Source organism: Ranitomeya variabilis, chromosome 5 (genome assembly GCF_051348905.1).
Source record: "Ranitomeya variabilis isolate aRanVar5 chromosome 5, aRanVar5.hap1, whole genome shotgun sequence".
Classification (NCBI taxonomy): domain Eukaryota; kingdom Metazoa; phylum Chordata; class Amphibia; order Anura; family Dendrobatidae; genus Ranitomeya; species Ranitomeya variabilis.
In genome coordinates this window covers 38,902,700-38,974,788 of record NC_135236.1, presented here as the reverse complement: position 1 = coordinate 38,974,788, position 72,089 = coordinate 38,902,700, and the positions used below count along the sequence as shown (strand labels likewise).

At 46.8% G+C, this 72,089-nt stretch overlaps 1 protein-coding gene, 1 long non-coding RNA gene and 3 other non-coding genes across 8 annotated transcripts; all 5 read right to left on the bottom strand.

The window, feature by feature from the left end:
• Positions 1-27,554: 27,554 nt before the first annotated feature.
• Positions 27,555-49,143, bottom strand: LOC143774264 (uncharacterized). The gene is made up of 2 exons (XR_013215503.1): positions 48,942-49,143; positions 27,555-29,527 (listed from the first exon to the last, which is right to left on the bottom strand). It is a non-coding gene; the product is annotated as an uncharacterized LOC143774264 (long non-coding RNA).
• On the bottom strand, positions 48,925-49,058 carry LOC143777266 (U8 small nucleolar RNA). The gene has a single exon (XR_013216062.1). It is a non-coding gene; the product is annotated as a U8 small nucleolar RNA (small nucleolar RNA).
• A 2,959-nt stretch (positions 49,144-52,102) lies between the features above and the next one.
• TRNAT-AGU (transfer RNA threonine (anticodon AGU)) lies at positions 52,103-52,176 on the bottom strand. The gene has a single exon. It is a non-coding gene; the product is annotated as a tRNA-Thr (tRNA).
• Positions 52,177-52,998: 822 nt separating this feature from the next.
• TMEM107 (transmembrane protein 107) lies at positions 52,999-66,900 on the bottom strand. Of its 4 annotated transcripts, none has more exons than XM_077261668.1 (6): positions 66,783-66,900; positions 65,960-66,051; positions 63,454-63,521; positions 63,242-63,342; positions 62,805-62,901; positions 52,999-54,184 (listed from the first exon to the last, which is right to left on the bottom strand). In XM_077261668.1, exons 2-6 carry the CDS (start codon positions 66,044-66,046, stop codon positions 54,115-54,117), a joined length of 423 nt encoding a protein of 140 aa, XP_077117783.1. In that variant the 5' UTR covers positions 66,047-66,051; positions 66,783-66,900; the 3' UTR covers positions 52,999-54,114. The 4 variants fall into 4 exon arrangements, with proteins under 4 accessions (XP_077117783.1, XP_077117781.1, XP_077117784.1 ...); XM_077261666.1 differs by lacking the exon at positions 66,783-66,900 and adding an exon at positions 66,693-66,751; XM_077261669.1 differs by lacking the exon at positions 62,805-62,901 and adding an exon at positions 62,615-62,711 and having other exon boundaries at positions 53,655-54,184.
• A 215-nt stretch (positions 66,901-67,115) lies between these two features.
• On the bottom strand, positions 67,116-67,197 carry TRNAL-UAG (transfer RNA leucine (anticodon UAG)). The gene has a single exon. It is a non-coding gene; the product is annotated as a tRNA-Leu (tRNA).
• Between the last annotated feature and the right edge of the window lie 4,892 nt (positions 67,198-72,089).

The window sequence follows — 72,089 nt, the reverse complement described above, 5'->3', positions numbered from 1 at the left end:
AGTATGCGGGAAGGGGAACCTGACTTTCAGCAGGGTCAGATTGTGGCTGTGTAGCGTGCAAGGGGAATGTAGTGGTCTGGGTCAATGTATCACAAGACTCATCTAGCACTGGCTGGGCAATTGGCAGGATGAGGATGAAACACAGATATAGGCCCAAATAATAAAGTGGGCTAAATGCAATTCAAAATTGGTAACAGGACTAACCAGGCGGCATTGCTTTGTTCAGCGGAGTAGAAAACCCAGGAGCGGCAGACACCGTTTTAAGGGCCCAACCACACTAGTAGGCCCAATGCAGTTTAATATTACATATATAGGCCGAAAGCCTGAAGATTGAAGCTCAAGAAAATAACACAGGACAACACCAAGGTGCGGCAGACACCGTTACTAGGCCCAACCAAAGTAGTAGGCCAAATGCAGTTTAATATTTAAAATGTAGGCCGAAAGCCTGAACATTGAAGCTCGGGAAAACAAAACAGGAGAAAACCCAGGAGCGGCAGACACCATTTTAAGGGCCCAACCACACTAGTAGGTCCAATGCAGTTTAATATTACAAATATAGGCCGAAAGCCTGAAGATTGAAGCTCTGGAAAATAACACAGGACAACACCAAGGTGCGGCAGACACCGTTACTAGGCCCAACCAAAATAGTAGGCCAACTGCAGTGTTATATAAACAACAACTTAATGAGAGCCTGAAGATTGAAGCTCAGCTCTGTTCAGTGGAGAACACCAAGGAGCAGCAGACACCGTTAGTAGGCCCAATCCAAATAGTATCCCAAATCCAGTTTCATATTTCAAATAAAGGCCGAAAGCCTGAAGAATGAAGCTCTGGCAAGTAAACCTGGAGAACACCAAGGAGCGGCAGACACCGTTACTAGGCCCCAACCACACTAGTAGGCCAACAGCAGTGTTATATTAACAACAACTACTTAATGAGAGCCTGAAGATTGAAGCTCAGGCAAGTAAACCTGGAGAACACCTTGGAGCGGCAGACACCGTTAGTAGACCCCAACCACACTAGTAGGCCAACTGCAGTGTTATATTAACAACAACAACTGAATGAGAGCCTGAAGATTGAAGCTCAGGCAAGTAAACCTGGAGAACACCTTGGAGTGGCAGACACCGTTAGCAGGCCCCAACCAAAATAGTAGGCCAACTGCAGTGTTATATAAACAACAACTTAATGAGAGCCTGAAGATTGAAGCTCAGCTCTGTTCAGTGGAGAACACCAAGGAGCGGCAGACACCGTTAGTAGGCCCCAACCACACTAGTAGGCCAACTGCAGTGTTATATTAACAACAACAACTTAATGAGAGCCTGAAGATTGAAGCTCAGGCAAGTAAACCTGGAGAAAATCTTGGAGTGGCAGACACCGTTAGTAGGCCCCAACCAAAATAGTAGGCCCACTGCAGTGTTATATTAACAACAACTACTTAATGAGAGCCTGAAGATTGAAGCTCAGCTTTATTCAGTGGAGGAGACAAGCGAGGGGCAGCAGACACCGTTACTAGGGCCCAACCAAACGAGTTGGCCAAATGCAGTTTAATATTTAAAATGTAGGCCGAAAGCCTGAAGATTTAAGCTCAGGAAAACCGAACAGGAGAAAACCCAGGAGCGGCAGACACCGTTAGTAGGGCCCAACCAGACAAGTAGGCCAAATGCAGTTTAATATCTGATAATATAGGCCGAAAGCCTGAAGACTGAAGCTCAGCTTTGTACAGTGAAGGACAACACCAGGGAGCGCCAGACACCGTTAGTAGGCCCCAACCAAACTAGTAGGCCAACTGCAGTGTTATATTAACAACTACTTAATGAGAGCCTGAAGATTGAAGCTCAAGAAAACCAAACAGGAGAAAACCCAGGAGCGGCAGACACCGTTAGTAGGGCCCAACCAGATAAGTAGGCCAAATGCAGTTTAATATCTGATAATATAGGCCGAAAGCTTGAAGATTGAAGCTCAGCTTTATTCAGTGGAGGACAACTGTAATGGGAGACAGACACAATAAGTAGGCCTAAATAAGTAATTAGGCAAAATGCAGTTCAAAATTGCAAATACTTCAAAAAGAGAAAACTACCGCCTAGTAATATGGCATGCTTCAAAAAGCAACACACATCAAATAGAGAAATGGAAGCATTTAGCCATTGAGTATATAAAAAGATTTCCTTTATTTAATTATACCTTAAAAACATGTGGATTTTTTTTATTATTATTAAACAAGTAAAAAATGGGGATAAAACTGTACAAAAAGACAACACCAAATACCACACAGGTAAATAAATTACATATGATAATGGATGCCAAAAAGATATCCATAGAGGTGAGTATTCAACAATTATAAAAAATGTGTATAGATTTTGTCCACCGGAAAATGCACATATACCCTGATGTATCTATAGTATAATACTAATTAGGCAAATGCACTAAAGGGTCTGACCTTTCCCCATTATCTGTATGACCATAATGGTTTGAAAGAAATGAGAAGGTAAAGGCCCGACGACCAGTGCCCTAAGGAAAGTCTGACATTTGCCTGGATGTGCTGGGATGGCATGAAAGGGTGAATGCAAGATGACAATTACCTGTGGGTAGTGGCGCAACCCGGACGCGCGTTTCGCCTGTGGCTTCGTCTGCGGGGAAAATATATAATGGGCTAAAAGTGTGGAGTTGCTTATATAATGCAGGGCAGGTTGTGGGCGGCGCAGTTAGTTGTGTCTAATTTTCATTAATTCATGCACATTTGCATTTACGCACTTTAAAAATTAACATACATGTTCTTAGTTTAATAGACACAATTTAGTCACCCCTTTGATCACTCGACACCAATCATCCAGGTTACAATTGAGCAAGTACTCAAACCTTCATTTTTTCCGGTGAGCAGTGTGCGCTTGCGCCGGCTCTCTGCTCTGGGGTTGCCGTGGAGACGCGTCGCGGCTGGTCCCGGGCATGCCCCCCTCCTTGACGCGTCAGGAGGGGAAGCAGCCCGCGATCACATGACACCGATCTGTGGTGACGTCACGCAGTGCAGCCGGCGGAAGCGCCGCCATCTAACTGCGCCGCCCACAACCTGCCCGGCATTATATAAGCAACTCCACACTTTTAGCCCATTATATATTTTCCCCGCAGACGAAGCCACAGGCGAAATGCGCGTCCGGGTTGCGCCACTACCCACAGGTAATTGTCATCTTGTATTCACCCTTTCATGCCATCCCAGCACATCCAGGCAAATGTCAGACTTTCCTTAGGGCACTGGTCGTCGGGCCTTTACCTTCTCATTTCTTTCAAACCATTATGGTCATACAGATAATGGGGAAAGGTCAGACCCTTTAGTGCATTTGCCTAATTAGTATTATACTATAGATACATCAGGGTATATGTGCATTTTCCGGTGGACAAAATCTATACACATTTTTTATAATTGTTGAATACTCACCTCTATGGATATCTTTTTGGCATCCATTATCATATGTAATTTATTTACCTGTGTGGTATTTGGTGTTGTCTTTTTGTACAGTTTTATCCCCATTTTTTACTTGTTTAATAATAATAAAAAAATCCACATGTTTTTAAGGTATAATTAAATAAAGGAAATCTTTTTATATACTCAATGGCTAAATGCTTCCATTTCTCTATTTGATGTGTGCAGTTCAAAATTGGTAAGTGGAGTACAAAGGCGGCATAGCGTGGTTCAGCGGAGGAGGGCATGTGTAATTAGTGGCTCTGACACACTAAGTAGGCCTAAAATAAAAAGGAAGGCTATATTCAGTTCAAAATTGGTAAAAGGAGTACACAGGTGGCCTTGCTGGGTTCAGCGGTGGAGGACAACTGTTGTGAGAGTCTCACACAGTTACTAGGCCCAAATAAGTAAGTTGGCTAAATGCTGTTCTAAATTGGTAAGAGGTGTACACAGGCCGCCTAGCTTTTTACAGCGGGGGACAGTTGTAAGTGTAATGTGTCGTGCAGACAGACAGACAGACAGAGGCTTACAATTGAAAAAGGTGGCTAAATTCTGTTCAAAACAGCTAGCAGGACAAACCAGGCGGCCTAGCTTGTTTCAGAGGGGGACAGTTGTAATGTGTGGCACAGACAGACAGACAGAGGCCTACAATAAAGAAAGGTGGCTAAATGCAGTTCAAAACTGCTAGCAGGACTAACCAGGTGGCCTAGCTTGTTTCAGCGTGGGAGGACAACTGTTATGAGAGGCTTACACAGTTACTAGGCACAAATAAGTAAGTAGGCTAAATGCAGTTCAAAATTGGTAACAGGAGTACACAGGCGGCATAGCTTTGTTCAGTGGAGGACAACTGTAAGGAGTGGACTGGCTGAGACAGACACAGGTAGTAGGCCAACAATAGAAAGTAGGCTCTATGCAGTTTAAAATAGGTTACAGGGGTACACAGGCAGCATTGGTGTGGTCAGCGGAGGACAATTGCAAGGAGGGACCGCAGACAGACTTCCTAGGCCTAAAATAAAAAAGCAGCCTCTATGCAGTTTAAATTAGGCTACAGGGGTACACAGCCAGCATTGGTGTGGTCAGCGGAGGACGATTGCACCGAGGGGCAGACACAGTTAGTAGGGCCAAAAAAGGAATAGGCAAAATGCAGTTAAAAATCGGTTACAGGAGTACGCAGGCGGCCTAGCTTTGTTCAGTGGAGGACAACTGTAAGGAGTGTCTGACACAGTTAGTAGGCCAAAATAATAAAGTGAGGTTAATGTCTGGCAAAAAAAAAATTAACAAACAAACTGGTGGCATACCTAGGTACAGGGGTGGGCTCTTCTGCTGACTTGCAGACAGTGGTAGTTGGCGCAAAGTATTAACTGGTCTAAATGGAGGCCAGGGCCCCTGTATATTTTTACTATCATCTATCATTTCAACAAATTGGTATTGGCAGTGCCATTGAAGGATTTAACAGCGCAGACTAAACAGTGGTGGAGCAGTGAGAGGTAATTTTGCAAGTGGTAGAGCACTGTTTGAGCTGGGGGGGGAACACTCTCTCGTGGGCGGCGGTACTGGCCCAGGGCCCCTTATGTTACGATGGTGTGTCTGACGTTGGGTGTGCACCACCACCGACAGAGACACTTTATTGTACTATGAGGGACCCTGTGCCAGTGCCGTCGCCCAAAAGTGGGCACACCCACCTGTTCAGCCAAACGGCACTCGCACGGGTGCTTGCGCCAAGTGGTGCCCACGGCCCCATGGGGGGAGTCAGCCCATTTAGGGAGGTGTAAAAATGGCCCATGCTGGACATACAGCAGCTGCAAGTGGAGAAATTGGAGCAGTCATTAAGACGAGTCCAAAAGCAAGATATTTTTACAGGAAATCTAGGTGTCAGCAGGGGAAGGTGGGGCAAAATAATTAGAAATCCATGATTGGTTCATTTTAATGAAGGTTAGATCATCAACATTTTGGGTAGCGAGACGAGTCCTTTTTTCTGTCAGTATTGAACCTGCAGCACTGAATACTCTTTCTGATAGCACACTAGCAGCTGGGCAAGCGAGCTCCTGTAATGCATATTCAGCCAATTCAGGCCAGGTGTCTATTTTGGATGCCCAGTAATCAAATGGGAATGACGTGTGAGGGAGAAAATCGATAAGGGAGGAAAAATAGTTGGTAACCATACTGGACAAATGTTGTCTCCTGTCACTTTGAATTGATGCTGCAGTACCTGTCGTGTCTGGGGTCATTGCGAAATCACTGCACAACCTGGTAATAAAACCCCTCTGTCCAACGCCACTTCTGATTTGTGCCCCTCTAACACCTCTGCCATGTTGCCCCCTGCAGCTCCTGTGAGAACCATCACCGCCACTGTGTGCTGGGAATGCCTGAACCAAACGGTCTACAAGAGTTGCTTGCTTTGTAGCCAATATTTGCTCAAGGTTCTCATGTGGCATGATATTTTGCAATTTCCCTTTATAGCGTGGATCCAGGAGGCAGGCCAACCAGTTATCGTCATCGGTCATCATTTTGATAATGCGGGGGTCCCTTTTTAGGATACGCAAGGCATAATCAGCCATGTGGGCCAATGTTCCAGGTGTCAAATCAATGCTTGTGCTGGGTTGAGGAGCACTTTCTGGCAAATCCCCATCACTTGTCTCCCGCAAAAAACCTGTACCTGACCTTGCACCACCAACACTTTCTATTCCCCCCTGAGAAGCTTCCTCCTCCCATAAATAATCATCCCCATCTTCCTCCTCCTCCTCTTCGTCCGCAACCTCGTCCCCGAGACTTCCCTGAGCAGACAATGGCTGACTGTCATCAAGGCTTCCCTCCTCCTCGGCTGCAGACGCCTGCTCCTTAATGTGCATCAAACTTTGCATCAGCAAACGCATTAGTGGAATGCTCATGCTTATGATGGCGTCGTCCGCACTGACCAGCCGTGTGCATTTCTCAAAACACTGAAGGACTTGACAGAGGTCTTGGAGCTTCGACCACTGCACAGCAGACAACTCCATGTCTGCCATCCAACTGCCTGCCCATGTATGTGTATTCTCCCACAAATACATGACAGCACGTCTCTGTTCGCACAGCCTCTGAAGCATGTGCAGTGTAGAGTTCCACCTTGTTGCAACGTCGATTATTAGGCGGTGCTTGGGAAGCTCCAACGATCGCTGATGGTTCTGCATACGGCTGGAGTGTACGGGCGACCGGCGGATGTGTGAGCAAAGTCTTCGCACCTTCAGGAGCAGGTCTAGTAACCCCGGATAACTTTTCAGGAAGCACTGCACCACCAGGTTCAAGGTGTGAGCCAGGCAAGAAATGTGTTTCAGTTCTGAAAGGGCTATGGCAGCCATAAAATTCCTTCCGTTATCACTGACTACCTTGCCTGCCTCAAGATGTACACTACCCAGCCAGCCATGACTGAGTTTCTTGCTGCAAGAACTCGGCCAGAACTTCCGCGGTTTGTCTGTTGTCACCCAAACACTTCATTTCCAACACAGCCTGCTGACGCTTACCACTAGCTGTTCCATAATGGGACACCTCGTGTGCAACACTGGCAGCTGTGGATGGAGTGGTAGGGCGACTGCGCTCTGTGGTCGAGGTTTTGCTTCTGGAGGAGGAGGAGGAGGAGGAGGAGTGTCGAACGCCTACTGCCAACTGTTTCCTAGACCGTGGGCTAGGCAGAACTGTCCCACTATGGCTGTCCCCTGTGGACCCTGCATCCACCACATTAACCCAGTGTGCCGTGATGGACACATAACGTCCCTGACCATGCCTACTGGTCCATGCATCAGTTGTGAGGTGCACCTTTCTACTGACTGCCTCAGTGCATGGAGAATGCGGTCTTTGACATGCTGGTGGAGGGCTGGGATGGCTTTTCTCGAAAAGAAGTGTCGACTGGGTAGCTCATAGAGTGGTACTGCGTAGGCCATCAAGGCTTTGAAAGCTTCGCTTTCAACCAAGCGGTAGGGCATCATCTCTAACTATATAAGTCTAGCAATGTGGGCGTTCAAACCCTGTGTACGCGGATGAGAGGGTGAGTACTTTCTTTTCCTAATGAGAGTCTCTTGGAGGGTGAGCTGGACTGGCGAGGTGCATATGGTGGGACTTGCGGTGGTGGTGGTGGTGGACATGTCGGATTGAGAGAGGGGTGGTGATGGTATTCTCGATGTAGGCCTACATGCTGTGTTTCCTACCAATAAACTTGTGGTTCCCTGACTGCTTTTCCCTAGCGACGACACCTCCACATTTGCTGCTGTTGTAGTTCTAACCAGTGGGCTTACAGTGAGGGAAGGAATGTAGCGTTGCTGACTAGCTTCATTGTGAGCGGGTGCAACAACATTATGGGACGTTTGGCAGCTAGTCCAGGCTTGCAAGTGCATGGTGGTTAAATGTCGACGCATGCAAGTTGTATTTAAACTTTTGACATTCTGACCTCTGCTAAATGTCCTTGAGCATTTCTTACAGATCACCTTGCACTGATCATTCGGATCTTGGTTAAAAAATTGCCAGACTGCACTCTTCCTACTATTGAATACCTTTTCAGGCATTGCACACTGTGCTACTTTAACCGGATGGCCACGCTGTCCTAAAACTGGTTTTGGTTTTGCCAAACTTTTTTGGCCAGAGACGGGCCTGCCAGATGAATGCAAATGTGATGTAGATGGCTGCTGACGATCCTCCTCCCCCGCTTCTGAGCTACTGCCAGCGGCACCCTCTTCCCCCAATGGCTGCCAATCTGGGTCAACAACTGGGTCATCTATCACCTCCTCTTCAATCTCATGTTCAGCTATCTCTGTGTCACCGTGTAAGGTGCTATAACGTTCAGGAATGGGCACCATCGTCTCATCAGGGTCAGTTTCTGGCTCAGTACACTGGGAGGGCAATGTAGTGATGTGAGTCGATGGAACAGCATGACAATCTAGCTGTGGCTGTGCATCAGTGCACTCCGTGTCCGAATCATCTTCTAGTGGGCTGTTAACTATTTCCCTTTCTAACCCAGGCACGGTATGTGTAAAGCGCTCCATGGAGTAAACTGTTGTGTCACCTGACGCATCCTTCACTGTTGTTTTGAGGGAAGGACACAAGGAATCAACTTGTTCCTGACCGGGAGCATCCACCGACGACTGGCTACTTTTCAAATTTGAACTATCCGAAGAGGAGGCGAAAGAGCTAGAGGCAGAGTCAGCAAGGAAAGCCAAAACTTTTTCCTGCTGCTCCGGCTTTATCAGCGGTTTTCCAACTCCCAGAAAAGGTAGCGTTCGAGGCCTTGTGTAGGCGGACGATGATCCTGGCTCAACAACTTGAGACTTAGGTGCTATTTTGATTTTCCCTCTACCACACGATGCTCCACCAGCACCACCACCACCACCATCAGCACTACCAGATGGCAATGACCGCCCACGACCACGACCTCTTCCACCAGCCTTCCTCATTCTTGGGAAAATGTAACCAAACTAACAACCGTTATATGGTACAGAAAAACAAGGTAGAAGGTGTATGTTAACTTATTGTGAATATAAATCTACCTTTTTAAGTTACATAGTTACATAGTTACATAGTTATTGAGGTTGAAGGAAGACTTTAAGTCCATCTAGTTCAACCCATAGCCTAACCTAACATGCCCTAACATGTTGATCCAGAGGAAGGCAAAAAAAACCCATGTGGCAAGGAGTAACTCCACCATGGGGAAAAAAAAATTCCTTCCCGACTCCACATACGGCAATCAGACTAGTTCCCTGGATCAACGCCTTATCAAGGAATCTAGTGTATATACCCTGTAATATTATACTTTTCCAGAAAGGTATCCAGTCCCCTCTTAAATTTAATTAATGAATCACTCATTACAACATCATACGGCAGAGAGTTCCATAGTCTCACTGCTCTTACAGTAAAGAATCCGCGTCTGTTATTATGCTTAAACCTTCTTTCCTCCAGACGTAGAGGATGCCCCCTTGTCCCTGTCTCAGGTCTATGATTAAAAAGATCATCAGAAAGGTCTTTGTACTGTCCCCTCATATATTTATACATTAAAATAAGATCACCCCTTAGTCTTCGTTTTTCCAAACTAAATAGCCCCAAGTGTAATAACCTATCTTGGTATTGCAGACCCCCCAGTCCTCTAATAACCTTGGTCGCTCTTCTCTGCACCCGCTCTAGTTCAGCTATGTCTTTCTTATACACCGGAGACCAGAACTGTGCACAGTATTCTAAGTGTGGTCGAACTAGTGACTTGAATAGAGGTAAAATTATGTTCTCCTCATGAGCATCTATGCCTCTTTTAATACATCCCATTATTTTATTTGCCTTTGTAGCAGCTGCCTGACACTGGCCACTGAATATGAGTCTGTCATCCACCCATACACCCAGGTCTTTTTCATTGATGGTTTTGCCCAGAGTTTTAGAATTAAGCACATAGTTATACATCTTATTACTTCTACCCAAGTGCATGACCTTACATTTATCCCCATTAAAACTCATTTGCCATTTATCAGCCCAAGCTTCTAGTTTACATAAATCATCCTGTAATATAAAATTGTCCTCCCCTGTATTGATTACCCTACAGAGTTTAGTGTCATCTGCAAATATTGAAATTCTACTCTGAATGCCCCCTACAAGGTCATTAATAAATATGTTAAAAAGAAGAGGGCCCAATACTGACCCCTGTGGTACCCCACTGCTAACCGCGACCCAGTCCGAGTGTGCTCCATTAATAACCACCCTTTGTTTCCTATCCCTGAGCCAGCTCTCAACCCACTTACACATATTTTCCCCTATCCCCATTACTCTCATTTTATGTATCAACCTTTTGTGTGGCACCATATCAAAAGCTTTGGAAAAGTCCATATACACTATGTCCACTGGGTTCCCTTGGTCCAGTCCGAAACTTACCTCTTCATAGAAGCTGATCAAATTAGTCTGACATGAGCGGTCCCTAGTAAACCCATGCTGATACTGGGTCATGAGGTTATTCCTCTTCAGATACTCCAGTATAGCATCCCTTAGAATGCCCTCCAGGATTTTACCCACAGTAGAGGTTAAACTTACTGGCCTATAATTACCGAGTTCAGTTTTTACCCCTTTTTTGAATATTGGCACCACATTTGCTATACGCCACTCCTGTGGTACAGACCCTGTTATTATGGACTCTTTAAAGATTAAAAATAATGGTCTATCAGTGTGGGTGAGTGCTGAATAAATCAGGCCCACTGTATGACAGTATAGTTTCTGTGGCTGAAAATGACTGACAGAGATACCACAGACAGGACTGGCGCAGATGCACAGATTTGCCAATATTAATCTCCCCTTTTTTAATTATTTTTTTTATATGGAAGAATAGTCAATAAATCAGGCCCACTGTATGACAGTATAGTTTCTGTGGCTGAAAATGACTGACAGAGATACCACAGACAGGAGTTGCACAGATGCACAGATTTGCCAATATTAATCTCCCTTTATTAATTTTTTTTTATATGGGAGAATAGTCAATAAATCAGGCCCACTATATGACAGTATAGTTTCTGTGGCTGAAAATGACTGACAGAGATACCACAGACAGGAGTGGCACAGATGCACAGATTTGCCAATATTAATCTCCCTTTATTAATTTTTTTTTATATGGGAGAATAGTCAATAAATCAGGCCCACAGTATGACAGTATAGTTTCTGTGGCTGAAAATGACTGACAGATACCACAGACACGACTGGCACAGATGCACAGATTTGGCAATGTTATTCTCCTTTTATTTTTATTTTTTTTTATATGGGAGACTAGTGATTAAATCAGGCCCACTATATTACAGTATAGTTTCTGTGGCACAAAATGACTGACACAGATACCACAGACACGACTGGCACAGATGCACAGATTTGGCTATATTATTCTCCTTTTATTTTTATTTTTTTTATATGGGAGACAAGTGAATAAATCAGGCCCAATGTATGACAGTATAGTTTCTGTGGCACAAAATGACTGACAGAGATACCACAGACACGACTGGCACAGATGCACAGATTTGGCAATATTCTCCCTTTATTTTATTTTTTTATAAGGGAGACAAGTGAATAAATCAGGCCCAATGTATGACAGTATAGTTTCTGTGGCACAAAATGACTGACAGATACCACAGACAGGACTGGCGCAGATGCACTGATTGGCAATATAAATCTCCCTTTTTAGGTGTGGAACAGTGCAGAAAAATACAGGCCCACTGTTTTACACTACACAGTTTCAGGGGCAGACAGTGGCTTGAAGATATATATATAAAAAAAAAAAAAAAATTACTACAATTACTATCTCCCATCAATAATCTCAGAAAAGTATGGCAGGCAGCAATTAAAGGGACGGCTGCACACAAAAGGTGTGGACAAACAAACAAGATAGCTGTGCAGAAAGGAAGGAGCAGCAGGATTTGTGCTTTGAAAAAAGCAGTTGGTTTGCACAGCGGCGTACACACAGCAACGCAGCTATCAGGGAGCCTTCTAGGGCAGCCCTATAAGCTACAGAGCTGATGAAGAAAAATCTAGCCTCCACTGTCCCTGCAAAGAAAAGGTGGTGTTGGACAGTGGAAATCGCTACAGCACAAGCGGTTTTGGGGGTTAATTTACCCTGTCTAACGCTATCCCTGCTTCTGACGAAGCGGCAGCAACCTCTCCGTATGCTCTGATCGTCAGCAGTAAGATGGCGGTCGGCGGGAACGCCCCTTTATAGCCCCTGTGACGCCGCAGAAAGCAAGCCAATCACTGCCATGCCCTTCTCTAAGATGGTGGGGACCGAGACCAGGGCCGTATTTAGAGTTTCTGCTGCCCTAGGCACTTTTCGTGCTGCCTCCCCCAATGGTGAGCATGACTAATGCAGACACTATCGGCAGTGACTTAGGCTACTTTCACATCAGCGATTTTTGACATTTGCGGCAGATCCGGCAGTTTTTCCGCATCCATAACGGATCACTTATGGCAACACTGTGTTCGGCCTCATTCATTCCCTATGGGACTTGCGGCACTTGCGGTTTTGCTGCGATCTGGCAAATGCGGTACTTGCAGCAACAGGAAAAAAAATGCTGCTAGCAGTGTTTTTTTTGTCTCACCTCAAGTGCCACACATGTCCGCAAGTCCCATAGGGAATGAATGAGGCCAAACGCAGAGTTGCCGGCCCGTAAGTGATATGTTACGCGACAGATGCGGAAAAACTGCAGTATCTGCCGCGAACTGAGAAAATTGCTGATGTGAAAGTAGCCTTAGCAAACCTTTCCATTAGTTGTCATGTGAGAATCTGGTGGATCTCATACACCGTACATGGTCAGTTGATTCAAACTACCAAAACCACGGGCAGCATCACTCACACGGCAAACAGGGAAGATTATCTCTGCAATGCTCGGACGTTTCAGAGAGAATAGTTTGAAGAGGTGGATGGGTAATTTAGTGAGAGCACGGACTGTGGGCTTCTCACTCCATGTCTCTAGATCAGGGGTGGGCAATTTATTTTCCCGAGGGGCCAGATGAAAGACCATGACTGTTGTGGAGGCTGAACCAATAGCATGAAAATAATTCTACTCAATATTAATTAATATTAATTGTATCACTTAATATTGAGCATAATTAAGTATGCTGACACCCCCCTATATATCTTTAAACCCCCCACAGCCCCTTATATACAGCATGAGCCCCACACAGCCTCCCTATATACAGCATGAGCCCCACACAGCCTCCCCATATACAGCATGAGCCCCACACAGCCTCCCTATATACTGCATGAGCCCCACACAGCCTCCCTATATACTGCATGAGACCAGCCTCTCATCTCCTCTCAGCAGCCTCCCCTCTCAAGCCTCTCATCCCCTCTCCTCACCAGCCTCTCATATCCTCCCCTTAGCAGCCTCCCCTCTCCTCACTCACATCAGCAGCCTCTCATCTCCTCACCAGCCTCTCATCTCCTCTCCTCAGCAGCCTCCTCTCACCAGCCTCTCATCTCCTCTCCTCAGCAGCCTCTCATATCCTCCCCTTAGCAGCCTCCCCTCTCCTCACCTCAGCAGCCTCTCATCTCCTCACCAGCCTCTCATCTCCTCTCCTCAGCAGCCTCCCCTCACCAGTCTCATCTCCTCTCCTCAGCAGCCTCTCATATCCTCCCCTTAGCAGCCTCCCCTCTCCTCACCTCAGCAGCCTCTCATCTCCTCACCAGCCTCTCATCTCCTCTCCTCAGCAGCCTCCCCTCTCCAGCCTCTCATCTCCTCTCCTTTCCAGCCTTTCATCTCCTCTCCTTACCAGCCTCCCCTCTCCAGCCTCTCATCTCCTCTCCTTTCCAGCCTCTCATCTCCTCTCCTTACCAGCCTCTCATCTCCTCTCCTTACCAGCGTCTCATCTCCTCTCCTTACCAGCCTCCCCTCTCCAGCCTCTCATCTCCTCTCCTTTCCAACCTCCCCTCTCCAGCCTCTCATCTCCTCTCCTTTCCAGCCTCTCCTCTCCTTTCCAGCCTCTCCTCTCCTTTCCAGCCTTTCATCTCCTCTCCTTTCCAGCCTTTCATCTCCTCTCGTTTCCAGCCTTTCATCTCCTCTCCTTTCCAGCCTCTCTTCTCCTCTTTTCCAGCCTCTCTTCTCCTCTTTTCCAGCCTCTCATCTCTCCTTACCAGCCTCTCACCTCCTCTCCTGCCTCTCATCTCCTCTCCTTACCAGCCTCCCCTCTCCTCTCTCACATCAGCAGACTCCCGTCTCCTCTCATCTCACTCCTCTCTGCAGCTTCCTCTGAGTCCTCACACACTGCCCACCTCCTCTCCCTGCTCACCACCGACTTCAGTATCTTCTCCCACAAACATGACCTGCTTCTCTGCAGTCTGCTCCAGTGCTCCTACTTAAAGAAGAGCGTGCAGCGTGTCACATGACCGGCATCAGGACCATGATGCACTTGGGCCTGCTGCTGCTTAAAGGTACAGCACCCATTTCTGCCCCATACAGTAGTCAGGGCAGTAATGCCCTGATGTTTGCCCTGCGCCCGAGACCCCCTCCCCCCGCAGAAGCCGGGACTGAGGTAGGTGGGTGGGCGGGGGGACCCCGGACTTTAAATTTTTTTATTTTTTTTTAAACTTGCTCAGGTGCCGCCCCCTGCATTTTCCCCGCCCTAGGCACATGCCCTCAAGTGCCTAGTGGCAAATACGGCCCTGACCGAGACCTATGTCATCACGCTGCCCACACTCTGCGTCCACCTTCATTGGCTGAGAAAAGGCGCTGAAAGAGTCATACGAAACGCGACTTTGGCGTGAAGGTCGCCGACCGCGTGGCTGATCCCACGCTGGGATCGGGTCGGGTTTCACGAAACCCGACTTTGCCAAAAGTCAGCAACTTTTGAAATTGTTCGATCCGTTTCGCTCAACCCTAGTCAAAACAGGTACCACGATGGCCTGATTTATTTGAGTCCAAGACTGGGCAAAGTCACCAAGAACAGTGTGTATCACCTTCTCCTCTTCCACGGGTGGAGACGTTCTTGAATCCGTTTCTCTATCTCTCAACTTGTCAGGGCATACTTTGAGGTGGTCCCTGGATATTGCTGTCGAAGTTTCTCCTCCATCTTTGCTGATGAGACAGACCTTTGTATTGTCAAAGTCAGATGGCAGGACAGTATATGGTTCTGCTTCCCATTGGTCGTCAAGTTTGTGTAGTCTCCTTTTCCGTTTGAGTACCTGTTCGCCTGGTGACAAGGAAACTGCAGGAGCATGCTGGTTGTAGTCCCTTTCTTGTTTTTGTCTGGCTTGGGCTAGACTTCTTTCCACGCATTCCTGTACTTTGTGATACCTTTGCTGCCTTTCTGTATCCCAATCTGCATCTGGCAAGGTATCTTCTGGGGTTAGGACCCCCATGTCTAGATCAACAGGTAACTTGCTGGATCTTCCTCTCATCAGGTATGCTCGGGTACAGTTGGTGGAATTCACTGGGATGTGGTTGTACATGTCTACCAAATCGGGCAACTTTCCTTGCCATAAGTTCCGTTCCTCCACAGGCAAGGTCTTCAGTAAGTCGATTACCACTTGGTTCATCTTTTCGCACATCCTGTTTGTTTGGGGGTGATACGGTGTCGTTCTGATCTTTTTACACCCGTATAAGTCGCAGAATTCCTGGAACACTTCCGCTTCAAAGGCTGGTCCTTGATCAGTCAGTACCTTTTCCGGGTACCCGTGTGGTCTACAGAAGTACTGCTGGAAGGCTTTGGCTGCTGTCCTTGCTGTCAGATCTTTGACAGGCACAACTACCAGAAATCTAGAGTAGTGATCTACGATGGTTAGGGCGTAGACATAGCCTGACCGGCTGGGTGTTAGCTTCACATGATCTAGCGCGACCAGTTCGAGTGGTCATTTGGTGATGATGGGCTGTAGGGGAGCCCTCTGATTGTCATGGTCCTTCCTGCGTAGGCTACATGGGCCACACTCTTGGCACCACTTTTCGATAGCTTTCTTCATGCCAATCCAGTAGAACCTTCCACGAAGCAGACTCTCCAACTTCCTCCATCCAAAGTGTCCTGTTCCATCGTGGTACGCTTCCAGAACCATTGGCGCATCTTGCTTTGGTACTACTATCTGCCATACCAACTCATGGGTGCGTGGGTCGATGCTTCTTCGGCCCAGCTTACCATCGTAGATAAACAGCTTGCCTCTCCCCTTCCACAGCTGTTGCGTCTCTTGTGGATCCTCCGGGCCAGGGTGTGAACCTGCCTGCGTCAGGAGCTCTTTCACCCGATGGACCGTGGGGTCACTGTCCTGAGTCTCTGCCCATCCATGGTGGGGCAGGGGATTCAGCGTGGCGTCCTGCTTGTTCCTGCACCCGTTCCTCACATGATGGGAATACTGAGTGGCCTTGGGGTGATGGAAAGCTGGCAACTGGTGGAGTTACTCTTTGCCACATGGGGTTTTTTTGCCTTCCTCTGGATCAACATGTTAGGGCATGTTAGGTTAGGCTATGGGTTGAACTAGATGGACTTAAAGTCTTCCTTCAACCTCAATAACTATGTAACTATGTAAGTCTTTGATAAACCTCCTGTAGTAGCCTACCAACCCGAGGAACTGCCGGACTTCATGGAGGTTGCTGGGCTTCGGCCAGTCTCTGATCACAGTGACCTTGTCAGGGTCTGGGGCCACCCCTTCAGCACTCACTACATGGCCCAGGTACTGCACTTTGGGCTTTAATAGATGGCATTTGGACGGTTTTACCTTTAGGCCAATGTTGGACAGGGCTTCGAACACCTCGGCCAGGTGCTTCAGATGGTCCTCATAAGTCTTGGAGAAGACAATGACATCGTCCAGATATAGCAACACGGTTTCAAAGTTCTTGTGTCCAAGACAGCACTCCATCATCCTCTGGAACGTTCCTGGGGCGTTGCACAGTCCGAATGGCTTGTAGTTGAATTCACAGAGACCCATCGGTGTGGTGAAGGCCGTCTTTTCCTTGTCCGCCTCTGCTACGGGAACCTGCCAGTACCAACTAATGAGATCCAAGGTAGAGAAGTAGTTAGCAGATTTTAAAGCAGCCAAGGACTCTTCTATTCTGGGCAGTGGGTATGCATCTTTATGGGTAATGCGGTTTATCTGCCTATAATCAATTCAACACACATCCTCATCGTGCCATCCTTCTTCCTGACGAGGACTAATGGAGCTGCCCAGGGGCTACAACTGTCTCTCACTACCCCAGCCTCCTTCATCTCTCACAACATGTCTTTGGCACACTGATAATGAGCTGGGGGTACAGGATGGTATCTCTCTTTAATGGGTGCATGATCTCCCTTGGGGATATGATGTTGAATCCCTTTTACCTGCCCAAAATCTAGGGGGTGCTTGCTGAATACCCGCTCATACTCATGAACCACTCTGTAAGCCCCTTGTTTCTGGTGTGATGGGGTAGAGTCAGTGCCCACGTGCAATTTCTGACACCAATCTTCCGTTTGCCCTGCAGAGCCATTGTCCTCCACCTGGTTGCACGGGACCAAGGGTTCTGTTGCCTGTATCACATTATTATCAACAGCAAACAATTTGGCAAGTGTGGCATATTTGGTTAGGTGGACCTCTTCCTCTCCACAGTTAAGGACACGTACTGGCACCCTCTCCTTGCGGACTTTAACCACCCCTCTGGCTGTCAGGAGGGTGGGCCTACTATCTGAATACACAGGTTCTACCAGGGCCTGGTAGTCTTTACCTCTGAGGCCTATTGCTGCCCGACACCATATTAACATTTCACTCCTGGGGGGTATTGCAAAGGGTATTGAATCACTCACTGTGACACGGCCAATTTCACCACCAGTCAGTTCTACCTGCTGTCTCTGCATCAGAGCTCTGATTTCTTTCTGCAGGGCACGTTGTTCACTGTAACCAGCTGTTTCTGCCACCTGCTGTAATAAGACAATAACCTCTGCAAGACAATTTTCTATGACATTAGTACCAATGGTCATCATGGGGTTACATTCACGTCGGTCAATATCAACAATTACAATTCCTTGGGCCTTCAATTCTACCCGCCCCACTTTAATGGTGACCTCTTTGTACCCCACTTGTGGCAATGGCTGACCGTTACTGGCTATTATGGTGAAATCATCATCAGAGCCACGAGTAATGTCGTGTCCTCCCAATAACATTTATAAAGGATGTAAGGCATAGTTGTCACCTGTGAACCGGTGTCCAACAGAGCGTTCATGGGAATACCGTCGATCATAATGGGGAGAACAGGTCGTCCTTCAATGTACTTGGCTCTCCAGTTTTGCGGGCCTGGCCGTCCTACTCCTGGGGGTTGGCCCTCTGCCCCAGGGGTTGCGCGTTTAAATGACAGTACCTTGCAATGTGGCCCACCTGGTTGCAACGGCGGCAGATGGGTCATCCGTCCTGATGAAAGCGATCGTTGTCTCTGCCTCTGGTCGGCGGGATCCTCCTCTGTCGTCGCCAGGGAACATCCTCCGGTCTGGAAGCCAGCTTGATCTTCTCCTTGGGGGCCTCCTGTAGGGACTCCTGTAGGGACTGCACAGTCCGAGCTAAGGCAGCAACGCTCTTGGTCAGCTCCTGCATCTGGAGGCGTAGTCCTGCAGGGGAATCGTCTTCCAGGATCTGGGCATCAGCCTCGGCAGAAACTTGAGCATCTAGCGCCACCTCCTGGTGGTACGTGAGGGCTTGACGCCTGGGAGGTACTGCACGGCTGGGCTGTCGCTCCTGTAGCACTTGGATGGCCTTGTCTTTAAATTGCGCAAAGGTCAGGTCAGGATTCTGCATGGCCAGGAGGTGCCGTTGGGCCCCTTGGTGACTGCACAGGAGCCCCTCGATGAACCGCTCCTTTAAGAGTTTATCTTCATCTTGCATGCTGTTTGGATCAACCTGCTTGATTGCCCGCAGTGCCTCCTGGAGATTAAGGGCATAGTCCCTTAAGCTATCCTGCGGCCTCTGCTTGCACCCATAGAACGTCAATTTAATTTCTGTAGTGGTGCGGGTGTCAAAGGTGCTTTTAAGCTTTGCAAAGACCTGCTGCGCAGTTCTCTTATCCGCAGCGGGCCAGGACTTCACTTCTCTCAGAGCCACTCCAAACAGTTGGCCCGTTACCATGTAAACTTTCTGGGGCTCTGTCAAGGGATAAAACTCAAGCAGGCTGCAGATCCCTTCTTTAAAGTCAGTTAATGTATGCGATTCTCCAGAGTAACGTGGGAGCCAGGCTGCTCCAGGTATATATGGCATGGAGAAGGGCATTATGACTGCTGTAGCCGTGGCGGTGTCCGGCTGGCTGATGGAAGCAGTAAGCTCTGCGGAACCCGGTGGCGGTACAAGACCTGCGGCTGCGCCTATTGCGGGGCCTGGAGGCGGTTCCAGGTCTGCGGCTGCGACCGCCGCTACTTCCCTTCCTGGATCGGACATGGCCGCTCCTCCCCTCTGCTAACCTGGTGGAAGTCGGGGCTCCTCTCCGGAATCGGCACTTTGCAGCATCTCTTCTGGCGGCTCTGCTGCACGGCGTCTCCACTTCCGGCTTTCCCAGGCACCAGCACGGCACCCGTCTTCTTCCTTCACGCTCTTTTCGGCTGGCTCCGCCCACGAGGCTATGGCTCCTCCCCTCACACTCCACACGGTGCGGCAATGGCGGATATTGGTGGCAATTTGCAACACACAGTCTTTAAGTAAAGCGCAGTTCACATACAGTTCTGGCACAGTTCTTAGGCGTACATGACCTAATTTTTCAGGCTTAAGTAGATCCTGTTCGTGATGCCAAAATGGATCGCCCCCAGAGTAGGGCAATGGGGTACTCGGCACAGGGTCCTGCGGTTCGGGGGATGTCACGGTGGCTGACCCGGTCCGTGGCCCTCAGGGGTGTCCAGCAAAAGAGTTTATATATGGGCAAAGTGCAATAAAGAATGAGGAGACAGGTTTGTAGTCTTTTACCTTGTTTACTGAAGACTTCAGGTGGTATCCTCAGCCCGGAGCACCAGATGCCAGGGCAGGCAGAGTCCGGTCGGTCTGATGGCAATTCCAGAGTCCCCTTATCCAGGTGGAGGTCAGTAGCCTTACTACTAGCGCCTGTGTGTTGTAGTACCTCCATGCTGAGCTTCTCGGTAAGGTCCTCACAACTCTTGTAGATGTTCTAGATGTTATTTCTTCCTCACTGTCCCCCAGATGGTATGGATAGGACAACCCGTATGACTGGGATAGCCTGGGGCTTGTTTGTAGGGACCCTAGAGACGCCCCGACCCCCACAATTTGCCACCGTGTCTTCTTAGGTATTAAGGTCGGGCAGCCAACTTGGAATTGACTGTCCTGCCGGTCTCTGGAGCAAGGCTTAAAGACAGTTGCTCCCTCGGTGTTCCTGGCTACCGGTTTCTGCGCCTCAGAAAGGAGCAGATTGTTCCTGGCTGATCTCGCTCTGATATTCCTCTCCTGTGCTCTGCTTTCCTACACACTCTCTGCAGTATATTCACCTTTTAGTGTCTTTTCCCAGGAGTTGCAGCACTTCATGCCGGCAGAGCTCCTCTTCTTCTGTCTGCCTGACAGGAACTGAACTCCTTTCCCTCCAGATCAGGATGTCAATAGGGGAGTTTGTTATGACCCCAATGGCAGAGGGTCTCAGAAATAATTACTAAGTCTGCAAACACTAAAAACCAGCTCATAGGGCAGTGGTAACTGAGCTGACCATATATCTAATCCTAGCACCACAAATAGCAGCAGCCGGGGAACGTGCCTACGTTGGTTCTAGACGTCTCGCGCCAGCCGGAGAACTAACTAACCCTAGAAGGGAAAAGAAAGACCTTTCTTGCCTCCAGAGAAAAGACCCCAAAAGTTGGATACAAGCCCCCAACAAATAATAACGGTGAGGTAAGAGGAAAAGACAAACGTAAGAATGAGCTAGGTATTTAGCAAAGAGAGGCCCACTAGCTAATAGCAGAATATAGTAAGATGACTTATATGGTCAGCAAAAACCCTATCAAAATATCCACGCTGGATATTCAAGAACCCCCGAACCGTCTAACGGCCTGGGGGGAGAACACCAGCCCCCTAGAGCTTCCAGCAAAGTCAGGAATCACATTTAGTACAAGCTGGAAAAATATAAGAGCAAAGCAAATAACCAAAAAACAAAGAAGCAGGACTTAGCTTAATTTTGCACGAACCGGACCAGCAGACAGGAGCAAACAGAAAGGATCTGATTACAACGATGCCAGGCACTGGACTAAGGATCCAGGAAGTTTATATAGCAACACCCCTGGACTAACGACCCAGGTGAGTGCCAAACTGAGGAAAGACAATCCCAGAGTCATATCACAAGTAACCACAAGAGGGAGCCAAAAAGTCTAATTCACAACAGTACCCCCCCTTAAGGAGGGGTCACCGAACCCTCACCAAGACCACCAGGGCGATCAGGATGAGCAGCGTGAAAGGCACGAACTAAATCGGCCGCATGCACATCAGAAGCAACCACCCAGGAATTATCCTCCTGACCATAGCCCTTCCACTTGACCAGATACTGAAGCCTCCGTCTGGAGAGACGAGAATCCAAGATCTTCTCCACCACGTACTCCAACTCACCCTCAACCAACACCGGAGCAGGAGGCTCAACAGAAGGAACCACAGGTACAACGTACCGCTGCAACAAAGACCTATGGAACACGTTGTGAATGGCAAACGACACCGGAAGATCCAAGCGAAAGGACACAGGATTAAGGATTTCCAATATCTTGTAAGGACCGATGAAGCGAGGCTTAAATTTAGGAGAGGAGACCTTCATAGGAACAAATCGAGAAGACAGCCATACCAAATCCCCAACACGAAGTCGGGGACCCACACCGCGGCGGCGGTTGGCAAAACGCTGAGCCTTCTCCTGTGACAACTTTAAGTTGTCCACCACATGATTCCAGATCTGCTGCAACCTATCCACCACAGAATCTACCCCAGGACAGTCAGAAGGCTCCACATGTCCCCAGGAAAAACGAGGATGGAAACCAGAGTTGCAGAAAAATGGCGAAACCAAAGTAGCGGAACTAGCCCGATTATTAAGGGCAAACTCAGCCAACAGCAAGAAGGTCACCCAATCATCCTGATCTGCCGAAACAAAACACCTCAAATAAGCCTCCAGAGTCTGATTAGTTCGCTCCGTTTGTCCATTAGTCTGAGGATGAAAGGCAGACGAAAACGACAAATCAATGCCCATCCTAGCACAAAAGGATCGCCAGAACCTGGAAACAAACTGGGATCCTCTGTCAGACACAATATTCTCAGGAATGCCGTGTAAACGAACCACATTCTGAAAGAACACAGGAACCAGATCGGAAGAGGAAGGCAGCTTAGGCAAAGGCACCAAATGGACCATTTTAGAAAACCGATCACATACCACCCAGATGACAGACATGCCCTGAGACACCGGGAGATCTGAAATGAAATCCATGGAAATGTGTGTCCAAGGCCTCTTCGGGACAGGCAAGGGCAAGAGCAACCCGCTGGCACGAGAACAGCAAGGCTTAGCTCGAGCACAAGTCCCACAAGACTGCACAAATGACCGCACATCCCGTGACAAGGAAGGCCACCAAAAGGACCTAGCCACCAGATCTCTGGTGCCAAAAATTCCCGGATGCCCTGCCAACACCGAGGAATGAACCTCGGAAATGACTCTGCTGGTCCACCTATCAGGAACAAACAGTCTGTCAGGTGGACAAGAGTCAGGTCTACCAGCCTGAAATCTCTGCAACACACGTCGCAAATCAGGAGAAATGGCCGACAAGATAACTCCCTCTTTAAGAATACCAACTGGTTCTGCGACTCCAGGAGAGTCAGGCACAAAGCTCCTTGAAAGAGCATCAGCCTTCACATTCTTTGAACCTGGTAAATACGAGACCACAAAGTCAAAACGGGAGAAAAACAATGACCAGCGGGCCTGTCTAGGATTCAGGCGTTTAGCAGACTCGAGATACATCAAATTTTTTTGATCAGTCAAGACCACCACACGATGCTTAGCACCCTCGAGCCAATGACGCCACTCCTCAAATGCCCACTTCATGGCCAGCAACTCCCGATTGCCAACATCATAATTCCGCTCAGCAGGCGAAAACTTCCTAGAGAAGAAAGCACATGGTCTCATTACCGAGCAACCAGGGCCTCTCTGCGACAAAACGGCCCCTGCCCCAATCTCAGAAGCATCCACTTCGACCTGAAAGGGAAGTGAGACATCAGGCTGGCACAAAACAGGCGCCGAAGTAAACCGGCGCTTCAACTCTTGGAACGCCTCCACGGTTGCAGGAGCCCAGTTAGCAACATCAGAACCTTTCTTGGTCATATCCGTCAAAGGTTTAACAACGCTAGAAAAATTAGCGATAAAACGACGGTAGAAGTTAGCAAAACCCAAGAACTTCTGAAGACTCTTAACTGACGTGGGTTGAGTCCAATCATGAATAGCTCGGACCTTGACTGGGTCCATCTCCACAGCAGAAGGGGAAAAAATAAACCCCAAAAAGGGAACCTTCTGTACTCCAAAGAGACACTTTGAGCCCTTAACAAACAAAGCATTCTCACGCAAAACCTGAAACACCATCCTGACCTGCTCCACATGTGAGTCCCAATCTTCAGAGAAAACCAGAATATCATCCAGATAAACAATCATAAATTTATCCAGATACTTCCGGAAAATATCATGCATAAAGGACTGAAACACTGAGGGAGCATTAGAGAGCCCAAAAGGCATCACCAAGTACTCAAAATGACCTTCGGGCGTATTAAATGCTGTCTTCCATTCATCTCCTTGCTTAATGCGCACAAGGTTGTACGCACCATGAAGATCTATCTTGGTGAACCACTTGGCACCTTTAATCCAGGCAAACAAGTCCGACAACAGAGGCAAAGGATACTGAAATTTAACAGTGATTTTATTAAGAAGCCGATAGTCAATACAAGGTCTCAAAGATCCGTCCTTCTTGGCCACAAAAAAGAATCCCGCACCAAGAGGGGAAGAGGATGGATGGATATGCCCCTTCTCCAGAGACTCCTTGATATATGAACGCATTGCGGCATGCTCAGGTACAGACAGATTAAATAGTCTTCGCTTAGGAAATTTACTACCTGGAATCAAATCTATGGCGCAGTCACAGTCCCTATGAGGAGGCAGAGCATTGGACCTGGACTCGCTGAATACATCCTGATAATCAGACAAATACTCAGGAACTTCCGAAGGAGTAGAGGAAGCAATAGACACCGGCGGGGAATCAGCATGAATTCCCTGACAGCCCCAACTTGACACAGACATTGCCTTCCAATCCAAGACTGGATTGTGGGTCTGTAACCATGGCAGACCCAAAACGACCAAATCATGCATTTTATGCAGAACAAGAAAACGAATCACCTCCCGATGTTCAGGAGTCATGCACATGGTTACCTGCGTCCAAAACTGCGGTTTATTTTCCGCCAATGGCGTAGCATCAATACCTCTAAGAGGAATAGGATTTACCAACGGTTCAAGAACAAAACCACAGCGCTTGGCAAATGACAGATCCATAAGACTCAGGGCAGCACCTGAATCCACAAACGCCATAACAGGGTAAGAAGACAATGAGCAAATTAAAGTCACAGACAAAATAAATTTAGGTTGCAAATTACCAATGGCGACAGGACTAACAACCCTTGTTAGGCGTTTAGAGCATGCTGATATAACATGTGTAGAATCACCACAGTAAAAACACAACCCATTCTGACGTCTATGATTTTTCCGCTCATTTCTAGTCTGAATTCTATCACATTGCATTAAATCAGGTGTTTGTTCAGACAACACCACCAGAGGATTAGCGGTTTTGCGCTCCCGCAAACGCCGGTCAATTTGAATAGCCAGCGCCATGGAATCATTCAGACTTGTAGGAATGGGGAAACCCACCATCACATTCTTAATGGCTTCAGAAAGGCCATTTCTGAAATTTGCGGCCAGAGCACACTCATTCCACTGAGTAAGCACGGACCATTTCCGAAATTTTTGGCAATACACTTCAGCTTCATCCTGGCCCTGAGAAATAGCCAGCAAGGCTTTTTCTGCCTGAACTTCAAGATTGGGTTCCTCGTAAAGCAATCCGAGCGCCAGAAAAAACGCATCAATATTTGCCAATGCCGGATCTCCTGGCGCTAGCAAGAAAGCCCAATCCTGAGGGTCGCCCCGTAAAAAAGAGATAACAATTTTAACTTGCTGAGCTGAATCTCCAGATGAACGGGGTCTCAGAGATAGAAACAATTTACAATTATTCCTGAAATTCCTAAACTTAAATCGGTCTCCAGAAAACAGTTCAGGAATAGGTATTTTAGGTTCAGACATTGGACTACTGGTAACAAAATCTTGTATGCCCTGCACACGAGCAGCAAGCTGGTCTACACTTGTAATCAAGGTCTGGACATTCATGTCTGCAGCAAGCACAAGCCACTCAGAGGTAAAGGGGAGGAAGAGAGGAAAAAAAAAAACAAAAAAAACTCAGAATTTCCTTTCTTATTATCCCACTTCTGCAATGCATTAAACATTCAATGTTGGCCTGGCATACTGTTATGACCCCAATGGCAGAGGGTCTCAGAAATAATTACTAAGTCTGCAAACACTAAAAACCAGCTCATAGGGCAGTGGTAACTGAGCTGACCATATATCTAATCCTAGCACCACAAATAGCAGCAGCCGGGGAACGTGCCTACGTTGGTTCTAGACGTCTCGCGCCAGCCGGGGAATTAACTAACCCTAGAAGGGAAAAGAAAGACCTTTCTTGCCTCCAGAGAAAAGACCCCAAAAGTTGGATACAAGCCCCCAACAAATAATAACGGTGAGGTAAGAGGAAAAGACAAACGTAAGAATGAGCTAGGTATTTAGCAAAGAGAGGCCCACTAGCTAATAGCAGAATATAGTAAGATGACTTATATGGTCAGCAAAAACCCTATCAAAATATCCACGCTGGATATTCAAGAACCCCCGAACCGTCTAACGGCCCGGGGGGAGAACACCAGCCCCCTAGAGCTTCCAGCAAAGTCAGGAATCACATTTAGTACAAGCTGGAAAAATATAAGAGCAAAGCAAATAACCAAAAAACAAAGAAGCAGGACTTAGCTTAATTTTGCACGAACCGGACCAGCAGACAGGAGCAAACAGAAAGGATCTGATTACAACGATGCCAGGCACTGGACTAAGGATCCAGGAAGTTTATATAGCAACACCCCTGGACTAACGACCCAGGTGAGTGCCAAACTGAGGAAAGACAATCCCAGAGTCATATCACAAGTAACCACAAGAGGGAGCCAAAAAGTCTAATTCACAACAGGAGTTCACCCTAAACAGGCTTAGAGTTCCCCCTTCTGGTCTGGAGTGTGAACATGTTGTATGTGTGTGATACCTGAATGTGGTTGTCTTTCATTGCCTTCAGACATGACATCACTTCTCCCCTGAAAGGATAATGACATCACTGCGACGACCAGGACACTGAGGGCGCCGCATGTACACAGTGACTGCACCAGCAGAATAGTGAGTGCAGCTCTGGAGTATAATACAGGATGATACTCAGGATCAGTAATGTAATGTATGTACACAGTGACTGCACCAGCAGAATAGTGAGTGCAGCTCTGGAGTATAATACAGGATGTCACTCAGGATCAGTAATGTAATGTATGCACACAGTGACTGCACCAGCAGAATAGTGAGTGCAGCTCTGGGGTATAATACAGGATGTAACTCAGGATCAGTAATGTAATGTATGTACACAGTGACTGCAGCAGCAGAATAGTGAGTGCACCTCTGGGGTATAATACAGGATGTCACTCAGGATCAGTAATGTAATGTATGTACACAGTGACTGCAACAGCAGAATAGTGAGTGCACCTCTGTGGTATAATACAGGATGTCACTCAGGATCAGTAATGTAATGTATGTACACAGTGACTGCACCAGCAGAATAGTGAGTGCAGCTCTGTGGTATAATACAGGATGTAACTCAGGATCAGTAATGCAAAGTATGTATACAGTGACTGCACCAGCAGAATAGTGAGTGCAGCTCTGGAGTATAATACAGGATGTCACTCAGGATCAGTAATGTAATGTATGTACACAGTGACTGCACCAGCAGAATAGTGAGTGCAGCTCTGGAGTATAATACAGGATGTCACTCAGGATCAGTAATGTAATGTATGCACACAGTGACTGCACCAGCAGAATAGTGAGTGCAGCTCTGGGGTATAATACAGGATGTAACTCAGGATCAGTAATGTAATGTATGTACACAGTGACTGCAGCAGCAGAATAGTGAGTGCACCTCTGGGGTATAATACAGGATGTCACTCAGGATCAGTAATGTAATGTATGTACACAGTGACTGCACCAGCAGAATAGTGAGTGCAGCTCTGTGGTATAATACAGGATGTAACTCAGGATCAGTAATGCAAAGTATGTATACAGTGACTGCACCAGCAGAATAGTGAGTGCAGCTCTGGAGTATAATACAGGAGGTAACTCAGGATCTGTAATGTATTGTATGTACACAGTGATACACCAGAAGAATAGCGAGCGCAGCTCTGGAGTGTAATAGAGGATGAATACATTTTATGTAAAATCCAAGATAAAACGAAGCTTTGAGTTTAGGTCCCTTTAAGTTACAGTACAGGAGATGTTATCAGATACGAATGCACAGAAAACACGAATCTTGTAATAAATATATTTATGAAATCATTATTACAAACATTGTAGAAAAGCCAATGATTCATTTTCTGTCACCTGTAGCCAAAATACTTAAAAAACACAAATAAGGTAGGAAAAAATATAACGAAGAATCTGTCATAGAAAAAGTAAAAAGTGTTGTGCAGCCTGTCCTGTGCACGCAGCGTGATCCCGTGCAGCCAGCGAGGCCCCGGCTTTACAGAAAACTTCACGGTTCCCAATAGATCTCGGAATAAGATGTGATGCCGGGCCGAAATCATCTGATAAAGGCTCTGCTGCGGTGTCCTGGGTGATATCTGTGCCCGACCAGATGGGGGCGCTGCAGCCGCACATACACCTCCTGCCCCGGACAGCGACTCTCAGCTCCTTGTACTTTGTGGGAGATTACACCGACAAGCAGGGAAAGGAGTTATCAGAGAGAAGAGTTTATCTGGGGCTTGGCTGCTCCGTGAGCCCATCTGAAGCAAAAGACGCACGAACACAGCCGCTGACCGGGCACCTGGACGTTCCCTCCGGAGCTGTGCTCCGTGCCTTCTGCATCCTCTCCACCCCAGGAGATGTAGCGCCTCCACGTGGTCGGGCTCAGCAGTGCAGCCTTTATAAGGATAAGCTTGCCACAATGACTTACGGTAGTTTTCCACGTCTAATTATAAAACTTATTGCTATTCTGAGATTTACTGACTGAAACGTACTTCCACGTGTGGGACCACTCCTTTAACCTACACTGGTGGTCTTCATCTTCTGTCCTTTCAGCTGTGGTGAAACTACAACTCCCAGCATGTCCACAGCCTGTGGTTTCACCCTAAGGGACAGATGACTGGTCTGTACAAGTCAGCCACTAGAAAAGTAAGATCCCGCAGGTCTCCACGTTGGGCTGACCCTACAGCCAGGAGATAAGCGGCTGCCCGGCTAAGCGGCCTGTCTAGCACCTCAAGAGCAGGAATCAAAGTGGAGAGGCTCTAAGAGGACTCCGCTCTTGTGTTTCTTCTTCTTCCTTCCTGATTGTCCCATTAGATGTCATGGCTCACACTCTCCATGAGGATGGTGCGATCAGTCTGGGCTGAGAGCAAGCAGTGGAAGAGACACTTGTGTCTATGAATGACACCATGTTTGACTTCTTTTAGTGGTGTAAAGGGACAGTTCTGACACCACGGGGCTGGTGCTGTCATCATGGGAACAGTGCTGACATCAGCAGCCGGTGATGATTTCAAAAGGCCATTGCTGACACCAAAAGGCTGGAGCTGACATCAGAGGGCTGGAGCTGACATCAGAGGGCTGGTGATGATATCAGAAGGCCAGAGCTGACATCTGAGGGCTGGTGATGACATCAGAGGGCTGGTGATGATATCAGAAGGCCAGAGCTGACATCAGAGGGCTGGTGATGACATCAGAGGGCTGGTGATGATATCAGAAGGCCGGAGCTGACATCAGAAGGCTGGTGATGACATCAGAAGGTCAGAGCTGACATCAGAGGACTGGTGAGGACATCAGAGGGCTGGTGATGATATCAGAAGGTCAGAGCTGACATCAGAAGGCTGGTGATGATATCAGAAGGCCGGAGCTGACATCAGAAGGCCAGAGCTGACATCAGAGGGCCGGCGCTGACATCAGAGGTCTGGTGATGACGTCAGAAGGCCAGAGCTGACATCAGAGGTCTGGTGATGATATCAGAAGGCCAGAGCTGACATGAAAGGGCCGGAGCTGACATCAGAGGGCTGGTGATGATATCAGAAGGCCAGAGCTAACATCAGAGGGCCGGAGCTGACATCAGAGGAATGGTTATATCATTGGAAGGCCGGAGCTGACATCAGAAGGCTGGTGATGACATCAGAAGGCCGGAGCTGACATCAGAGGACTGGTGATGACATCAGAGAAATGGTTATAACATCACAAGGGCTTCCGCTTCAATCCTAACACAGCGATGAAGACGATGATTTCTGTGAAGGCCGGGAGGGCGCTGTGGAAAGAGAACAAAAAAGAACAAATATCAAGACTTGTGTCAGGGTCCATCTCACCCTCCTCCACCCTTGTTCTATCTTTCATACTGTCACATTCACACAGAGTAAACGAGACAGTCTTTGTACCAAGGTTTAAGGAAGTCTGGAGTAAATGTTTCCATTCATTGACAGCAGAGGCCTGCAGCCCATCCCGTCTTTTCTCCGTGCTTCAGATCCTATGTGGCGGCTGCAGCACAATATACAGCTGTAATTAAAATCATTCAACCCCCATTGTAAACCGAGCCGTAGTGCACTGTGAGGTGCAGCGGACCTTTGTCCTGTTAGAAGGTCTTGAGCGTCAGATTCTTACAGAAGAAATGAGGTTTTCTCCTAGGATTTCCCAATACTTGATTTAATCATCTTTTCCTTCATAAGCTATGTGTTTATAGTGACTGATAAAACAAAGAGCTCCCACCATGCTTTACTGACATCCCCGAGCCCTCACCACGCTTCACCAACATCCCCAAGCCCCACCATGCTTCAACATCACTGAGCCCCCGCTGTGCTTCGCTGTAGACATCACTAAACCTCGCCATACTTCACTGTAAACATCACCGAGCCCCGGCCATCCTTTACTGTAGACATTAAAGAGCCTCCGCCATGCTTCACTGTAGTCATCATCGAGCCCTGCCATGCTTTACTGTAGACAACACCGAGCCCCCGACATGCTTCATTGCAGTCATCACCGAGCCCACGCCAGGCTTTACTACAGTCATCATCAATCCACCACCATGTATCAATGTAATCAACACCGAGCCCCTGCCATGCTTCACTGTAATCATTACCGAGCCCTCGCCATGCTTCATTGTAATCATTATCGAGCCCTCGCCATGCTTCACTGTAATCAACACCGAGCCCTCACCATGCTTCACTGTAATCAACACCGAGCCCTCGCCATGCTTCACTGTAATCAACACCGAACCCCTGCCATGCTTCACTGTAATCAACACCGAGCCCCCGCCATGCTTCACTATAATCAACACTGTCAAAAATGGTGAAGAACCCACAACGCATTTTTACAATTTTTTATTTATTTATTAATTTTAAACGGTGTGGGATACTCTATTCGAGATAACCAGCTTTGCTGAAGCTGACAGCTGAGGGTTGTAGCCCACAGCTCGCAGTTTTTCCTGGCTGGTTATCAAAAATACAGGGGAATTAATGCTATATTTTAAAAATGTATTTACAGCCCAGGTGTCGACTGATGAATATGCCTATCAGCGGCACCTGCTCTTACTTTTATCAGCAACAGCCGGCGTAGGCTTATGGGAGTAGTAGTTCCATCAGCCGACACCTGTGACTGGAGGCCAACTTTTTACTTCCGGTCACAGCTGCTGGCTCACATTGTCATCTGGCAGCGTGGGAACTGCAGCTCTCTCACTGGTGTTACGGGTCTTACCACCAATCAGAGCCGCCTGTGTCATGCAGATGACAGCATGGGAAACACCCGATGTTCAGGGTGTCGAACCTGAACAGTAATACAGACTTTCTGGTGAAGTCCGTGTTTGGGGTCCATGCCCGAACAGTAGGTGTTTGGTACGGACCCCGAACTTTACTGTTCAGGTTTGCCAGTCTCTACTCAGGACTAAACTGATTAATGGTGAAGTATATCGTGGCACAGCTGCGTTGGTGCACAAAATATATGTTCACTGGTTTGGGGAACCTAATATAATAATTTGGCACTCAACTTGTTAGCGTCTGTTGCTTAGAAAGATTTATTATTGCAGTCCAAAATAAAATGTTTCGGTCTGAACTAGACCTTCTTCAGTAAACCGACTGCTCTTGTGGTATACCCAGTATGTATAGCCGTTCGTTAAAGTTGGTCAATATGTATATGAGGGCTCGCTCAAAAAAACCTTTCGGGAGAGTAATCTCCCAGGTATATAACCATATGTCTAATGTGACCTGGAAATGTGGAGCTCCAGTTTAGTCATGAGGAGGAAACCAATACAGGTATATACTACATACAGGAGGAGATGACACACAGGTATTAACTATATACTGAAGGACATGACATACAGGTATTTACTATATACAGGGGAGATGACATACAGGTATATACTATATACAGGAGGAGATGACACACAGGTATATACTATATACCGGAGCAGATGACACACAGATATACACTTTATACAGGAGGAGATGTGTTATGACCCCAGTGGACAGGGTCTCAGAGGAACGTGTAAGTCTGCAAGATACAAAAATCCAGCTCATAGGGCTGTGGTAACTGGGTTGACCAAATAGCTACTCCTAACACCAACACTAGAAGTAGCCGGGGATCATGCCTACGGTGATCGCTAGATGACTCGCGCCAGCCGGAGAATCTAACTACCCCTAGGAGAAGAAAACAAAGACCTCTCTTGCCTCCAGAGAAAGGGACCCCAAAGCAAGATACAAGCCCCCCACAAATAATAACGGTGAGGTAAGAGGAAATGACAAACACAGAAATGAACCAGGTTCAGCAAAGAGAGGCCAGCTTACTAATAGCAGAATATAGCAAGATAACTTATCTGGTCAACAAAAACCCTATAAAAATCCACGCTGGAAATTCAAGAACCCCCGAACCGTCTAACGGTCCGGGGGGAGAACACCAGCCCCCTAGAGCTTCCAGCAAAGGTCAGGATACAGATAGGAACAAGCTGGACAAAAATACCAAACAAAACAAAAGCAAAAAGCAAAGAAGCAGACTTAGCTTGAAAAACAGGAACCAGGATCAGAGGACAAGAGCACAACAGATTAGCTCTGATTTCAACGATGCCAGGCATTGAACTGAAGGTCCAGGGAGCCTATATAGCAACGCCCCTGAGCTAACGGCCCAGGTGAGGATACAGAAAAAGACAGACGCTCCAGAGTCAAATCACTAATGACCACTAGAGGGAGCAAAAAGCAAAATCACAACAGAGATGACATACAGGTATATACTATATACAGGGGAGATGACTTACAGGTACATACTGTATGCAGGAGGAGATGACACACAGGTATATACTATATACAGGAGGAGATGACACACAGGTCTATACTATATACAGGAGGAGATGACACACAGGTATATACTATATACAGGGGAGATGACATACAGGTATATACTACATACAGGAGATGACACCAGATACATACTATATACAGGGGAGATGACTTACAGGAACATACTATATACAGGAGGAGATGACATACAGGTATATACTATATACAGGGGAGATGACATACAGGTATATACTATATACAGGAGGAGATGAAAACAGGTAAATACTATATAAAGGAGGAGATGACACACAGATATATACTATATACAGGAGATGATACACAGGTACATACTATATACAGGAGGATATGACAAACAGGTACATACTATATACAGGGGAGATGACACACACATATATACTATATACAGGAGGAGATGACACACAGGTATATACTATATACAAGAGGAGATGACATACAGGTATATACTATATACAGGAGATGACATACAGGTACATACTACATACAGGAGATGATATACAGATATATACTATATACAGGGGAGATGACACAGGTATATACTATATACAGGAGGAGATGACATACAGGTACATAATATATACAGGAGGAGATGACACACAGATATATACAGGAGATGATATACAGGTATATACTATATACAGGGGAGATGACTTACAGGTACATACGATATGCAGGAGGAGATGACACACAGGTATATACTATATACAGGAGGAGATGACATACAGGTATATACTATATACAGAAGGATATGACATACAGGTATTTACTATATACAGGGGAGATGACATACAGGTATATACTATATATAGAGGAGATGACATACAGGTATATACTATATACAGAGGAGATGACATACAGGTACATACTATATACAGGAGGAGATGACATACAGGTATATACGATATGCAGGGGAGATGATATACAGGTACTGTATATACTATATACAGGAGATGACATACAGGTTCATACTATATACAGGAGGAGATGACACACAGATATATACTATATACAGGAGGAGATGACACACAGATATGTGCTATATACCGGAGGAGATGACATACAGGTATATACTATATACAGGGGAGATAAAAACAGGTATATACTATATACAGGAGATGACATACAGGTATATACTATATACAGGGGAGATGACTTACAGGTACATACTATATACAGGAGGAGATGACATACATGTATATACTATATACAGGAGGAGATGACACACAGGTGTATACAATATGCAGGAGATGACACACAGGTATATACTATATACAGGAGGAGATGACCCACAGGTATATACTATATACAGGAGGAGATGACACACAGGTATATACTATATACAGGAGGAGATGACACACAGGTATATACTATATACAGGAGGGGATGACATACAGGTGCATACTATATACAGGAGGAGATGACACACAGGTATATACTATATATAGGAGGAGATCACACACAGGTACATACTATATTAAGGAGGAGATGACACAGGTATATACTATATACAGGAGGAGATGACTTACATGTATATACTATATGCAGGAGGAGATGACACAGGTATATACTATATACAGGAGCAGATGACACACAGGTATATACAATATACAGGAGGAGATGACACAGGTATATACTATATACAGGAGAAGACACACAGGTATATACAATATACAGGAGGAGATGACATACAGGTATATACTATATACAGGAGCAGATGACACATGTATATACTATATACAGGAGGAGATGGCACACAGATATATACTATATATAGGAGGAGATGACCCACAGGTATATACTATATACCGGAGGCGATGACATACAGGTATATACTATATGCAGGGGAGATGACATACAGGTATTTACTATATACAGGGGAGATGACATACAGGTATATACTATAAACAGGAGGAGATGACACACAGATATATACTATATACAGGGGAGATGACATACAGTTATATACTATATACAGGAGGAGATGACACACAGGTATATACTATATACAGGAGGTGATAACATACATGTATATACTATATACAGGGGAGATGACATACAGGTATATGCTATATACAGTAGCAGATGACACACAGGTATATGCAATATACAGGAGATGACTGTCACGGGGAGACTAGGTGAGCGAGAGCTAATAACCCGGGCCCCTGCAATTTCCCTCAGACTAGGGAAATCCTGACTGACCTGGAGTTTACACTGATGGTGTGCATGTCCAGGCCTCGACCCTCGCCCTGTCTCCTGTTTCAACCCTAGGCTGAAAATCACCGCCCACCACCCAGTGAAGATGTAATTCACCAATAACCACAGTTAGTACAGACAAGGATAAAGGAAAATATACACCACGCCGCAGACACTCAGGAATACACTATAAATGTGCAGGGCAAAATAAATACAAATATAGGAAGGATGAGCCGAAAGGCTCATTTCGCCGAAACGTGCGTTGGGGTGGGTGCACGCTGTGGACCAGGAGTGATTTTGTGCTTGTGCAGGTAATTATGTTTTATTCTTTACAGCATTAACCCTTGGTTGATTTTTCAGTTACTTTGTTTATTTGGGTCTTGCTCCCTGCTATGGCGTTACTGTGGAGTCCTTTGGGACCATAGATATTTATGCCTTCAATCTTCTGGTCCACATGCCTGTACCCCTGGCCGTTTCCTAGTGCACATTGTGACCTGTGTGTTTTCTTACTTCCCTCCCTGGCCTGTAATACCGTGTTATATGTGACTTTAATAAAGTATTTGCATTATTTTTCATTATAAAACTTTGTTGGGTGTTGTTTGATCGCATGTTTTCTATGGTAGTTCATTATTGATTAGCGATTATCCCACAGACATGTCTGTTATGGCCCGCTACATATAATCTATTATTTATTTTTATATGATTAATATCTGGGCATTCTTCTCATGAAGCTGTGGTTCAAATATAGGAAGGAGTAAATAAGACAAAGGAAAATACACCACCAGCAACGACTCTCCAGCAACCAGCTCTCCACTCCAGACCGAGATAACAACGCACAAGACAGAAGCTATAATCGGCGACGCCCAATGATCAGGAGATCTATTTAAAGGCAATGGGCATGGCCCAGCTTCCAATCCGAGGATCAGGTAAATTAACCCCGGAACAGCTAGATAGAATCTAGCCGACGCCAATGAGCAAATAGTGGTCAAAAGCGGAATTACCGCTGTCTGTCGAACGACCTGATCTGAACAGCGTCCGACATGACAATGACACACAGGTATACGCAATATACAGGAGGAGATGACACATAGGTATATACTATATACAGGAGGAGATGTCACACAATTACAGTATATACAATATATAGAAGGAGATGACATACAAGTATATACTGTATACAGGAGATGACAGACAGGTATATACTATATACAGGAGGCGATCACACATGTATATACTATATACAGGGGAGATGACATACAGGTATATACTGTTATGGACCTGGTGGTTAGGTGCACCAGGAATGACCTGATAGTTAAACACGGAATCGGGACGAGCTCTGGGGAAATGGGAACTCTGCTGACCGCAAATCCTACTCCTATCAACACAACTAGAAATAGCCGTGGAGCGTGCCTGACTCTGCCTAGACGCCTCTTCACAGCCTAAGAACTAACTACCCCTAAAGAAAGGAAACAAAGCCTCACTTGCCTCAGAGAAATTTCCCCAAAGGTAAAAGCAGCCCCCCACAAGTATTGACTGTGAGTTAAGAGGAAATCACAAACACAGGATGAAATAGGCTTTAGCAAAGGGAGGCCAGTCTAACTAAACAGATTGAGGATAGAAAAGGGATCTTTGCGGTCAACACAAAAAACTACAAAACCACGCAGAGTGTGCAAAAAAATACCCCTGCACCGACTCACGGTGCGGTGGTACCACTCTGCACCCCCAGAGCTTCCAGCTAGCCAGGCAGTTTCATGATAGCAAGCTGGACTAGAACTTAGCAAGAAAAACCATATGTAACAAATGAACAAGCAGGAACTTAGCTTCGCTGGAGTAGACAGGTCCTCAGAAAGATCCAGGAGAGATCTGAACCAGCACTAGAACATTGACAGCTGGCATGGAGTAACGATCTGAGTGGAGTTAAATAGAGAATCCAGCCTAGCCCTAAACGAGGGCAGGTGGGGAAGGAATCTCAGAACCAGCAGCTCCACTCACAGCCACCAGAGGGAGTCCACGGACAGAACTCACCGAAGTACCATTCATGACCACAGGAGGGAGTTCGAGAACGGAATTCACAACAGTACCCCCCCCCTTGAGGAGGGGTCACCGAACCCTCACCAGAGCCCCCAGGCCGATCAGGACGAGCCAAATGAAAGGCACGAACTAAATCAGCAGCATGGACATCAGAGGCAACAACCCAGGAATTATCCTCCTGACCATAGCCCTTCCATTTGACCAAGTACTGAAGTTTTCGTTTCGAAATACAAGAGTCCAAAATCTTCTCCACCACATACTCCAACTCCCCCTCGACCAACACCGGAGCAGGAGGATCAACGGAGGGAACCATAGGCGCCACATATCTCTGCAGCAACGACCTATGGAACACATTATGGATGGCAAAAGAAGCAGGAAGGGCCAAACGAAATGATACAGGATTAAGAATTTCAGAAATCTTATAAGGACCAATGAAACGAGGCTTAAACTTAGGAGAAGAAACCTTCATAGGAACATAACGAGATGATAACCAAACCAAATCCCCAACACGAAGTCGGGGACCCACACGGCGACGGCGGTTAGCGAAACGTTGAGCCTTCTCTTGGGACAAGGTCAAATTGTCCACCACATGAGTCCAAATTTGCTGCAACCTGTCCACCACAGAATCCACACCACAACAGTCCGAAGGCTCAACCTGCCCTGAAGAAAATCGAAGATGAAAACCAGAATTACAAAAAAAAGGCGAAACCAAAGTAGCCGAACTGGCCCGATTATTAAGGGCGAACTCAGCCAATGGCAAGAAGGTCACCCAATCATCCTGATCCGCAGAAACAAAGCATCTCAGATAGGTTTCCAAAGTCTGATTGGTTCGTTCGGTTTGGCCATTTGTCTGAGGATGGAAAGCCGAAGAAAAAGACAAATCAATGCCCATCTTAGCACAAAAGGAACGCCAAAACCTTGAAACAAACTGGGAACCTCTATCAGACACGATGTTCTCCGGAATGCCATGCAAACGAACCACATGTTGGAAAAATAATGGAACCAAATCAGAGAAAGAAGGCAATTTAGGCAAGGGTACCAAATGGACCATTTTAGAGAAGCGATCACAAACCACCCAGATGACCGACATCCTTTGAGAAACAGAAAGATCTGAAATAAAATCCATGGAAACATGTGTCCAGGGCCTTTTCGGGACCGGCAAGGGCAAAAGTAACCCACTGGCACGAGAACAGCAGGGCTTAGCCCGAGCACAAGTCCCACAAGACTGCACAAAAGAACGCACATCCCGCGACAAAGAAGGCCACCAGAAGGACCTAGCCACCAAATCTCTGGTACCAAAAATCCCAGGATGACCAGCCAACACCGAACAATGAACCTCAGAGATAACTCTATTAGTCCATCTATCAGGGACAAACAGTTTCTCCGCTGGACAACGGTCAGGTCTATCAGCCTGGAACTCCTGCAGCACCCACCGCAAATCAGGGGAGATGGCAGACAGAACTACCCCCTCTCTGAGAATACCAGCTGGCTCAGGAACCCCAGGAGAATCAGGCACAAAACTCCTTGAAAGGGCATCAGCCTTCACATTCTTAGAACCCGGAAGGTACGAAACCACAAAATTGAAACGGGAGAAAAACAGCGACCAACGAGCCTGTCTAGGATTCAACCGCTTGGCAGACTCGAGATAAGTCAGATTCTTGTGATCTGTCAAGACCACCACGCGATGCTTGGCTCCTTCAAGCCAATGTCGCCACTCCTCGAATGCCCACTTCATAGCCAACAACTCCCGATTGCCAACATCATAATTACGCTCAGCAGGCGAAAACTTTCTTGAAAAGAAAGTGCATGGCTTCATTACAGAGCAATCAGAACTTCTCTGAGACAAAACAGCCCCTGCTCCAATTTCAGAAGCATCAACCTCGACCTGAAAAGGGAGCGAAACATCTGGCTGACACAACACAGGAGCCGAAGAGAAATGACGTTTCAACTCCTGAAAAGCCTCAACGGCCGCAGAGGACCAATTCACCACATCAGCACCCTTCTTGGTCAAATCAGTCAACGGTTTAACAACACTAGAAAAATTAGCGATGAAGCGACGGTAAAAATTGGCAAAGCCCAGAAATTTCTGAAGGCTCTTCACAGATGTAGGCCGAGTGCAATCATAAATAGCTTGGACTTTAACAGGATCCATCTCGATAGTAGAAGGGGAAAAAATGAAACCCAAAAAGGAAACCTTCTGAACTCCAAAGAGACACTTAGATCCCTTCACAAACAAGGAATTAGCACGAAGGACCTGGAACACCATTCTGACCTGCTTCACATGGGACTCCCAATCATCCGAAAAGACCAAAATATCATCCAAATATACGATCATGAATCTATCCAGATACTTTCGGAAGATGTCATGCATAAAGGACTGAAACACAGAGGGAGCATTAGAAAGGCCGAATGGCATCACCAGGTACTCAAAATGGCCCTCGGGCGTATTAAATGCTGTTTTCCATTCATCGCCCTGTTTAATACGCACGAGATTATACGCCCCTCGAAGGTCTATCTTGGTGAACCAACTAGCCCCCTTAATCCGAGCAAATAAATCAGACAGTAGAGGCAAAGGGTACTGAAATTTGACCGTGATTTTATTAAGAAGGCGGTAATCTATACAAGGTCTCAGAGAACCATCCTTCTTGGCCACAAAAAAGAACCCTGCTCCCAATGGTGACGACGACGGGCAAATATGCCCTTTCTCCAAGGACTCCTTTATATAACTCCGCATAGCGACGTGTTCTGGCACAGACAAATTGAAAAGTCGTCCCTTAGGGAACTTGCTACCAGGAATCAAATTAATAGCACAATCACAATCCCTATGAAGAGGTAGGGTACTAGACTTGGGCTCATCAAATACATCCCGGTAATCCAACAAAAACTCAGGGACTTCAGAAGGAGTGGAGGAAGAAATTGACAACAATGAAACATCCCCATGTACCCCTTGACAACCCCAACTGGACACCGACATTGATTTCCAATCCAATACTGGATTATGGACCTGCAGCCATGGCAAACCCAACACGACCACATCATACAGATTATGCAACACCAAAAAGCGAATATCCTCCTGATGCGCAGGAGCCATGCACATGGTCAACTGGGTCCAGTACTGAGGCTTATTCTTGGCCAAAGGCGTAGCATCAATTCCCCTCAAAGGAATGGGATGCTGCAAGGGCTCCAAGAAAAAACCACAGCGCCTGGCAAAATCTAAGTCCATCAAATTCAGGGCAGCGCCTGAATCCACAAATGCCATAACAGAATAGGATGACAAAGAGCAAATCAGAGTAACAGACAAAAGAAATTTAGGCTGTACAGTACCAATGGTGACGGACCTAGCGAACCGCTTAGTGCGCTTAGGACAATCAGAGATAGCATGAGTGGAGTCACCACAGTAAAAACACAGCCCATTCTGACGTCTATGTTCTTGCCGTTCAGCTCTGGTCAAAGTCCTATCACATTGCATAGGCTCAGGCCTCTGCTCAGAGGATACCGCCAAATGGTGCACAGCTTTGCGCTCACGTAAGCGCCGATCGATCTGTATGGCCAAGGACATTGATTCATTTAGACCAGCAGGCGTGGGGAACCCCACCATAACATCCTTAAGGGCTTCAGAAAGACCCTTTCTGAAAATTGCTGCCAGGGCACACTCATTCCACTGAGTAAGCACAGACCACTTTCTGAACTTCTGGCAATATACCTCCGCTTCATCCTGACCCTGACACAAAGCCAGCAAAATTTTCTCTGCCTGATCCACAGAATTCGGTTCATCATAAAGCAATCCCAGCGCCAGAAAAAACGCATCTACATTACACAATGCAGGATCTCCTGGTGCCAGGGCGAATGCCCAGTCTTGAGGGTCGCCACGCAACAAAGAAATAATGATTCTTACTTGCTGAATAGGGTCACTAGAAGAGCGGGGTTTCACAGCAAGAAACAGTTTACAATTGTTTTTGAAACTCAGAAATTTAGATCTATCCCCAGAAAACAAATCAGGAATTGGAATTCTAGGCTCCAACATAGGATTCTGAACTACATAATCTTGAATGTTTTGTACCTTTGCAGCGAGTTGATCTACACTAGAGGACAGACCTTGAATGTCCATATCCACACCTGAGTTCTGAACCACCCAGAGTTTAAGGGGAAAAGAAAGGCAAAACACACTGCAAAGAAAAAAAAATGGTCTCAGAACTTCTCTTTTCCCTCTATTGAGATGCATTAACACTTTGTGGGCCAGCTGTACTGTTATGGACCTGGTGGTTAGGTACACCAGGAATGACCTGATAGTTAAACACAGAATCGGGACGAGCTCTGGGGAAATGGGAACTCTGCTGACCGCAAACCCTACTCCTATCAACACAACTAGAAATAGCCGTGGAGCGTGCCTGACTCTGCCTAGACGCCTCTTCACAGCCTAAGAACTAACTACCCCTAAAGAAAGGAAACAAAGCCTCACTTGCCTCAGAGAAATTTTCCCAAAGGTAAAAGCAGCCCCCCTACAAGTATTGACTGTGAGTTAAGAGGAAATCACAAACACAGGATGAAATAGGCTTTAGCAAAGGGAGGCCAGTCTAACTAAACAGATTGAGGATAGAAAAGGGATCTTTGCGGTCAACACAAAAAACTACAAAACCACGCAGAGTGTGCAAAAAAATACCCCCGCACCGACTCACGGTGCGGTGCTGCCACTCTGTACCCCCAGAGCTTCCAGCTAGCCAGGCAGTTTCATGATAGCAAGCTGGACTAGAACTTAGCAAGAAAAACCATATGTAACAAATGAACAAGCAGGAACTTAGCTTCGCTGGAGTAGACAGGTCCTCAGAAAGATCCAGGAGAGATCTGAACCAGTACTAGAACATTGACAGCTGGCATGGAGTAACGATCTGAGTGGAGTTAAATAGAGAATCCAGCCTAGCCCTAAACGAGGGCAGCTGGAGAAGGAATCTCAGAACCAGCAGCTCCACTCACAGCCACCAGAGGGAGTCCATGGACAGAACTCACCGAAGTACCATTCATGACCACAGGAGGGAGTTCGAGAACGGAATTCACAACAATATACTATATACAGGGGAGATGACACACAGGTGCATACTATACACAGGAGGAGATGACACAGATATATACTATATACGGGAGGAGATGACAGGTATATACTATATACAGGAGGAGACGACACAGGTATATACTATATACAGGAGGAGATGACACACAGGTATATACTATATACAGGAGGCGATGACATACATGTATATACTATATACAGGGGAGATGACATACAGGTACACACTATATAAAGGAGATCAAATACAGGTATATACTATATATAGGAGGAGATGACATACAGGTATACACTATATACAGAAGAGATGACATACAGGTATATACTATATACAGGAGGAGATGACATACAGGTATATACTATATACAGGAGATGACATACAGGTATATACTATATATAGGAGATGACATACAGGTGTACACTATATACAGAAGAGTTGACATACAGGTATATACTATATACAAGAAGAGTTGACATGGATATACAATATATAGGAGGAGATGACATACAACAGGTGTACAGTTTTTACAGGGGAAATTACATACAGGTATATACTATATACAGGGGAGATGGCATACAGGTATATACTATATAAAGAAGATGACATACAGGTGTATACTATATATAAGGGAGATGACAAACATGTATATCCCGAGGGGGAAATGAGAGGTGTGAGGTGAAAATGAGAGGTGTGAGGTGAAAATGAAAAGGTGTGAGTGCAAAATGAGAGGAATGAGGGAAAATAGTGGAGTGAACGGAAAATAACAGATGTGAGGTCGAAATGACAAGTGTTAGGGGGGAATGAGAGGAGGGGGGAAATAAGAGGAGTGAGGGGGGAAAATGAGAGATGTGAGGGGAAAATGAGAGAAGTGAGGTGCTAAATGAGAGGCGTGATGGGAAAATAAGAGAAGTGAGGTGCTATAGCTAACCACAGATATTTACTATGCCAAGGCAACGCTGGGCTCTTCAACTAGTCGGCCATAAAGTGTAATAACATGGGCTACCAAAGAAAAACATGAGAAATCGGCCACAAAGTGCAATAACATGGGCTACCAAAGAAAAACATGAGGTTAAAAAATGAGAAAATGTCCCCAAAATGCAATAACAGGGCTACCAAAGAAAAATGTGAGGTAAAAAAGTGAGTGAATGCCCACATATAATAACATGGGCTACCAAAGAAAAACATGAGAAAGCGGCCATAAAGTGGAATAACATGGGCTACCAAAGAAAAACCATGAGGTAAAAAAGTGAGTGAACGCCCACATATAACAATATCATGGGTTACCAGGGAAAAGAGTGAGAAATCAGCCACAAAGTGCAATAACATGGGCTACCAAAGAAAAACGTGAGGTAAAAAAAGTGAGAAAATGGCCACAAAATGCAATAACATAGGCTGCCAAAGGAAAAAGTGAGGTAAAAAAGAGAGTGAATGCGCACATTATTATTATTACTATTTATTTATATAGCACCATTAATTCCATGGTGCTGTACATGAGAAATGGATTACATACAGAGTTATAGATATAATTTACGGTAAACAAGTTTACAGTGACAGACTGGTACAGAGGGAAGAGGACCCTGTCCTTGCGGACTTACATTCTATGGGATAATGGTGGGATAATGGGGAAGAGACAGAAGGTCGGAGGTGCAGCAGCTCTGGCGCTGGTGAGGCAGCGGCTCTGGCGATGGCGAGGCGGCAGAATAGTTATTGCAGGCTGTAGGCTTTCTTGAAGAGATGGGTTTTTAGGTTCCATATGAAGGATCCGAGGGTGGTGGATAGTCGGGCGTGTTGAGGCGTGGAATTCCAGAGGATGGGGGATATTCTTGGAGGCGGTTGTGTGAGGAACGAATAAGGCCGGCCTCACACTCAGCGTATCAAAATACGGTCCGTATTTTACGGCCGTAATACGCAGAAAAGTCCCCAAAATAGTGATCCGTATGTCATCCGTAGGCAGGGTGTGTCAGCGTATTTTGCGCATGGCATCCTCCGTATGTAATCCGTATGGCATCCGTACTGCGATATTTTCTCGCAGGCTTGCAAAACCGACATCTAATGGATTTATGTGCTCAAATGTTTGTTAAAACATATATACAGTATGTATATATATATATATATATATATATATATATACAGTCATATGAAAAAGTTTGGGCACCCCTATTAATCTTAAGCTTAATGTTTTATAAAAATTGTTTTTTTTGCAACAGCTATTTCAGTTTCATATATCTAATAACTGTTGGACACAGTAATGTTTCTGCCTTGAAATGAGGTTTATTGTACTAACAGAAAATGTGCAATCTGCATTCAAACAAAATTTGACAGGTGCATAAGTATGGGCACCCTTATCATTTTCTTGTATTAAATACTCCTACCTACTTTTTACTGACTTACTAAAGCACTTTTTTTGGTTTTGTAACCTCATTGAGCTTTGAACTTCATAGCTAGGTGTATGCAATCATGAGAAAAGCTACTTAAAGTGGCCACTTGCAAGTTGTTCTCCTGTTTGAATCTCCTCTGAAGAGTGGCATCATGGGCTCCTCAAAACAACTGTCAAATGATCTGAAAACAAAGATTATTCAACATAGTTGTTCAGGGGAAGGATACAAAAAGCTGTCTCAGAGGTTTAACCTGTCAATTTCCACTGTGAGGAACATAGTAATTAAATGGAAGGACACAGGTACAGTTCTTGTTAAGGCCAGAAGTGGCAGGCCAAGAAAAATATCAGAAAGGCAGAGAAGAAGAATGGTGAGATCAGTCAAGGACAATCCTCAGACCATCTCCAGACAGCTGCAGCATCAACTTGCTGCAGATGGTGTCACTGTGCATCGGTCAACTATACAACGCACTGTGTTTTTTGCCGCCATGCATAACGCCTTTTTGTATTACCGAACAACTCAATCTTGGTTTCATGAGTCCACAGGACCTTCTTCCAAAAAGAAATTGGCTTCTCCAAATGTGCTTTTGCATACCTCAGCCGACTCTGTTTGTGGCGTGCTTGCAGAAACGGCTTCTTTTGCATCACTCTCCCATACAGCTTCTCATTGTGCAAAGTGTGCTGTATAGTTGACCGATGCACAGTGACACCATCTGCAGCAAGTTGATGCTGCAGCTCTCTGGAGGTGGTCTGAGGATTGTCCTTGACTGATCTCACCATTCTTCTTCTCTGCCTTTCTGATGTTTTTCTTAGCCTGCCACTTCTGGCCTTAACAAGAACTGTACCTGTGTTCTTCCATTTCCTTACTATGTTCCTCACAGTGGAAATTGACAGGTTAAATCTCTTAGACAGCTTTTTGTATCCTTCCCCTGAACAACTATGTTGAATAATCTTTGTTTTCAGATCATTTGACAGTTGTTTTGAGGAGCCCATGATGCCACTCTTCGGAGGAGATTCAAACAGGAGAACAACTTGCAAGTGGCCACGTTAAGTAGCTTTTCTCATGATTGCATACACCTAGCTATGAAGTACAAAGCTCAATGAGGTTACAAAACCAAAAAAAGTGCTTTAGTAAGTCAGTAAAAAGTAGGTAGCAGTATTTAAAACAAGAAAATGATAAGGGTGCCCATACTTATGCACCTGTCAAATTTTGTTTGAATGCAGATTGCACATTTTCTGTTAGTACAATAAACCTCATTTCAAGGCAGAAACATTACTGTGTCCAACAGTTATTAGATATATGAAACTGAAATAGCTGTTGCAAAAAAAACAATTTTTATAAAACATTAAGCTTAAGATTAATAGGGGTGCCCAAACTTTTTCATATGACTGTATATATATATATATATAGAGTGGGGCAAAAAAGTATTTAGTCAGTCAGCAATAGTGCAAGTTCCACCACTTAAAAAGATGAGAGGCGTCTGTAATTTACATCATAGGTAGACCTCAACTATGGGAGACAAACTGAGAAAAAAAAATCCAGAAAATCACATTGTCTGTTTTTTTATCATTTTATTTGCATATTATGGTGGAAAATAAGTATTTGGTCAGAAACAAAATTTCATCTCAATACTTTGTAATACATCCTTTGTTGGCAATGACAGAGGTCAAACGTTTTCTGTAAGTCTTCACAAGGTTGCCACACACTGTTGTTGGTATGTTGGCCCATTCCTCCATGCAGATCTCCTCTAGAGCAGTGATGTTTTTGGCTTTTCGCTTGGCAACACGGACTTTTAACTCCCTCCAAAGGTTTTCTATAGGGTTGAGATCTGGAGACTGGCTAGGCCACTCCAGGACCTTGAAATGCTTCTTACGAAGCCACTCCTTCGTTGCCCCTCTGTATACTTTTTTGCCCCTCTGTATGTCATTGAGACACATATATATATATATATATATATATATATATATATATATATATATACTGTATTTAAATTTAATTCAGCGAGATATATGTGAAAAGCCGGTAATTCAATTGCCGGCTTTTCATTTCTCCTTCACAAACCCGACAGGATATGAGACATGGTTTACATACAGTAAACCATCTCATATCCCTTTTTTTTGCATATTCCACACTACTAATGTTAGTAGTGTGTATGTGCAAAATTTGGGTGCTGTAGCTGCTAAAATAAAGGGTTAAATGGCGGAAAAAATTGGCGTGGGCTCCCGCGCAATTTTCTCCGCCAGAGTGGTAAAGCCAGTGACTGAGGGCAGATATTAATAGCCAGGAGAGGGTCCATGGTTATTCGCCCCCCCCCCCGGCTACAAACATCTGCCCCCAGCCACCCCAGAAAAGGCACATCTGGAAGATGCGCCTATTCTGGCACTTGGCCACTCTCTTCCCACTCACGTGTAGCGGTGGGATATGGGGTAATGAAGGGTTAATGTCACCTTGCTATTGTAAGGTGACATTAAGCCAGATTAATAATGGAGAGGTGTCAATTATCCATTATTAATCCAATTGTATGAAAGGGTTAAAAAAACACACACACATTATTAAAAAGTAATTTAATGAAATAAACACACAGGTTGTTTTAATATTTTATTGCTCTCTCAATCCACCTGAAGACCCTTCGTGGGACGTGACAGATCATCAGAAGGTATGTATATTGTTGGTTTATTATTTTTCAGAGCGAGGGTCTTCAGGTGGATTGAGAGAGCAATAAAATATTAAAACAACCTGTGTGTTTATTTCACTAAAATACTTTTTAATAATGTGTGTGTTTTTTTAACCCTTTCATACAATTGGATTAATAATGGATAGGTGTCATAATTGACGCCTCTCCATTATTAATCTGGCTTAATGTCACCTTACAATAGCAAGGTGACATTAACCCTTCATTACCCCACATCCCACCGCTACACGGGAATGGGAAGAGAGTGGCCAAGTGCCAGAATAGGCGCATCTTCCAGATGTGCCTTTTCTGGGGTGGCTGGGGGCAGATGTTTGTAGCCAGGGGGGGCCAATAACCATGGACCCTCTCCTGGCTATTAATATCTGCCGTCAGTCACTGGCTTTACCACTCTGGCGGAGAAAATTGCGCGGGAGCCCACGCCAATTTTTTCTGCCATTTAACCCTTTATTTTAGCAGCTACAGCGCCCAAATTTTGCACATACACACTACTAACATTAGTAGTGTGGAATATGCAAAAAAAAAGCGATATGAGATGGTTTACTGTATGTAAACCATGTCTCATATCATGTCGGGTTTGTGAAGGAGAAATGAAAAGCCGGCAATTGAATTACCGGCTTTTCACTAACACCGCTGCGTATTTCTCACAAGTCACACTGCTGGTCCGTGTGGAATCCGTATTTTTCTCGCCCCCATAGACTTTCATTGGCGATTTTTTTGCGCAATACGGTGACAAACGCAGCATGCTGCGATTTTCTACGGCCGTACAAGACCGTATATTACGGATGCGTAATATACGGCAGATAGGAGCTGGGCCATAGAGAATCATTGGGCCGTGTGTAATGCGTATTTTACGGACGTAGTTTATGCGCTCATACGTCCGTAAAACTCGCTAGTGTGAGGCCGGCCTAAGTGTGGAGGAGAGTAGGAGGTCTTGGGAGGATCGGAGATTACGTGAGGGAAGATAGTGGGAGATTAGTTCAGAGATATAGGGAGGGGACAGGTTGTGGATGGCTTTGTAGGTCAGTGTTAGTAGTTTGAACTGGATTCGTTGGGGAATTGGGAGTCAGTGGAGGGATTTGCAGAGGGGAGAAGCAGGGGAGTAGCGAGGAGAGAGGTGGATTAGCAGGGCAGCAGAGTTGAGGACAGACTGGAGTGGTGCAAGCGAGTTAGCGGGGAGGCCACAGAGGACGGTGTTGCAGTAGTCGAGGCGGGAGATGATGAGGGCATGCATAAGAGTTTTAGTAGATTGTGGGGTGAGGAAGGAACGGATTCTGGCAATATTTTTGAGTTGGAGGTGACAGAAGGTGGCAAGAGTTTGAACATGCGGTTTAAAGGACAAGGCAGAGTCGAGAGTTACTCCGAGGCAGTGGATCACAGGTGCGGGAGAGAACGTGATGCTGTTTACCATAATAGATAGATCAGGTAGGGGGGATACGTGAGGTGGGGAAAAGATGATGAGTTCGGTTTTGTCTACATTGAGTTTTAGGAAGTGAGAGGTGAAGAAGGAGGATATGGCTGACAGACACCCTGGGATTCTGGACAGATATAACAATAACATGGGCTACCAAGGAAAAACGTGAGAAATTGGCCACAAAGTGCAATAACACGGGCTACCAAGGAAAAATGTGAGGCAAAAAAGTGAATGAATGGCCATATATAACAATAACATGGGCGACCAGGGAAATGCGTGAGAAATCAGCCACAAAATGCGATAACATGGGCTACCAAAGAAAAACGTGAGGTAAAAAAGTGAGATTACGGCCACAAAATGCAATAACATGGGCTGCAAAAAGAAAATGTGAGGTAAAAAAGTGAGCGAACGCCACATATAACAATAACATGGGTTACCAGAGAAAACGTGAGGTAAAAAGTGAAGAAACCGCCACACAGGGCAATAACCTGGGATTATGGTACTAACAACCTCACTCGCCACCAGCCTGAGCGGCCACAATCTGCTCTTATAACTTTACAATAACCCGCTCGTCAGGGATCGTCTCAGAACGTCACGCACCCCGAGTTGTCGGTCAGGGCGGTGCGGAGCTCGGTGTAATCACACACTCAGCCTCCTCCGCTCATCATGTCTGTTTCTCCCGGAGGAGGAACAGGTAAGGATTAACCTCACTGACGATACTTCCCTCCGCTCCCGGCAGGGGCCGCACTTCCCGCACTTTTCATCCACATTATGGAGTCTCACTGATTGTATAAAGTTGTGTAATAAGCGCCGGGTGCGGTCACATGACTCCTACGTCATATCTGTCTGATTTTATAGTGATAAATGTAAAGTGTTAGCATCGGCCTCGTTTTACCCATAATGCATCGCGAATAGTTATTTGCATACATCAGCCTGCCGCCTCGGTGACGCCGCCGAGTGTTAGAAATGGGCATACGTCAGCGTCATTACGTCACTAGCCTGATTATACAGCTGTGTCCATAAGGGGGCGACAGCGTACGCTTGTACCGCACTGGTGCCGCGGCCATTCTGGAGAAGGGCAGGATCCTGCTGTTACCATGTCTGTGCCAGATTCAGCCATCTTAAGTGAGGGCATTATTCCTTATTATTGGCAGCGCCTCTGAATCAGTAATATATAGGACTGACATATATAAATCAGGGCATGCTGGGAATTGTAGTGACCACTGAGCTACATATAGAGGATTAATGCTACCAGGGGCTGCCTGAATAAGATGTGTCGCCCTCTGTGTTTGCTGTTGTCTGGGAATGGTCGCCGTTAGCGATCAGTGTGTGGTCGTCATGTGACGGTAAAATGGTGGCATCGTTTAAGACGCTAGAGATGGATAACTCCAGAGCAACCAATCAGGTTCCAGCTCTCCTGCCTCAGCTGCCCTTTTGAGAATGAAAGCAGCTCCCTGATTGGATGTCTCTTTCGGGCATTCTCTTCCTATGTGTCTCTCAGTCCCTGCCTAAGATGGAGGGGGCAAATACAAATGGCCAGCGGGGTCCGGTCAGGGGGCTGAGGTGTTCAGCAGACAACATGGCAGCCTGTACTCTGCTGACAGAATCCCGATCCATCTTAAAGAGTGACGGCTATAACGGGAAGCTGCTGGAAGGTCAATGGCGCAATAGGGTCTGATCTGGATAGTAAGAGTTTAATTCCCATAGATAGAGCCCATACACAGGCTCATAGAGATGTCGGCTGCTGCAGATCCTCCGGTCTTCCTCGTAACCAACCAAAGCAAAAAAGTGCACAGAAAGTGAATTGTCTCCGTGCAACTTGAAGTATACAAGTCCGAAGGGATGATTAACATGAAATTATGGTTTAATTCAACGCGTTTCGGAGCACTGGACGCAACAAATGTATATACCTTTGGGTTAAAATACTAACATTTCCACACTACATCTGTTCTAGGCCCTCACCTGACGGAATACGCCGCCTCTGGTTGCCAGGCGTTCTACTGATGCTGAGGTCCACAAAGTCAGTTAGGGGCGAAGAACATGAACGATGTCTACAGTCCTCGTCATTCTTCTGGCTCTGAGGTCCACGCAGTCACTTGGAGATAACGTATGGCATTAACATCTCCACTCAGCAACCGTTCTTCTGGCTCTGAGGTCCACACAGTCACCTGGAGATGATGTATGGCATTGACGTCTCCACTCAGCGGTCGTTCTTCTGGCTCTGAGGTCCACAAAGTCACTTGGGAATGATGTACGGCATTAACATCTCCACTCAGCAACCATTCTTCTGGCTCTGAGGTCCACACAGTCACCTGGAGATGATGTATGGCATTGACGTCTCCACTCAGCGGTCGTTCTTCTGGCTCTGAGGTCCACGCAGTCACTTGGAGATAACATACGGCATTAGCATCTCCACTCAGCGACCGTTCTGGCGCTAAAGTCCACGTAGTCACTTGGGGGTCACTCAAGTCATTAACATCTCTGACCCCTGGTTGTTCTCCTGGCTCTGACCTGCCCACAGTCACTTGGCAACGCACTTTATTGACATGTCTACTCCCGTCATTTTGTGCTAAGTTCCAAAGTTACCTTTGTGGACATCGCACGTCATTATCGTCTCCTCCCCCTGGTAGTTCTTCTGGTCCCAAGGTCCACGTAGTCACTTGGCAAGGCACACCATTGACATCTCAGATCCCGTCGTTCTTTTGGTCCCAAGGTCCACGTAGTCACTTGACGTCAATGATGTGTGTCACTGACCACATGACCACAGTGCAAGAAACAAACACCCATGCTGAGGATTGGGGAGCGGAGTCAGGTGAGGTCAAAGGACAGGAGGGTATAATGTGTTGATTTTAATCACTTCGCGTTCTATAAAGGAATCCAGCAATTTGGAGGCTGGCTGAATTCGGGCAAATCCAATCATGAAAATGTTGAATGCATCAAAATTTTTGGTAAACTTATGAATTTGGTTGATTACAAATCAATTTGCTACTAGCTATAAGAGAATTGGCATTTAACCCCTTTAAGATCATCCATCTTACTTTAAGCCTTAGGCCGGAGACACACTGGTGCGAGAGACGGCCGAGTCTCGCTGGTTAAAAGCAAGCTGTGGCACCTGCATTCCGGAGCTGAGCGTGCAGCTCCATGTATTGCTATGGAGCCGCACGCTCCGCTCCGGAGTGCAGGTGCCACAGCTTGCTTTTAACCAGCGAGACTCGGCCGTCTCTCGCACCAGTGTGTCTCCGGCCTTAGAAGGATACTCCCATTCCAGTAGGTAATGTCATATAGGCATGAATGAAGCCGTACTGAGCATGTGCGACCATTGCCCCAATCACTAGCTACAGGAGTGGTGGACGCACATGCTCACTACAGCTCCACCTTGAGCCCCTATTGTCAAGATTGGAGGGGGATCCTCAGCAGATGGACCACTAGGGAAAATAGATTTATTGTCTTTCCTGTGTATTGGTGCCACTTGTTATTTATAGGACAATTCCTGTAAAGTGCACAAACCTGCCTCATCACGTGCTGTTAAAGGGGTTGTCCTATGTACCAGACCTACTGACAGCCGACCTTTGTGGGTTTATTGTAAACCATTGTAAACTAATGTCAGCAGAAATGTGCTATTACATGGTGCCACCTGAAAGAATGGAGAGCATTGCTGAAAAACAAATCACTGTTTATGTTCCTCAACTCAGCAGAATCAACGAGTTTACTAATTAATGTGATAATAAAATTCATAAAAAACAAAATCCATCACAAAAATTAGGCACTGCTGAGATTCGAACTCAGGATCTCCTGTTTACTAGACAGGCGCTTTAATCAACTAAGCCACAGCGCCAGCTGCTGCCCACGCAGCTGAGCCTCTGGTAGAATGGTGAATGCAGCTCTGGAGTATCATACATGATCATTAATGTAATGTATGTACACAGTGACTGCACCAGCAGAATAGTGAGTGCAGCTCTGGAGTATAATACATGATCATTAATGTAATGTATGTATACAGTGACTGCACCAGCAGAATAGTGAGTGCAGCTCTGGAGTATAATACATGATCATTAATGTAATGTATGTATACAGTGACTGCACCAGCAGAATAGTGAGTGCAGCTCTGGAGTATAATACAGGATGTGACTCAGGATCAGTAATATAATGTATGTACACAGTGACTGCACCAGCAGAATAGTGAGTGCAGCTCTGGGGTATAATACAGGATGTAACTCAGGATCAGTAATATAATGTATGTACACAGTGACTGCACCAGCAGAATAGTGAGTGCAGCTCTGGAGTATAATACAGGAGGTAACTCAGGATCAGTAATGCAATGTATGTACACTGACTGCACCAGCAGAATAGTGAGTGCAGCTCTGGAGTATAATACAGGAGGTAACTCAGGATCAGTAATATAATGTATGTACACAGTGACTGCACCAGCAGAATAGTGAGTGCAGCTCTGGAGTATAATACAGGAGGTAACTCAGGATCTGTAATGTATTGTATGTACACAGTGACTGCACCAGCAGAATAGGGAGTGCAGCTCTGGAGTATAATACAGGATGAATACATTTTATGTAAAATCCAAGATAAAACGAAGCTTTGAGTTTAGGTCCCTTTAAGTTACAGTACAGGAGATGTTATCAGATACGAATGAACAGAAAACACGAATCTTGTAATAAATATATTTAGGAAATCATTATTACAAACATTGTAGAAAAGCCAATGATTCATTTTCTGTCACCTGTAGCCAAAATACTTAAAAAACACAAATAAGGTAGGAAAAAATATAACGAAGAATCTGTCATAGAAAAAGTAAAAAGTGTTGTGCAGCCTGTCCTGTGCACGCAGCGTGATCCCGTGCAGCCAGCGAGGCCCCGGCTTTACAGAAAACTTCACGGTTCCCAATAGATCTCGGAATAAGATGTGATGCCGGGCCGAAATCATCTGATAAAGGCTCTGCTGCGGTGTCCTGGGTGATATCTGTGCCCGACCAGATGGGGGCGCTGCAGCCGCACATACACATCCTGCCCCGGACAGCGACTCTCAGCTCCTTGTACTTTGTGGGAGATTACACCGACAAGCAGGGAAAGGAGTTATCAGAGAGAAGAGTTTATCTGGGGCTTGGCTGCTCCGTGAGCCCATCTGAAGCAAAAGACGCACGAACACAGCCGCTGACCGGGCACCTGGACGTTCCCTCCGGAGCTGTGCTCCGTGCCTTCTGCATCCTCTCCACCCCAGGAGATGTAGCGCCTCCACGTGGTCGGGCTCAGCAGTGCAGCCTTTATTAGTGGTGTAGAGGGCCAGTTCTGACATCATGGGAACAGTGCTGACATCAGATGATATCAAAAGGCCAGAGTTGACATCAGAGGTCTGGAGCTGACATCAGAGGGCTGGTGATGACATCAGAGGGCTGGAGCTGACATCAGAGGTCTGGTGATGACATCAGAGGGCCGGAGCTGACATCAGAGGTCTGGTGATGACATCAGAGGGCTGGAGCTGACATCAGAGGTCTGGTGATGACATCAGAGGGCCGGAGCTGACATCAGAGGTCTGGTGATGACATCAGAGGGCCGGAGCTGACATCAGAGGGCCGGAGCTGACATCAGAGGTCTGGTGATGACATCAGAGGGCCGGAGCTGACATCAGAGAGCTGGTGATGATTTCAGAAGGCAGGAGCTGACATCAGAGGAATGGTTTTATCATTGGAAGGCCGGAGCTGACATCAGAAGGCTGGTGATGACATCAGAGGACTGGTGATGACATCAGAGAAATGGTTATAACATCACAAGGGCTTCCGCTTAAATCCTAACACAGCGATGAAGACGATGATTTCTGTGAAGGCCGGGAGGGCGCTGTGGAAAGAGAACACAACAGAACAAATATCAAGACTTGTGTCAGGGTCCATCTCACCCTCCTCCACCCTTGTTCTATCTTTCATACTGTCACATTCACACAGAGTAAACGAGACAGTCTTTGTACCAAGGTTTAAGGAAGTCTGGAGTAAATGTTTCCATTCATTGACAGCAGAGGCCTGCAGCCCATCCCGTCTTTTCTCCGTGCTTCAGATCCTATGTGGCGGCTGCAGCACAATATACAGCTGCAATTAAAATCATTCAACCCCCATTGTAAACCGAGCCGTAGTGCACTGTGAGGTGCAGCGGACCTTTGTCCTGTTAGAAGGTCTTGAGCGTCAGATTCTTACAGAAGAAATGAGGTTTTCTCCTAGGATTTCCCAATACTTGATTTAATCATCTTTTCCTTCATAAGCTATGGGTTTATAGTGACAGATAAAACAAAGCAACAAAGAGCCCCCACCATGCTTTACGGACATCCCCAAGCCCCCACCATGCATCACTGACATCAACATGCCCCCACCATACTTCACCAACATCACCAACCCCCCACCATGCATCACTGACATCAATGAGCCCCCACCATGCTTTAACCCCTTTCTGACATTGGACGTACTATCCCATCGAGGTGGGGTGGGCCCGTATGACCGACGAGATAGTACGTCATAGTCGATCGGCCGCGCTCACGGGGAGAAGCGCGGCCAAGTGTCAGCTGACTATCGCAGCTGACATCCGGCACTATGTGCCAGGAGCGGTCACGGACCACCCCCGGCACATTAACCCCCGGCCCTCTGCGATCAAACATGATCGCAGAGTTCCGGCGGTACAGGGAAGCATCGCGCAGGGAGGGGGCTCCCTGCGTGCTTCCCTGAGACCCCCGGAGCAACGCGATGTGATCGCATTGCTCCGAGGGTCTCTTACCTCCTCCTCACTGCAGCAGGCCCGGATCCAAAATGGCCGCGGCATCCGGGTCCTGCAGGGAGGTGGCTTCACAGCACCTGCTTAGAGCAGGCGCCCGGAAGCCTCCAGGAGCTGTGCACGTCAGATCGGCGATCTTACACTATAACATGATGCCCCCTCCTGGGGCAATGTTATAGTGTAAAAGAAAAAATATTCACATGTGTAAAAAAAAATTAAAAAAAAAAGAAAAAAATTATATATATATATATATATATATATATATATATATATATATATATATATATATATATATATATATATATTGTTCCTATAAATATATTTCTTTATCTAAATAAAAAAAACAAACAATAAAAGTACACATATTTAGTATCGCTGTGTCTGTAAAGACCCGACCTAAAAAACTGTCCCACTAGTTAACTCCTTCAGTGAACACCGTAAAAAAAAAAAAAAAAAAAAAAAGAGGCAAAAAATAACGCTTTATTATCATACCGCTGAACAAAAAGTGGAATAACACGCGATCAAAAAGACGGATATAAATAACCATGGTACCGCTGAAATCTTGTCCCGCAAAAAACGAGCTGCCATACAGCGTCATCAATGAAAAAATAAAAAAGTTATAGTCCTCAGAATAAAGCGATGCAAAAATTATTATTTTTTCTATAAAAGTTTTTATCGTATAAAAGCACCAAAACATAAAAAAATTATATAAATGAGGTATCGCTGTAAATCGTACTGACCCGAAGAATAAAACTGCTTTATCAATTTTACCAAATGCGGAATGGTTTAAATGCCTTCCCCAAAAGAAATTCATGAATAGCTGGTTTTTGGTCATTCTGCCTCACAAAAATCAGAATAAAAAGCGATCAAAAAATGTCACGTGCCCGAAAATGTCACCAATAAAAACGTCAACTTGTCCCGCAAAAAACAAGACCTCACATGACTCTGTGGACCAAAATATGGAAAAATTATAGCTCTCAAAATGTGGTAATGCAAAAAATATTTTTAAATCAAAAAGCAGAGAGACAAACAGCAGTCTAGAGTCCAATTGTATCAAAAATAGAAAAACAATCTTTATTAAGGTTAAAATGTGGACAGAATAGCAGGGAAGGATCCCTCACAGTATTCTCGACAAGCATAAATAGGGTGCATGCAGATGCAGATAAAAGTATGCTTTGTTAATAGTAATGTACCGAATAGACAACGTAATGCAGACCTAGCTGCCACTTCAAATAACTAATAGTACCCATAGTCATTATTTAAATAATAGTACATACCGGTATAAAGAGAATGTAAAGCACACCGCACTCGCTGCTGCGCCCTCCCCGACGCGCGTTTCGGCTTAGATGCCTTTCTCAAGGGGTACATTCGGTACATTACTATTAACAAAGCATACTTTTATCTGCATCTGCATGCACCCTATTTATGCTTGTCGAGAATACTGTGAGGGATCCTTCCCTGCTATTCTGTCCACATTTTAACCTTAATAAAGATTGTTTTTCTATTTTTGATACAATTGGACTCTAGACTGCTGTTTGTCTCTCTGCTTTTTGATATATTATATTGCAGTTTGTCCGGCATAGTCCGACCCAATATTAGGATACACTTGGTTTTATAGGATTTATATTGATGAGTATTTGGCACTATTAATTGGGATGTTCTTCAATACGCGTTATTGGTTAAAAAAATATTTTTGCAATAAAAAGTGTCTTTCAGTGTGTGACAGCTGCCAATCATAAAAATCCGCTAAAAAACCCGCTATAAAAGTAAATCAAACCCCCTTTCATCACCCCCTTAGTTAATTAAAAAACTGTATTTATTTCCATTTTCCCATTAGGGTTAGGGCTAGGGTTAGGGTTAAGGCTACAGTTAGGGTTTGGATTACATTTACGGTTGGGATTAGGGTTGGGATTAGAGTTAGGGGTGTGTCAGGGTTAGGGGTGTCGTTAGGGTTACCATTGGGATTAGGGTTAGGGGTGTGTTTGGATTAGGGTTTCAGTTAGAATTGGGGGGTTTCCACTGTTTAGGCACATCAGGGGCTCTCCAAACGCGACATGGCGTCCGATCTCAATTCCAGCCAATTCTGCGTTGAAAAAGTAAAACAGTGCTCCTTCCCTTCCGAGCTCTCCCGTGCGCCCAAACAGGGGTTTACCCCAACATATGGGGTATCAGCGTACTCAGAACACATTGGACAACAACTTTTGGGGTCCAATTTCGCCTGTTACCCTTGGGAAAATACAAAACTGGGGGCTAAAAAATAATTTTTGTGGAAAAAAAAAGGATTTTTTTATTTTCACGGCTCTGTGTTATAAACTGTAGTGAAACACTTGGGGGTCCAAAGTTCTCACAACACATCTAGAAAAGTTCCTTGGGGGGTCTAGTTTGCAATATGGGGTCACTTGTGGGGGGTTTCTACTGTTTAGGTACATTAGGGGCTCTGCAAACGCAATGTGATGCCTGCAGACCAATCCATCTAAGTCTGCATTCCAAATGACGCTCCTTCCCTTCCGAGCTCTGCCATGCGCTCAAACGGTGGTTCCCCCCCAACATATGGGGTATCAGCGTACTCAGGACAAATTGGACAACAACTTTTGGGGTCTAATTTCAACTGTTACCCTTGAAAAAAATACAAAACTGGGGGCTAAAAAATAATTGTGGAAAAAGTTTTTTTATTTTCACCTGCTCTGCGTTATAAACTGTAGTGAAACACTTGGGGGTTCAAAGCTCTCACAACACATCTAGATGAGTTCCTTAGGGGGTCTACTATCCAAAATGGTGTCACTTGTGGGGGGTTTCAATGTTTAGGCACATCAGGGGCTCTCCAAACGCAACATTGCGTCCCATCTCAATTCCTGTCAATTTTGCATTGAAAAGTCAAACGGCGCTCCTTCCCTTCCGAGCTCTCCCATGCGCCCAAAGAGTGGTTTACCCCCACATATCGGGTATCAGCGTACTCAGGACAAATTGGACAACAACTTTTGGCATCCAATTTCTTCTCTTACCCTTACGAAAAAAAAAAATTGGAGGCGAAAAGATCATTTTTGTGAAAAAATATGATTTTTTATTTTTACGGCTCTGCATTATAAATTTCTGTGAATCACTTAATGGGTCAAAATGCTCACCATACATCTAGATCAGTTCCTTAGGGGGTATACTTTCCAAAATGGTGTCACTTGTGGGGGGTTTCAATGTTTAGGCACATCAGTGGCTTTCCAACATGGCGTGCCATCTCAATTCCTGTCAATTTTGCATTGAGAAGTCAAATGGCGCGCCTTCGCTTCCGAGCTCTGCCATGCGCCCAAACAGTGGTTTACCCCCACATATGGGGTATCAGCGTACTCAGGACAAATTGTACAACAACTTTTGTGGTCCATTTTCTCCTGTTACCCTTGGTAAAATAAAACAAATTGGAGCTGAATTAAATTTTTTGTGAAAAAAAGTTAAATGTTCATTTTTATTTAAACATTCCAAAAATTCCTGTGAAACACCTGAAGGGTTAATAAACTTCTTGAATGTGGTTTTGAGCACCTTGAGGGGTGCAGTTTTTAGAATGGTGTCACACTTGGTTATTTTCTATCATATAGACCCCTCAAAATGACTTCAAATGAGATGTGGTCCCTAAAATAAAATGGTGTTGTAAAAATGAGAAATTGCTGGTCAACTTTTAACCCTTATAACTCCCTAACAAAAAAAAAAAATTTGGTTCCAAAATTGTGCTGATGTAAAGTAGACTTGTGGGGAATGTTACTTATTAAGTATTTTGTGTGACATCTCTCTGTGATTTAATTGCATAAAAATTCAAAGTGGGAAAATTGCGAAATTTTCAAAATTTTCGCTGAAATTTCCGTTTTTTTCACAAATAAAACGCAGGTAATATCAAAGAAATTTTACCACTATCATGAAGTACAATATGTCAAAGAGAAAACAAACAAACAAAGTCAGAATCACTGGGATCCGTTGAAGCGTTCGAGAGTTATAACCTCATAAAGGGACAGTGGTCAGAATTGTAAAAATTGGCCTGGTCATTAACGTGCAAACCACCCTCGGGGGTAAAGGGGTTAACGACATCACTGAGCCCCTGCTGTGCTTCGCTGTAGATATCAGAGCCTCAGCGTGCTTCACTGTAAACATCACCGAGCCCCCGCCATCCTTCACTGTAGTCATCATCGAGCCCCCGACATGCTTCACTGCAGTCATCACCGAGCCTACGCCATGCTTTACTGCAGTCATCATCAATTCACCACCATGCATCAATGCAATCAACACCGAGCCCCCACCATGCTTCACTATAGTCAACACCGAGCCCCCGTCATGCTTCACTGTAATCATTACCGAGTCCCCACCATGCTTCACTGTAATCATTACAGAGCCCTTGCCATGCTTCACTGTAATCAACACCGAGCCCCCGCCATGCTTCACTGTAATCAACACCGAGCCCCCGGCCATGCTTCACTGTAATCAACACTGAGCCCCTGCCATGCTTCACTGTAATCATTACCGAGCCCTTGCCATGCTTCCCTGTAATCATTACCGAGCCCCCGCAATGCTTCACTGTAATCAACACTGAGCCCCAGCCATGCTTCACTGTAATCATTACCGAGCCCTCGCCATGCTTCACTGGAATAAACACTGAGCCCCCGCCATGCTTCACTGTAATCAACACCGAGCCCTCGCCATGCTTCCCTGTAATCATTACCGAGCCCTTGCCATGCTTCCCTGTAATCATTACCGAGCCCCCGCAATGCTTCACTGTAATCAACACTGAGCCCCAGCCATGCTTCACTGTAATCATTACCGAGCCCTCGCCATGCTTCACTGTAATAAACACTGAGCCCCCGCCATGCTTCACTGTAATCAACAGTGAGCTCCCGCCATGCTTCACTGTTATCAACACCGAGCCCCCGCCATGCTTCCCTGTAATCATTACCGAGCCCCCACCATGCTTCACTGTAATCATTACAGAGCCTTCGCCATGCTTCACTGTAATCATTACCGAGCCCCCTCCATGCTTCACTGTAATCATTACCGAGCCCTCGCCATGCTTCACTGTAATCAACACGAGCCCTCGCCATAATTCTCTGTAATTATTACCTAGCTCTCGCCATGCTTCACTGTAATCATTACCGAGCCCTCGCCATGCTTCACTGTAATCAACACGAGCCCCCACCATGCTTCACTGTAATCAACACCGAGCCCCCGCCATGCTTCACTGTAATCAACACCGAGCCCCCGCCATGCTTCACTGTAATTACCTAGCCCCAGCCATGCTTCACTGTAATCAACACTGAGCCCCCGCCATGCTTCACTGTAATCAACACCGAGCCCCCGCCATGCTTCACTGTAATTACCGAGCCCCAGCCATGCTTCACTGTAATCATTACCGAGCCCTCGACATGTTTCACTGTAATCATTACCGAGCCCCCACCATGCTTCACTGTAATCATTACCGAGCCCCCACCATGCTTCACTGTAATCATTACCGAGCCCCCGCCATGCTTCACTGTAATCATTGCCGAGCCCTCGCCATGCTTCCCTGTACTACATAAAGTGTTTAACTTTGTACTCATGATCAAAGTTCCTCAGGAAAGCTGCCAGAAGCAGGTGCCTGTCTATACATCACGTCCGCAGCAGGTCATAACAGCCAGAGGAGCTCTACGAAGTACTAATGACGGCTGTCATGAAGGGTTGAAGAATTCTGGGTTTTGTGCTGGATTAGTTATGTTCAGCACTTTTCGTTGTTCTTGTTTCACTGGTTTATTGGAACCTGCACAAAATGTGGACATTTTGCTAATAAACCAAATTTACATTAAGGGTGAGTAATATAGATTGCAGCTGTAGACTTAGGTATTGGTAGACGCGGTACAATGACTGTCCAACAGAGGGCGACCACACTAGTCAAGAGAATGAGCCCCACAGTCATCACTACACTGTGTTCCAAATTATTATGCAAATGACATTTTTCTCGGAATTTCCTAAATGGTCGGTGCAAATGACAGCCAGTCTAATAAAAGTCATCACCCGTTAGCGTATACATTGAATTTTATTGAAGAAACCTCCCAATGATAACAGTATAATCTCTAAAATGAATAAAAACTCACAATGCACTGTTTCAAATTATTAGGCACCGTAGAATTTCTAACCATTTGATATGTTTTAAAGAACTGGAAATGCTCATTTGAAGAATTGGCAGCATTAGGAGGTCACATTCACTGAACAAAAAAGCTATTTAACTCCAAAACATCCTAACAGGCCAAGTTACATGTTACCATAGGACCCTTCTTTGATATCACCTTCACAATTCTTGCATCCATTGAATTTGTGAGTTTTTGGAGAGTTTCTGCTTGTATTTCTTCGCCTCCCACCCTCATAGATCTTTTGCTTGATGATACTCCAAAGGTTCTCTATAGGGTTGAGGTCGGGGAAGATGGTGGCCACACCATGAGTTTATCTCCTTTTATGCCCATAGCAGCCAATGACTCAGAGGTTTTCTTAGCAGCATGAGATGGGGCATTGTCAGCATGAAGATGATTTTGCTCCTGAAGGCACGTTTCTGCTTTTTATACCATGGAAGAAAGTTGTCAGTCAGAAACTCTATATACTTTGCAGAGATCATTTTCACACCTTCAGGAACCTTAAAGGGCCCTACCAGCTGTTTCCCCATGATTCCGGCCCAAAACATGACTCCTCCACCTCCTTGCTGACATTGCAGCCTTGTTGGGACATGGTGGCCATCCACCAATCATCCACTACTCCATCCATCTGGACCATCCAGGGCTGCTCGACACTCATCAGTAAACAAGACTGTTTGAAAATTAGTCTTCATGTATGTCTGGGCCCACTGCAACCGTTTCTGCTTGTGAACACTCTTTAGGGGTGGCCGAATAGTAGGTTTATGCACCACAGCAAGGCTTTGAAGGATCCTACACCTTGAGGTTTGAGGGACTCCAGAGGCACCAGCAACTTCAAATAACTTTTTGCTGCTTTGTAATGGTATTTTGGCAGCTGCTCTCTTAATCTAATGAATTTGTCTGGCAGAAACCTTCCTCAATATGCCTCTATCTGCATGAACTCTGTTTCAGTCATAAATCTCTTCACAGTATGATGATCACTCCTACGTTTTCGTGAAATATCTAATGTTTTCAAACCTTGTCCAAGGCATTGCACTATTTAATGCTTTTCAGCAGCAGAGAGATCCTTTTTATTTCCCATATTGCTTGAAACCTGTGGCCTGCTTAATAATGTGGAACATCATTTTTAAGTAGTTTTCCTTTAATTAGAATCACCTGGAATACTAATTATCACATGTGTTTAAGATTGATTTCAGTGATCCATTGAGCCCTGAGACACAATACCATCCACGAGTTTATTTGAAAAACAAAACGATTAAATCTTTACGACACTTAAATCCAATTTGCATAATAATTTGGAACACAGTGTACATTTGGTGGCCCCTTTTCATCGCTCCATCATCTTTTCCTCCCAATTCTGTAACCCCCCCACAGCCCATTGTACCTGCAGAAGCCAAAAATATACCAATAGGTGGCGCACTCCCACTTCTGGGTGACAAACAAGGACAGGCTGACCGATGCCGAGCAGTGGGCCACCATGGCTGATGCCAGAGAGTCAAGGAAGGCAGCAACAGGGTCTGAGAGTGAGGAGGACAAATAATAACGCTGGACAATAGGGTGTCCTCGGCACTTACCTGCAGAAAGCAAATATCCACCAGTACACGGCGCACGTCCAGGCCTCGAAGAGGTAGAACAGAAGGGCCACGCAGGCGCTGGCATGGGCCCCGATGGCTGCAGGAAGGGGTTATGGACAAACAATGATGTGACCGCTCCTCACCGCAAGAAAGGCCATAAAGCGCCCCCTGCTGACACACGCTGCACACTGCAAGGATTACCACACCAGCCACCAGATGGCACTGCAGGATGCAAGGAGATCGGGGAGGTCACCACTGACATGACGGGAGCCGCGCCTGCAGATGGCGCTGTGTGACGGCCGCACTGGCCGCTGTACAGGTGCACGATGACATCACAGAGCATGCCGTGATGTCACCGTACCCAGATGAACCAATAATACTAATAATACCCAGCAGGCCGTGCAGCAGGTCTGTACTAGGGCGACACAGAAGGATACAGAGGACGCCCTGGGTGTTGTTGAACATGGACACCCCGGAGAAGAATCCAGCCAGCTCAATAACGAACATCCCCAACGTCACCGACAGAGCCACGATCAGCCTGCAGGAGGGAGACGGGGTTACACATGGAGGACGGGCGAGCACAGCCGCTACCTGTATCACCCTGCAGGGGGCGGAGACTCCTAGCTCCTCCTCTCCTCTGGGTACGTACTCAGTATCGGCGGCCTTGTACTGGTCCTGTGTGTGCTCCAGGGGCAGGCAGGCGAGGACATTGTTCTCCTAGGACAGCAGACATTACTGGTGAGGTATGACGTCGCCCGATAGCCCCCCGCCCCCGCCTTATATCTGCAGGTTCTCCTCTCTGGGGGGTGCGGATGACGCTGACATGTAGTGCGCCTACATGTGGGGTCCGGCATCCAGTCCATGAGAATACTGCTGATCCACAATACACAGGTCTCCTCGATGCGGAGCCAGAATTTATTCCTTCGGTACAATCTGCACTGTTCACACTATTCTGTCAGTGAATCCCCCCCTGTGCTGTCAGTGAATCCCCCCTGTGCTATCAGTGAATCCCCCCATGCTTGCTGTCAGTAAATCCCCCCCTGCTTGCTGTCAGTGAATCCCCCCCTGCTTGCTGTCAGTGAATCCCCCCCTGCTTGCTGTCAGTGAATCCCTCCTGCTTGCTGTCACTGAATCCCTCCTGTGCGGTCAGTGAATCCCTCCTGCTTGCTGTCAGTAAATCCCCCCTGCGCTGTCAGTGAATCCCCCCCTGCTTGCTGTCAGTAAATCCCCCCGTTTGCTGTCAGTGAATCCCCCCCTGCTTGCTGTCAGTGAATCCCCCCCTGCTTGCTGTCAGTGAATCCCTCCTGCTTGCTGTCAGTGAATCCCTCCTGCTTGCTGTCAGTAAATCCCCCCTGCGCTGTCAGTGAATCCCCCCCTGCTTGCTGTCAGTGAATCCCTCCTGCTTGCTGTCACTGAATCCCTCCTGTGCTGTCAGTGAATCCCTCCTGCTTGCTGTCAGTAAATCCCCCCTGCGCTGTCAGTGAATCCCCCCCTGCTTGCTGTCAGTAAATCCCCCCCTGTTTGCTGTCAGTGAATCCCCCCCTGCTTGCTGTCAGTGAATCCCCCCCTGCTTGCTGTCACTGAATCCCTCCTGTGCTGTCAGTGAATCCCTCCTGCTTGCTGTCAGTAAATCCCCCCTGCGCTGTCAGTGAATCCCCCCCTGCTTGCTGTCAGTAAATCCCCCCCTGTTTGCTGTCAGTGAATCTCTCCTGCTTGCTGTCAGTGAATCCCCCCTTGCTTGCTGTCAGTGAATCCCCCCCTGCTTGCTGTCAGTAAATCCCCCCCTTGCTTGCTGTCAGTAAATCCCCCCCTGTTTGCTGTCAGTGAATCCCCCCTTGCTTGCTGTCAGTGAATCCCTCCTGCTTGCTGTCAGTGAATCCCTCCTGCTTGCTGTCAGTGAATCCCTCCTGCTTGCTGTCAGTGAATCCCTCCTGCTTGCTGTCAGTGAATCCCCCCTTGCTTGCTGTCAGTGAATCCCCCCCTGCTTGCTGTCAGTGAATCCCTCCTGCTTGCTGTCAGTGAATCCCTCCTGCTTGCTGTCAGTGAATCCCTCCTGCTTGCTGTCAGTGAATCCCTCCTGCTTGCTGTCAGTGAATCCCCCCCTGCTTGCTGTCAGTGAATCCCCCCTGCTTGCTGTCAGTGAATCCCTCCTGCTTGCTGTCAGTGAATCTCTCCTGCTTGCTGTCACTGAATCCCTCCTGTGCTGTCAGTGAATCCCTCCTGCTTGCTGTCAGTAAATCCCCCCCTGTTTGCTGTCAGTGAATCCCTCCTGCTTGCTGTCAGTGAATCCCCCCTTGCTTGCTGTCAGTGAATCCCCCCCTGCTTGCTGTCAGTGAATCCCTCCTGCTTGCTGTCAGTGAATCCCTCCTGCTTGCTGTCAGTGAATCCCTCCTGCTTGCTGTCAGTGAATCCCTCCTGCTTGCTGTCAGTAAATCCCCCCTGTGCTGTCAGTAAATCCCCCCCTGCTTGCTGTCAGTGAATCCCCCCTGCTTGCTGTCAGTGAATCCCTCCTGCTTGCTGTCAGTGAATCCCTCCTGCTTGCTGTCAGTGAATCCCTCCTGCTTGCTGTCAGTGAATCCCTCCTGCTTGCTGTCAGTGAATCCCTCCTGCTTGCTGTCAGTGAATCCCTCCTGCTTGCTGTCAGTGAATCCCTCCTGTGCTGTCAGTGCACAAAGGGGATTTTCACCATCAGATTTTGGATGTCGATCAGTAAGGCTATGTTCACACTTTGCGGTTTTTGCTGCGGATCCGCAGCCGTTTTCCATGCAGGGTACAGTACAATGTTACCCTATGGAAAACAAAAACCGCTGTGCCCACTTTGCGTTTTTCCGCTTGAAAATCAGCGCGGATTTTCTGCGGAAAAAAAGAAGTAGCATGTCAATTCTTTCTGCGGATTCCGCAGCGGTTTTCCACCTGCACCAATAGGAAACTGCAGTTGGAAACCCGCAGAGGAATCCGCAGTAGAAACCGCACAAAAAACCGCAGTGAAAACCACCGCGGTTTTGCACTGCGGTTTTTCCAAATCCGCGGCTGAAAAATCCGCAGCAAAAAAAGGATAGTGTGAACAAGGCCTAACTCTTCCCCATTCACTGACAGCAGGCGGAGACCTTGAGAATGGTGGAACAAGCATGGAGACGTGCATCAGAAGAACTTACCCGTGACCAAAAGATGGTGATGACGATGACCAGGTGGGCGGTGAGTGTAAGAAAGCGGGCGGGCACCAGGCTGCTGACCACCGCCATGACACCTGCAAGCAGAAGACAAGACGCTGATGACTTGCCCCCGCCGGCACGCGGAGCCTCCATGTGATCGGCGGGGGCGTCCTGCACCACTTGTAACGCCACCAATACATCTCCCCGCTCACTTGGCTGTGCTCCACTCCCCCTCCCCGGGTCCAGCGCTCAGTGTCCACCTCTATCATCACACGGTCAGCGCTGCAGTCAATCAGTGAGCTCGGTGCCTGTAAGCTCAGTGACCACGTGATGTAAGAGCTGCAGACAATAATAGACACCGGGGCGCTCAGCGTTGGACCCGGGGAGGATGAGTGAAGCGACGTTTAAGGTTTTTTAAATAAATTTCCATGGTTTTCCCAAACTGTGGACCCCTATAAAGCTCCCGACGATCACGTCTCCCGGATTCTGCAGCCCCCCGGTATTTTTATACATATTTATCTGTTTTTTACGCCCCAACAACCATTATATCGGCCTTTGAGCAGGAAATCGGGCTGTTTAGCTCTAGATCGATTGCATGTGATCAACAGCTGCAAAACTACAACTCCCAGCATGCCCTGACCGACAACTGCTATCCGGGCATGCTGGGATTTGTAGTTTTTCAGCAGCAGTGTTGTTTTTGCCCCACCATGTAGAATCATCCAGAGTGAAGTGTTACTGCCTCTGCCCCCGCGGCCTTGTCTGCCCATCACACCCCGTGCATCATCACCGACATCACACATTACACCGACCGTCCCGGCACCGTTACCTGCTCTCAGGCCCGATCTTTCCTCGTTGCTAAGCAACCAGTCGCCGTTGCCGGGGCCTGAAAAGGCGCGAGACCGTGATGTGGCCTAAACAACCAATAGGATTGCAGTAAATCTCACTGACGTCATTCAGGCGCCGGAGACGAGTGATTGGTTACTTCATAGGCTACTACAAAATGGCTGCCTCCGCTCTGTATGTAGGCACAGAAAGGCACAAAGCCCGGGAGGCCGGTGGTAACATCGGTGCCGGATTAGGGATTGTCTGTAGTATCATATACGTTCATTCAGGAGTAGAATCGCTGAGCGACATAGAAGGGAAGAAAAAAAATAAAAGATGGCAGCGGTGGGATTCGAACCCACGCCTCCAGAGAGACTGGAGCCTAAATCCAGCGCCTTAGACCGCTCGGCCACGCTACCGTAGTGATTGTGTGCTAAGGCTCCATGGGATCATCAGCGGCTCTGGGTGACGTCATGCCGTGTCAGGAGATTGGAGGGTAGTTAAAGGGGCAGTCCATAAAAAGAAATGGTACACTGACCACCTGATGGTATACTTGTGACTCCATAGCTGTACAGCGCAGTGGCCCGCAGAAGATTTTTTTTTCTCTAATGCCCGCCTCTATGCCGCACAAAGTAACCATGCCACCTTACTGCGCCCACAAAGTGATAGTACCATACCTCCCAACTTTTGAAGACGGGAAAGAGGGACAAAGTTTGCGGCGCGCTTCGCGCGCCGCGGCAAATTTTAGGCCACGCCTCTGACCACACCCTTTCATAATTAGTCACACCCATATCCACGTCCCAACCACACCCATTTAGCTCTGCTGATTCCACTGTTTCATATACAATAATTATAAACAAAAAAATATGGCCACACATGATGCTCCATACTGTATAATGACCGCACATGATGCTCCATACTGTATAATGGCCACAGTTCTCCATACTGTATAATGACATACAGGCACGCAGCTCACACACACGCTCACACACACACACACAGCTCACACGCACGCAGCTCACACACATACAGCATCACACACACACGCAGCATCACACACACACACCTAGCCATCACACACACGCAGCCATCACACAAACGCAGCCATCACATACACACCAGATACCTCATACACACATGACACACACACCATCTCACACACACACATGCAGCATCACACACACACATGCAGCATCACACACACACACACATGCAGCATCACACACACACACACATGCAGCATCAGACACACACACACATCTCACACACACACACATGCAGCATCACACACACACACATGCAGCATCACACACACACATGCAGCATCACACACACACATGCAGCATCACACACACACACATGCAGCATCAGACACACACACACATGCAGCATCTCACACACACACATGCAGCATCTCACACACACACACACACACACACACATCACACACACACACATGCAGCAACACACACACACACACAATCTCCTCTGTGGTGCAGGGGCGGCTGATGTCCATGTGCAGCTCTTCAGTTTTTCCTGCTCACAGCTCTGCACTGTCCCGGCACCTCCCCCGTCTCTCCTTCTCTGCCGGGATAGCAGATAAGAGCAGGAGAAGCCGGAGCTCCGTGCACACACAGGAGGTAGTGAGTCGCTGACCTTTCATCTTGATCGCTGCTGGCTCTCTCCCTCAGCGTGGCAGCGCCGCACACACAGGGGGCGGTGGGGGGGCGGGATCGGTCGGGAGGTGACCCAGCTTTTATAAAAAAAAAAAAAAAAACAGCCACAAACCTAAGTTACTCAGGTGCCGCCCCCTGCATTGTCCCCGCCCTAGGCACGTAGTGCGGGACAACTAATGTCCTGCCCGGGATCCCAGGATCCCGGGGCTGATTGTCAAAATCATGACAGTCCCGCGGGATCCGGGATGGTTGGGAGGTATGTAGTACCAGTTTCTGCCCACGGCGACCGCTTAGTGTCCACACACAGTATAAGTGACGCCTCCACTACTCAGACAAACCCTTCTGAAAAACTATACTGCACATGACCCTGCCTGCCCTGTGATCTGGTGCCCTGGACTGTGGCTGCCTGAAGTCTTCAGTAAACCAGGTAAAGAGACTGCAAACCTGTGTCCTCTGTTTCTCACCGCACCACTCACCATCTCCATCTACACACCGAGAGCCCTGGGGACCCAGCTTCACCTGTGGGAAGTTATACCATGTTAGCTGCCATAACATCACCCCAGAGGACCCCTTTAAGCAGTGTCAGTCCCCACTGACCGAATACCACAGGTGGCGTCACGAACACAAACTTTATTCAAAACCCCTTTAAGGACATTCCCTTTAACATGGGCGCCCCAGGGCCACGGTCCGGGTCGCCGCCACTGTGACATCCCCCTTTAAGTACCGGACCCGGTACCAAGTACCCCACGGTACTGGCGGGCGTTACAATGCCACTTAGTATCTCCACACAGTAATGATGCCTCCTTAGTGACCTCACACAGTAATGATGGCCCCTTAGTGCCCTCACACAGTAATGATGCCTCCTTACTGCCCTCACACAGTAATGATGCCTCCTTAGTGCCCTCACACAGTAATGATGCCCCTTAGTCCTCTCACACAGTAATGATGCCTCCTTAGTGCCCTCACCCAGTAATGATGCCTCCTTAGTGCCCTCACACAGTAATGATGCCCCTTAGTCCTCTCACACAGTAATGATGCCTCCTTAGTGCCCTCACCCAGTAATGATGCCTCCTTAGTGCCCTCACACAGTAATGATGCCCCTTAGTCCTCTCACACAGTAATGATGCCCCGTTAGTGCCCCCACACAGTAATGATGCCCCCTTAGTGCCCTCACACAGTAATGATGCCCCTTAGTCCTCTCACACAGTAATGATGCCTCCTTAGTGCCCTCACCCAGTAATGATGTCTCCTTAGTGCCCTCACACAGTAATGATGCCTCCTTAGTGCCCTCACACAGTAATGATGCCTCCTTACTGCCCTCACACAGTAATGATGCCCCTTAGTCCTCTCACACAGTAATGATGCCTCCTTAGTGCCCTCACCCAGTAATGATGCCTCCTTAGTGCCCTCACACAGTAATGATGCCCCTTAGTCCTCTCACACAGTAATGATGCCTCCTTAGTGCCCTCACCCAGTAATGATGCCTCCTTAGTGCCATCACACAGTAATGATGCCCCTTAGTCCTCTCACACAGTAATGATGCCCCGTTAGTGCCCCCACACAGTAATGATGCCCCCTTAGTGCCCCCACACAGTAATGCCTCCTTAGTGCCCCCACACAGTAATGCCTCCTTAGTGCCCCTACACAGTAATGATGCCCCCTTAGTGCCCCCACACAGTAATGATGCCTCCTTAGTGCCCCCACACAGTAATGATGCCCCCTTAGTGCCCACACAGTAATGATGCCTCCTTAGTGCCCCCACACAGTAATGATGCCTCCTTAGTGCCCCCACACAGTAATGATGCCCCCTTAGTGCCCCCACACAGTAATGCCTCCTTAGTGCCCCACACAGTAATGATGCCCCCTTAGTGCCCCCACACAGTAATGATGCCCCCTTAGTGCCCCCACACAGTAATGCCTCCTTAGTGCCCCCACACAGTAATGATGCCCCTTAGTCCTCTCACACAGTAATGATGCCCCCTTAGTGCCCCCACACAGTAATGATGCCTCCTTAGTGCCCCCACAGAGTAATGCCTCCTTAGTGCCCCTACACAGTAATGCCTCCTTAGTGCCCCAGCACAGTAATGATGCCCCCTTAGTGCCCCCACACAGTAATGATGCCTCCTTAGTGCCCCCACCCAGTAATGATGCCTCCTTAGTGCCCCCACACAGTAATGATGCCTCCTTAGTGCCCTCACCCAGTAATGATGCCTCCTTAGTGCCCCCACACAGTAATGATGCCCCCTTAGTGCCCTCACACAGTAATGATGCCTCCTTAGTGCCCCCACATAGTAATGCCTCCTTAGTGCCCCCACACAGTAATGATGCCCCCTTAGTGCCCCCACACAGTAATGATGCCTCCTTAGTGCCCCCACCCAGTAATGATGCCTCCTTAGTGCCCCCACACAGTAATGATGCCTCCTTAGTGCCCTCACCCAGTTATGATGCCTCCTTAGTGCCCCCACACAGTAATGATGCCCCCTTAGTGCCCTCACACAGTAATGATGCCTCCTTAGTGCCCCCACACAGTAATGATGCCTCCTTAGTGCCCCCACACAGTAATGATGCCCCCTTAGTGCCCCCACACAGTAATGCCTCCTTAGTGCCCCCACACAGTAATGATGCCCCCTTAGTGCCCCCACACAGTAATGATGACTGCTTAGTACCCTCACACAGTAATGCCTCCTTAGTGCCCCCACACAGTAATGATGCCCCCTTAGTGCCCCCACACAGTAATGATGCCCCCTTAGTGCCCCCACACAGTAATGCCTCCTTAGTGCCCTCACACAGTAATGATGCACCCTTAGTGCCCCCATACAGTAATGATGCCTCCTTAGTGCCCCCACAGTAATGATGCCTCCTTAGTGCCCCCACAGTAATGATGCCTCCTTAGTGCCCTCACACAGTAATGATGCCTCCTTAGTGCCCCCACACAGTAATGATGCCCCCTTAGTGCCCCCACACAGTAATGCCTCCTTAGAGCCCTCACACAGTAATGATGCACCCTTAGTGCCCCTACACAGTAATGATGCCTCCTTAGTGCCCCCACAGTAATGATGCCTCCTTAGTGCCCCCACACAGTAATGATGCCCCCTTAGTGCCCCCACACAGTAATGATGCCCCCTTAGTGCCCCCACACAGTAATGCCTCCTTAGTGCCCTCACACAGTAATGATGTACCCTTAGTGCCCCCATACAGTAATGATGCCTCCTTAGCGCCCCCACAGTAATGATGCCTCCTTAGTGCCCCCACAGTAATGATGCCTCCTTAGTGCCCTCACACAGTAATGATGCCTCCTTAGTGCCCCCACACAGTAATGATGCCCCCTTAGTGCCCCCACACAGTAATGATGCCCCCTTAGTGCCCCCACACAGTAATGATGCACCCTTAGTGCCCCCATACAGTAATGATGCCTCCTTAGTGCCCCCATACAGTAATGATGCCTCCTTAGTGCCCCCACAGTAATGATGCCTCCTTAGTGCCCCCACAGTAATGATGCCTCCTTAGTGCCCTCACACAGTAATGATGCCTCCTTAGTGCCCCCACACAGTAATGATGCCTCCTTAGTGCCCCCACACAGTAATGATGCCCCCTTAGTGCCCCCACACAGTAATGCCTCCTTAGTGCCCTCACAC

Bases quoted from the DNA above. Each gene is read 5' to 3' on its own strand.
- TMEM107 (XM_077261667.1), bottom strand. From the start codon at position 66,723: ATGGGCAGACAAGGCCGCGGGGGCAGAGGCA. The intron at 66,052-66,692 runs GTAACACTTCAC...TTCTGCTTGCAG, and splicing joins AGGCCGCGGGGGCAGAGGCA to GTGTCATGGCGGTGGTCAGC. The intron at 63,343-63,453 runs GTACGTACCCAG...TCCCTCCTGCAG, and splicing joins TACAAGGCCGCCGATACTGA to GCTGATCGTGGCTCTGTCGG.